The sequence below is a fragment of the Diadema setosum genome, chromosome 3 (assembly GCF_964275005.1).
Source record: "Diadema setosum chromosome 3, eeDiaSeto1, whole genome shotgun sequence".
Taxonomy (NCBI): domain Eukaryota; kingdom Metazoa; phylum Echinodermata; class Echinoidea; order Diadematoida; family Diadematidae; genus Diadema; species Diadema setosum.
In genome coordinates this window covers 26,158,632-26,230,720 of record NC_092687.1, presented here as the reverse complement: position 1 = coordinate 26,230,720, position 72,089 = coordinate 26,158,632, and the positions used below count along the sequence as shown (strand labels likewise).

Here is a 72,089-nt window from a genome sequence, read left to right as displayed (position 1 = left end):
AGCAATATAAGAAAGGTACATTTCTCACATTGTGCATGAAGTCTAGCGTATCTTACAAACCCACGAGTAGTTCAGCGACAAGACTAAAATGATCGAAATGATGATAGCATATTGAAACCCAACCATACTGAAGTGTGATGATTGCATTGAGTACTGTTGACGATTCACATTTATGTAAAACGGAGAAGAAAGCATGGGTAGAGGCATAACGTAAAAGGTGCACGAGGTAATGGGAAAGTGATTACGATAAATTGAATAATGATTATATACATATCTCACAAAGAATTGCACGCAAAGAAATCATACCACGGTCTAAAGGAAGGCGTCATTTCTTGATATCAGGACGATACTTCTAGTGTCCATTAATCTTTCTTTCTTCTTTAACAACCCACTATCCATAGTACAGTCTCTCCAATTAGATTAAAACATCTAATAATATCTCGAAGGTTTTAATGGGTTAGTTGGGAAAGCCACGCTGGCATTTCGTTTCTCATCGGATTCAACATTGCATAATCATTTACAGCCATCTTTACTACAAAACGCCTTTCATGATATCAAAGATGGGGAAAAAGTGTGATACCAAAACAGTTTAACCTCTCTCGTTGTTGGCGCATGACATTTCTCCTCATACTTTAAACTGAGGTCAAACTACTGCTGCACTTCTTGTTGTTCCGGAGTGCGTTGCGTTACCTCCTCCTGCCTTGCCAGCCACTCACGTACTAATCTATCAGGGGACACTTTAGTCTCTTGCACCAGCCGGTCCTTGTCCATCACGTACGTTGCTCGATAGGCCTTTTCGTAGAGTCCTTCGTAAGAGTCAACACCTTCCGAAATAAGGCTTATCCGAGAGCCTGTCCGCGAGTCTGACGGCGTAGAAACGCGCGCTGATTGGAGGGACAGGTGACTTGGGCACCTGCAGGAGAAGTTCGGGTGGATCATGCAGCATTCCTCGATGTTAGCACCCCGAAGGTCAGAACATGACTTACTCAGAGGATTACACGTTGGTGGGTTCAAACTGCGGCTAGAGGTAGGGATGGCTCTGGCGGACCCAGCCGGGCTGCGGTCGACCGGTCGTTCCCTGCGGACGTGTAAACTGCAGCAAGCGGGGCCAACGCCCGAGTCCCCATTGGCATTTGAGTCCAGGCTATGGGCGGTCGCATGGTTGTCCAACAGAGCCAGGGAAGCTGGTCGTTGCTTCTGTCGCTTCGGCAAGAGCGTAGGTGTGCCCGGCTGTGGGGAATTTATGTCTACCGGACTACCGTCGTTCGTTGTGATGGCAGGCGAGCTGATGTCCATGTTAGCCAGGAGGTGCGCACAACCAAGCGAATCAGTATCCGAAGAAGACTGTTGAGAGATTGTGGACTGCGACGCGAACTTCTTGCGATTATTCGGAACGGGCGAGGAGGCGAGTCCGTTCGCTGACTTGGATCGTCTGCTGTTCGGGCTGGGACTCGGATTACCCTGCGAGCCGAAGCGGGGATCGAACGCTCTCAGCCAACCAATGTCGTCACGCTTTTCTAGCATAGAATTCACACAGGCCGTCTCGAGGAAGCGGCTCCGCCTGCAAAACCTGGGTGAACAGTACACACTCAACCTCTGTTCCTTCAGCTGCACAATGCCTGGACTCGTGCCGCGGGCTGGAGACATCGTCAAAGGCACACTCTGCGCAGGACCAGCCGCTGAATGCCTTCAACGCTCTAGATAAGATTCGCTCGCAAAAGACGACACTGTTCTTTAGATAATGTCTTGTTCTGAGAACCCTAAAAAAAAATGTCAGTAGAAGAGTTTAGCTGCACCTTGTAACTATTCAATCGTACAGAGCGATTCTGAGACAGTCCGCCTTTCTCGTTTATATTAGTTGCGCAGTGTGACTCATTAACTCGGGTTAATTTGCGTTTTTCAAGTCGCGAGCGACAATTCAAGAGGTCCCTAGTCCTTAGCCACTAACCTTCTTCAGAGTGCTGTCAACGAATGCAAACTCGCTCGTTTGGTATTGATCGGAGGACTTTGCGTAGGAGTGCACTAGCGAGCACAGATGCACAACAGTTTTGTTAAACCAGGGTTCAGAATGGTATAAAAGACCAAGATGTGTGCCCCACTTTCCCTTCGGGTTGGTTTCTCTTTCAACCTCTGCTAAATATAGCCAAGCGATGTCCCGGATCCCAAGCGTTGAGGTAACGGCGGAAGTCCTTCAATGTCTTTCAATCAGTGCTATATGTTTTATATAACCTCCAATATCCCAGATGTACTGCGGATGTTTCGACGTAAGTCAAAGCGATTTAGTTGACGTGAATGCTGAAAGCAAAAAGAGAGAAGACAATATGCCAAATTAGGGTCAAACAAATCTTCAGCTTTCAAAATATCCACTTCACTTTCCGAAAAGCAAGTATATTATTATCTGCAAATTGTTTCCACTGCAGTACAAGTCACGATGATGCATATTGCTCATTGTTTCTAATACACATCCAGCAGCGGTCAGTATTTTGATGCCGCTACCTTTCATTTTCTGATATTGCTACAGTATAACAGTAAAACAGAAGAAAACAAAACAAAAAAAAACACAAGAAGAGCGAAGAGTACCCACGTCTGCTGACACTGAGAACTGAAAGACAATCTGAAGCACAGACTCTGTCACAATGATATTTATATTTGTAGCAATACAGAAATGTATGCATTGGCTTGACCGTTGAACTTGATATTTCATCTAGTATATTACTCTCAGATTTTCGAGATGATTAGCGAGTACTGAGTCGATGTATTAATACGCCGTTAAGACGAGAGTAGCGGTTGATATTGTGCAACATCACGCAGCGAATAATGTCATAGATTGATTGTCTCTTCTGTAATGTTTCTATTAATAGAACTATATTTCATTTTTGTTTTTGGTCTTTCTATACGACTGGCTTTGATTCGTTTGACTCTCTCATTGCGTCAGATTTTCTGATGAAAGACTTTTTTTAATTATCACATACAGAATCACAAGCTTTCTTTCATGTCTCTTTGGAATGATTTCATCTCTATTCTTAACCCAAAACGAAATCTTAATGAACTTGTTTGTCTTAGACACCACTAGACATAGAAAAAGAAAAAAAAAATAGACAGACGCTGGGGGAATATATGAAGAGTTTGTTTGCAAAAACCGATAAGTCCATTTTTGAAGATTTTGAAGTACGGTCTCTGTCATAAAGTACAAAATAATACCTTTTAAATGATATATTGGTCATTACATATAAAGGTATATTTTTGAAGTTATGGTCAAAAGAAGCAAAAATTTTCTTATTATTCTCTTTATTTTTCTTGACCTTTAATTGCAAATATCTCAATTTGACAAATATGGACTTATCGGTTTTTGCAAACAAGCTCTTCATATTAAGACCCTACAGCGATAGATTTCTGTATACATGTTAAATGAACAAAATTCCTGTCAACAAGATGGCACATAAACATGATTACTGCTAAATATACATATATTCTCACTTACGTCGCATTTTAATATCTAAGCAATTATAAAGATTGATAATATCACCAATACATATTAGATAAATATTATGATATGTATAAACGAGTCATGAATGACATCGTCACAACAATGTTAAAGAAATAAGGCAATAAAAAAACTTTTGGGTTTTTTTGATGAGGTTCATTTCACTGCTGAAATACATCCATTTTATAACTCAGACATAGGAAATGGCGTTGACACTGGAGAATGAGACCTCGACAGCTTTTAAAAACACGAACTTTTCATCATTATTATTGTTCGTCATCAACATACAACCCAGCATACGCGCACACGCACAGAAACAAACAAAAAGACACAAACAGAAAGAATTCCTACAAATACACAGGGTGATCTCTGAGGATACACTGATCACCTATAAAGTGCCCTACACGCATTACACTATACTGCCACATGATTCACTCCACGAGAAAGATAAGAGTGGATTGAAAATGTTACAGGGCACTTCAAGAGATAGGGTGGATGTTCTTTCAACATCGATTACTTAAACCTGTAACCTGGATACTAACCCCCTACTTTTGGGAGCTGCCGTGCATAGGATGCTTTTATTGCCTACCAAGAAAATCTTTCGGAGGGAACTGATTAAAAGATATTCTACACTAAGCGTCTACACTAATTCTCAAGGGAAGAACTTCTGCGAAGAGCTCATATACAAAAGTTCATTTAATCATGTCACCCTGTTTTTTTTTTTGTTTTTTTTTTTTTTGTTTTTTTTTAGCTGTTGCTGTTGACTTGCTTCCGCTGGGTCCTTTGTGTTTTGGCGGCTAGATTTCCCCGGTCGACATTCAACATTCAGTTCCTTCTTCTCTTTTCAACTTCTTATTGTCTGAGAAGTTTTTCTTATATGCGTTCTCTCTCCCTCTCTCCCTTTTCGTCTCTTCCTGTCTCTTATTCCGGACTGTCTGTCTGTCTGTGTGTCTGCCTGCCGTTGTCTTCTGTATTCTTAACTGGAGCGGCGACAAACACGCCAATTCCCAGACGGTCCCTTGCTGTTTCTGGTGACTCCCGGGGTAACAGATAATCAAGGTGGATTCATTCTCCTAAAGCAGTGGGATCACCACGGATCCAGTTACTTACGGGGCGACAGCGTACGTAATCCCACTTCACAGGATCCGGCGACTCTTGCCGAAGTCTTGCGTAATGTAAGCGGCGTCTTTCTTCCCGAATTCACCCCCTCCCCATTCCCACACACACACACTCACAGACTGGCACATATTCACAGACACTCTGGGCGTTCGAGAGACGCCATGCAGGATTCATAATGTAAAAATCCTTCCTGTTATCAACTTACCCCCCCCCCCCCCCACCCCATGACCTAATTTAGTATTTCTTCAAGTTTCATACCCTTTTATTCTATTCTATTGTCACAGTTTCACCGTCTATCTCTATTTCTTTACATCGTTTCCCCCGTGGAAGCTCGAGGTAATAGTCTTCTGCGTCTCATTTTCTCATCTCCTTTTGTTATTTCCCTTCTGCTAAATTTCCCATGAGCAGACACGTACAATGATCAACCTAGAGTGTTTTAATCTCAAGGGCTATCTGCTGTCTATTGATCATGTCGTGTCTTTATTTCTTAGGTATTCTCTTTTACAATGATATCCTTACATAAACATTTCAGCTCTTATCATTGAGTACACACTATTTCCCACTCTAGTAACTTTTTCTTCTTCTTCTTTTGTTTTTTTTTTCTTCCGTGGTAATCATCCTGACTCTTCAAAGCCTATGTTGCTGAGATTGAAAAAAAGTATAATAAGATTATATTGTACGACTTTTTTTGTAGTCATTCATGGAGATGTTTTGTTTTGTTGAATAAAAATGAACTGCATTAATTTCGCTGGAATACATACAATTCACATTGTACTCTATTTTTTTTTTTTTTGGTACATGTAAATGTGACATTGTATTCTATGCTTTTGTTGGGAATGAAATAAAATGATGTGAAATGAACGAATAACAATCAACTAACGTTCATGCAGCCTCGACGTGGAATATATCACTTACACTTTTTCCTGTCTTTTTTTTTTTTTATTTGCCCAGGACAGTTTTATCAAGGTTTTTTGGGATATGAAACCAACATGAAAACAACAAAAACACAATTCATAAAAAAGAGAAAAAATGGGGAAGAAAAAATAAGATGGAAGAGTAGTCATTAGCCTCACTAGTTATGGGGCGATTCATTTTGAGATGATGGGGTCGAGTTGTCACGGCACCACCATGTAGAAAGTGTTTTCCAGCAGCGCAACGATGTTTATGCGTCAATTTGTCAGATGCAGTATGGAGAAAGAGAAAAAAAAGGCCAACAACGGTTTATTGATATATGGCTTTATCCCCAGGCAGCAGACACATTAAGCGATCAGAGAAGCTCAGAGAATTGTTAATCGACATCAAGGTTCGTGGACATCCATTATGACGTCAGCTTTCATCTTCTCGTCCATCTTTTTAAAATGATTCTCTGTCGCTCTGAGCCTTTTCCGCATGAAGCCCATACATATTTTAAAGCAGTCCTGTCAAAAGTAAAGAGATGTAAGACGAAAGTGTATCTCTCGTATGAACGCTTACATCCGTTCGCCGCTAAAGCGATGACCATTTGTGTTTTCTGACGAGCTTTTGAAGAAGATTTTGGGTAAGACAACAATCATTGAAATTGTTTGAGTTTACTGAAATAATAATGATAAAATTAATACATAAAGAAAGCCTACATTGCCAACAACAGATATGATTTAGTCATTCTGATTCTAAATACAGACAAACATAACGTAACTTTCTTCTGTCTTCCATAACACTTTGAGCAGTAAGACCAATCTTCTCAAGGATTATGATATTTTTTTTTTCATTTCTCCTCGCTTTGATGGATTGAATGCATAAGATTACAATCTCCTTCATAAATTTTCTCCCCTTTGTGTGTGTGTGTATAAGGGGATATACAATATGATACAATAAAAGGTCTTATAAGCATTCATGTTAACAAATTAACAAATAGTATGAGGAATTGTGTTGTGAAGTGTATGACGTGTGTAATTAGTGCGAATAAGAATTTTGTTAAGTGAAACAAAAATGTGGCGTATGAAGAGTGGTAAATACATTGACGGACAAGTATGGGATGTACATAGCTCTCTTTAGTCGACTATCAATAGCGTTAATGATTTATTCTCATGATATTTCGCCTGGCTGGAGCAGGTCTGTCTCCCCCCCCCCCCTTTCCCCTGTCTCGCCCCTGCCTCCACCACTCCCCCCCCCCCCCCCCTCTCTCTCTCCCTCTCTATCTATCTCTGTCAATTCTGGGGGAACACTCAAAGAGCATTTGCAATGTTCATGCATGCACATTTTTTTTTTCTGACAAATTTGCTCTCAGCCAATCAGATTCAAGGATTTCAGTAGCTTATAACAGTTTGGCAGAAAAACAAAAACAAACCTGCCAAAACGCTTCATAAACTGCCCAATGGTCTATGTATTTCCTGCTATCATGTTCTGTCCTAGTCATGTTTGTTATCAAATAGACTCTGATAGTCCCCTCCATTTTATCTCCTTATGATTCACGCCCTCTCCATCTCATTCTCTCTCCAATCTCCTTTATTCCTTTCTCTCTCTCTCTCTCTCTCTCCACTATTAATGCCATAATTTACCATTTGTACATGAAACAAAAACCCAGCATTAGTGCTTTAAAATAGCTCTAAAATATGAGATAGGGATAGAAACAACCACTGTAGAAATCTCAATCCGTAAAATCAATGTTAAGTATGGTTAAATATACAAAATGTGAACAATAGTTATAATTAAAATGCTTCCATACTAAACCGTCTACAGTTACGGTTTAATGAGAACAATACTGATATCTCCTTGTATTTTAGGCTTTATTGCGATTTTTTTTTTAATGGTAGGACGTTTTGTGGTACAACAAACCTATACGCACATGCATCAGGTGTGATATCTTAAACATCTTTAAAATCACTGCTCCAAAAGTAAACAGGACTTTTAGGTTGATAATGATTTTTAACTCGCACTGTCCGTTCCCCATCCATAGCATTGAGCGCTTCAGTTCGACTTCACACTGCAAAGTCCGTACAATATCACGGGGACACTCCCAACTCCGGTACTAGTGAGCATGGTGAGTGTACTCAATGCATAAAGCAGTGTTTATCTCCTTTAATATTGACTGACATAATTTCGTTTCTAACTGTACAGTCAGCATTCTCTCTACCTCCATACTACAGACAGAGATCTGTATATTAATGAATAATAATCTTCTACCAAAGATTTTTTATTTACATTTCATGCTATTAGACTATTTGAAGAGTGTGTTTGCAAAAACCGATAAGTCCATATTTGTCAAATGGAGATATTTGCGATTAAAGGTCAAGAAAAATAAAGAGAATAATAAGAAAATTTTTGCTTCTTTTGACCATAACTTCAAAAATGTACCTTTATATGTAGTGACCAATATATCATTTAAAAGGTATTATCTTGTACTTTATGACAGAGACCGTACTTCAAAATCTTCAAAAATGGACTTATCGGTTTTTGCAAACAAACTCTTCATTTTATTCTGCTTCTTGGGACGAATTTACATCAACATCCTGATTAGAATTTCAATATTTATCTTTCCAATAAGTAATACTCCACCTGTCACTTCTTTGACATTTTCTTTCTCTCTCTCTCTCTCTATTCTCTTTCTTCTTCATTCTTGTGCTCAATCCTTCTTGTCCATTAAATCTGGACAATATCATATAGAGCATTCTGAATGAGACTACAACCAGGGGGTAATGCATGTAGCAAAAAAAAAAAAAAAAAAAAACAGTTAGTACACCTCTAACAAACAATTTACAAAGCCAGTAAAAGACACAGTTTACCAACTGCAACGAAACCATGTTTTTTTCTTAGTTTATGTATTATACTCACCTAGTTTAGACGAAAGTGAGGACAAGAAACAAAGTAAAAGTCCGTCGGTGATTTACTTTGAACTATCCCTTCTTGTAAGGCAGAATAATGTAGGAAAGCGTTTGTATAGTCCCACTTTCTAGCAGTAAGATCTAATCAAATCCATCCACATATCTCACGGTCGCTCATCGAAATAAGTTGTTCTTTATCACCGAAAGCAACGCAGTGATGCTTAGAAAGCACAGCGAGGGATGACTTTAGTCAGATGTTTGCACAGAAATGACTGTAGATACTATCACGGGTAGTTTATCAAATTCCAAAGACTTGTTCCTTCTTGACAAAACGTGGAGAAAAGTCTGTTAATACCATTCTCCTAGCTATCGACTTGCGAGCCTGTTGCCATGTCAGCTGTTTCATGAATGTTATTTTTTTTTCGCTCCGTTCTGCTACATTTTTTTTTTCAAAACAAAGAGAGCAATAAAGAGAGAGAGAGATAGAGAGAGGGAAGAAGAAAAATTAGGTGCCCACTTCGAACATTTGGTATAACTCTTGGGAAATCACAACACCAAATAGGAAAACGCTTCGCAGGTGTTGCGACAATTATGACTATTTTTCTCCTCCGGGGCGATCAACGTACATCGTGATTGTTCTTCCGGCCGGATACCGAGGAGGAAAAAACAAGTCCTGAATGTATATTGCACAGATAATGCGACCCTCCTGCTTGTTGTTGAAATAGGAATATGATTGCCCGGTTGTCCTTCGTTTAGTCTTTCCCTGCTAGCGGCACTCATTCACGTCTAAATGTAAAGTTTAAGATCAATATTCAGTCTCACTGGTTTCCGAAATTATTGATGAGGGAGAATACGGGGGGGGGGGGTGCGGGTGATCTGTCTTGGTGAGGATGCCGTCAAGTGTTGGTAGGAAGACGAGTGAGATTCTGAATCACAGAAGCCAAAGGTTAGATATTTTCCAGCTTGAGTGCTCACCCGTCGTGCCTGTGTGTCGTGGGTGTATGCTAAGTCGCACCTCGGTTGATTGGGCAGCGAAATTGAATTAAGACTCCGTTGGTCATGAGTGGCAACGAACCCCTGTCTATCTGTTGTAGAGTTAAAGTAGCACCCTCGACACACTACAAGTTATAGTTAAATGGCGGTCGTCTGGTATGTGGTGATAACTGTTATTTCCCGCGAGACGCGCTACAGCAGCATTCCACGATCGTCTGCGACTGTGGTAATGAAGACTAACAGCCCGCGAAACAAGTCTCCATCTACCTGAGATCTACCGGTGTCCGCCGCACCTTCACGATGGCGCATGACGTACGGGGCGAGTTCCTGGTGACCGGTTTGCCAATAGGCTGCAGCTGTACATTGGAAATTGCACGTTGGGGAATATCCGCCCGGCGTGCATTAATTAGTCCGCCTGCGCGCAGCCATATAACGCAGCGGGAGCACGTCTGGGGCAGTAGGGGGCCACGTACATTTATAGCTGCGCACGCGTGCAAGCATGCAGTCGACGCATTTAGGTGTTACTAAGTACGAAAGCCTCCGTCTAGATGGAAGCCATGCATAGATCTATGCGTCACAGATCACTTATTCGGACGAATGCCCGTTAAAGTGACGGAGTCCTGCGTAGTGACAAGTGTGTTCATGGCGTTCACATGACGGATAAATAATGACGGCAGGTATTATCGTCATCGGACAAAAAAAAAAAAAATAAAGAAAGAAAGACAGAAAGAAAGAAATAAATAAGTAAATCAGATTCAGCAAGAACTACTTTCCCACATGTCTCCTGTCTTTTAAAACTGTCTGAAAATAAAACGTATACGTTATGAAATAGTTTCCATTATATAGTATAATTTATATGATTACATATTATGTCCACATTAAGAACATTAAAACCGGCTTTGTCCCTCAATGCACAACCATGATCTTCCTTGCTTAGGATGGGGCTTTGGTTATAAAAACCAGAGAAAATCAAATACCCTATAATATAGCTGAACTCTAAATGAATTTGAAGAGTCTTCTAATAATGAATATGTGTACGTTTTTTAAGACAACTTCATCATTCTCAACGCTATTTTACGATGTAAACACCAAGAAGTGTCTGTTCGAATTTGATACAACAGGATGAGAATATCAACCAAATTCAAAGTATTAAGACTAACTGAAAAACAATAAGACAAAGAATTTCCAGCGAATGTATATGAATTTTGTCTCAATAGATAATGCAGTAAGATGCATATAAGCGTTGCATTCTTCAAACAAGGGGATTTACCTATATTACGATGAATCATCTTTTGCGCATCCCCCAAATAGAAAATGACGAACGTACGGACAGGCTTGTAAGATCAATCAAATCTACACTGGTTGCCATGGGGACGCCGACAAGCAAATGTTGTTTGCTGGAGAAAATGTGCTTAACGTTGCGAAATTCAGGGTAATGGGGTCCCAAACCACTAATGTATCCTAATGAGGGGATAGACGCTGCAGGTAGTTACATTTCACTTGATACATTTTCAATACCTGGAATGCAATCGGAAGGAAACAATTACGTCATAACAAGCAAGGATGTTTTCGATTCTCAACGAACTAGTCAATGAAATCATGCAACTGCTGGACTGATTATCCATGCACTAAAATTGTGAAATAGATAGAAACTACTTTGATACTGCCTTCCAAATGTCAAACATTAGCGCTACAGCACAGCATATACTAAAATTCAGCAGAATATTAAACGAAAAGCATCAATTTGCACAGAAATGGATTTCTGGTTCGAATTTACCCAAAGGATGAGGAGAGACAGATCCGTCTAAATGATTGGGGGATTCCGATAAGGTGCACTGCCAAAGGGCATGACAACTGGCGCCGTAGGATTCGAACCTGAAACCTGCAGACCATGAATCTGAGTCATAACCACTGCTCCTCATTTGCATAAAGTGAGATGATAATAATTTAGTGCTTGATTTATTTTTTTAAGGACAATACATGCTCAGGATTATTTGAATACATTGTGAAAGATAGCTCTCATTCTATCAACAAAGGTCTAGACGATTTTCGCCGAGTCATGATCGAGCTTGCATCATTCGGCAATGTCCTTTACGTTCACGCGGCTACTGCGCATGCGCAAATCACACGTGATGGCATCCAAACGCGACCGGTCGGGTATCGACGTAATTAAACCACTGCCTAAGGGTGGTGAGTGTGCCAAGGATCAAATATCCTGGTGAACCACTGTCACTGTGTGTGTGTTCAGGCGCCCTCGTGTCGGCCCGTGGACAAGTCGATAGAGAAGAGAAGAATGAGTAAGATATTGCCCTGGCTTATACTTTTTGATGGGCGATGAATAATTTTTCCTCGTTTAAATTACAGTCAAACTAGGTTGAATAACTGTGAAGTCATTTTTGAAGGGATTTAGGTTTGACTACAATAGTGAAAAATAGGCATCGCTTATATCAGTGTCAGTAATGATGAATTACACTGTAACATCACCGGAAGTGTACACTTGTCAAGAGATATACGTCATAATTTAAAGTTTTACCTCATTTAGAGGTGTCGAAATCCAAGAGAGAAGTGCATTGAAAGTGCAAAGCACTTTATGCACACATTCGCCTTTTACACGCATGCGCAGCAGAACAACAGCAACCGGCGTACTCGCATAACAGAGTCACAAATTGACACGTACATAATGTGCATACCTACACATGTGGACAATGTGAGAAATGGTTCAGGCGTTACATGAAGAAAAGAAATGCATTTGATTCATAAGTAACAGTGTCGATATTTGTTAGATATGCTGTGAAAGAAATGAAATTATGTGATGAGAATCAAAATGAAAAATCACAAACAATGGAAGACTTTCGATTCTTTGCATGACAAAAAAAAAACACTTTGACTTTATATATAGCAATAAGCAATTTTCTTCTATTTATTTTCAAATTTTAGATATGATAGTGTGATTTCCCTGAAAATGAGACAAAGAATAAGCAAAGGATAGACTCTGTTGTGATAATTCATTTTAGACATCGTCAGCCTTCAGTGCTTTAAAAAAAAAGTAAATCAGCAACACTAACAAACAGACATTATATACATACACACAAAGAAAATTTCAAAATCAGGTTGATAGAAGAGATTATACATGATGGTAGAGTATAATAATTTATTGTGTTTGACGAAATTGATACGCGTGTATAACGAAATCGTATATAATAATCTCTCGGTCTCGCATGGGTATTCCTTCTCTTAAATAATGAAAATGAAAAGCCGAAATAAGTCATTTCCTTAAGGTATTTTGTAAGTAGGCTCTTTGTTTATTTGCTTGCTTGTTTATTTATGTTTTTTGAGTACAAACGAAAGCCAAAAAGCGCAATACCCATTTTGGAAGAAAATTACTCTTCGGTGTACTAATGGCGTAGAAGATATCCGACGTTGCTGACTGAAATGAGCGCGGTGCCGAGATTCTGTACCCATTTGGAGAAAATTCGATGGTTATCATTATTTGCCGAGTATTCGGCAATAATGCTCTGGTCATCTTCGAAAAATCTATAGATAGCATCTTAAAGTTCACTGCTTATGGATAAGAAGCCTAGCATGATAATAGGGCTGTATACTCCTTGTCCGTCCATTAGATGATGCTATGGACTATATAGTGTAGAAACGGAGCAAATTGTCGACACAAAAACTTCACCGCAAAGAAATTGAAGGCAATGTATGGGCGATGTAAAACTGTTTGCGGTAATTCTTTTCATTTTATTTGGGCAAGATGGGAAACTACCGATCCTTACCCACCCCCTCCCCCCCCCCCCCAGAAAAGGAAATGTATCGGGAACGGTGTGGAAACTAGAATCAAGTGACATTCGATGTTTCTTCTTCTTTTTTCTTCAACTTCTTCTCCTCCTCCTCATCCTTTTCTTTGCTAGTATTTCTTTCCCAGCCTCCTTCCCCTTTCCCTTGTTCTACGTTTGAGTAATGATGATACTCTGCTGCTGCTGATAATAGTAGTCATAGTAATAATAATAATAATAATAGTAATAATAGTAATAATAATTATATGTATATATATATATATATACATAGATAAATAATGTATGTACATACATATTATATATATGTATGATCCACAGCATTTGTATAGCGCCATGATTGTATCTGTAATAGTTAATAACAAATGTATTTTTTCTTAAATATAATTATTTCCTTAAGTGCTGCCAGATTGCAGCACAATAAAAGAAACATATTTAGAAAAATAATCTACATTTGAATTATTCAGAAGCAGACGAGAAGGAAACTTAACCTGTACAAGAGAAAATAATTATTTTGTTTTTACGGCTACTTTAGAAACATATTGCCACAACAAATGTCCATAGATACATCGGGTACATGAAGCATGAGAAGCTGAGTAACAACAGCACAGGGCACTTGATGGCCTTGTCGCCGTCCTTATATAGCACGCAGCCATGTTTCAACGATGACGAATAAGCAGATCTTTGATATTTCAAAAACAGATAAACAGCTATGATTGCCTGGTGCATGAGGACATTCGATTTATTGAGAAGCGTCTGTATTCTCGGCACGACACTGTGGACGGGAGAAACGTAGCGGGCGCCCGACGCTGTATGGCTTCCCAAGAAGCCGCAAGACAGGAAAAAGACGCCACGTGACACGGTAGTCACGCGCTACACAAGCTGCGCTAATGTTGTATTCTACGCAGGCTTCTCATGGTCATTGTCATTTGTTTTTTTCGAATGGCACAACAACCCCCCTCAAAAAACGAAAAAAAAAGAAAAAAAAAAAGAAAGATACAAAACACCCTCCCCCGCAAAAAAGCAATAACAATGATATACGAAAACAAGTAAAACAGGCAAAGCAGCACTTCCGTCAAATAGAAGAGGAGAGGAGAGAATACAAAGCAAAACGTCGATAACCAATTACACGATCGAACAAACATACAATAGTTTGGAAGTTGTTATCTCATTTGTTTAGACGAATGACTAATTTCGTTTTTTGTTTTTTGTTTTTTTTTGTTTTCTTTTGTACCATCTTTGTCGGCACCTCGGAAATAATCCACCTTATTTTAAGTTGCGTTTAGAGGTCTGGGAGCAATGGCATTGATATGATATGATATCGGCAATATGCCGATGTCATACGGATAAAGGCAGCGTTAAAATTAGGAAAAGTGTGAGTTAGGTGCAATCACAAGATTACTTTTTTTTTGGGGGGGGGAGGAGGGGTAGTTACCATGACGATTAACCAATTTTTCATTTTTTATTATGTGTTAATTTTTTTTTTCGGGCACTCGCGACCTAAAAAAAGCAAATTATGTTTAGTTGGTGAATGCAGCTAATCATTGACTTGTTGGCATCATTCTTATGCGGATAGTTTTGGCGTGCAATGTGAAATGGGTAGCATTGAATGCACACTGACAGTATAAAAGATAATGAGGAAAATGGGGAAAGAATGAAAAAGAAGGGGAAAAACGACAACAAGAAAAAGAAGATGACAAAACATACATCAGTGGGCAAAGTAGATGCACAATCTTACACAAAGTTACAACCAAACACACACAAAGAAAGTCACACTCATTTAGAAACACACGGGGTCCTCCACCCCGAACGAATACTTGCACAATAAAGTTTGAGCTTAAAGGTCCTGTTTACCTTTGGGAGCAGTGATTTAAAAAAGAAAATGTTCAAGATATCACATTTGATGCATAATAGATGTGCAGGTCAGTATCAGAAAACATCCTCCCATACAAAATTGTTCTCAATAAAACTGAAAATATAAGGAGATATTCTTTTCTCAATAAGCCATATCTGTGGATGGTTAAGTCTGGGAACATTAACTATGACTGTAGTGTTCACATTTTGTGTATTTAATGATTACTTAACATCGATTATACGGATTCAAATTTTCATCGTGGTTCTCTCTATCCCTAACTTACATTTTAGAACTATTTCAAAGCACTAATGCTGGGTTTTTGTTTCATGTGCAAATGGTAAATTATGCCTTAAACACTATACATTCCGCATAGTTCCTCCCCACAGACATTAGCCTTGCTCTTAGGAAAAGCTAGTTTGGAAAAGGGGGTGGGGATATTGGGAATGGGAGTGGAGATTTGGTTTCACATTTGCCTCCGCTAAGTAATAGGTGATACCCTCGGTACCAAAACCTGGGCAACACGTGCTGACAAACGTATCCCCTTACCTTCCCTCAAGGTGACAGGGATAGGGGATTGAAGTTAAAACGTGCACCGGTAGACAGAAAAATTGGAGTGAGACAGACAGACAGACAGACAGACAGACAGACCATGGAGCTCCATGGTCAGGCAGACAGAAAGAGAGAGAGAGAGAGAGAGAGAGATGGAGAGGTAGAGATAGGGAGAAAGACAAACAGTAACTCGTATATTTCAGAAACGAAAACGAAAGTGAAAAAAAAGTTGCAAATAATGTTTTTTCATCTGCAACCCCTATACCCTGTGTACGACTGGTAAATCTCCAATGCATACACGACGATGCACACAAGCACAAACACATACATACTCAAACACCACACGCACACACACACACACACACACACAAACAAACACAAACATATTATATATATTATCATATGCTGAGGAGTGTGTGTGCGCATGTGTGTGCTTATGTTTGTGTGTGTTTGTGTTTGTGGTGTGTGTGTTTGTGGTGTGTGTGTGTGTGTGTGTGTGTGTATGTGTGTGTGTGTGTGTGTGTGTGTGTGAGTTGGAAGACAAACAACAGATGGAAAAGGAGACAAAGACAGAAGATGGCATAAAACAGATAATGTATTATAGAATGACAGAAGGAATGGATATACCACTTTTGTTTTCGAGAAGAAGAAACATACATTGTATATTGAGATGCTTTCTACGCCGACACGGAGGTTTACAATCAGGGACAATAGAAACAGTGACGCGTTATGTTATGCCTGTTCGCGTTTATTGTACAAGACAATGTCCCTGTAATTGCACGTATGGATGAAGGATCAATGTTGGTATCAAGCTACAGTTATATGCGTACAAAGTGAATTCTCAAATGGAACCAAATGGTAGAAGTAAAGAGGAATCAACATTGCATCTTTTGCGTTTCCTAATAGAATCTGATACGTTTGGAAAACAACAACAACATGATTTTCGTACGATCAAAATTCATTTGAGAAAATATAAGAATACTCTTACTTTAGAGCTCAACGTCTTGTTCTATCGTAATCTTAATATCGCACAGAACAAGGTCGCCAGCTATTCCCCTGAACAAAGATTCAAAACAATTTTGACATAGTCTTGGAAGTCTAAAATCTATACCTCCTTTTCTGTAGTTTTCATTAAACTAAAATACTTAATACATCATTTGATTATCGGAAGACTCCATACAAAGTACCTTTTTGAATGTAAAGACAGTGGTACAACATAGTTAAGTACAACATAGGAAAGACCATAATATTCGCATTCAGTGGCACATCGGCTACAAAGTCATTTGCAAGCGAACACGTACCTTATCAAAATGCCGAGGAATCAAAATGTTGAGCATATCAACAAATAAAGAGAATATTTACAGGCAATCCCTCAACATCGACATGTTTATTATCTAAATTAGCAAGAAACTAAAATGAACAGACAGAAATGTAGCGAAAAAAAAAGGTCTTCCGAAGAGAAATAGTCCACAGACACGTTGTGTCGACACGCAGTTTGAATTAAGGAAGACCGTTTAAAAGACGTTATTGCATGAAAGGCCGTAAAAACAGTAATTTGATGTGAGACGATGAGAAGAAGCAGGGAGGAAAAACAGGGTGCTTCTTGAATGGAGAGAACGAGCGGCAATGAACTTTAATTTCCATCTTCTAGATTCTATACTCACGCAATTGCCAGTAAGAGACAGCTATTATTACAAATGTCAAGAACGAATTTTAATGTCTACTTCACGTGTAAATGACATTTTGTTTGGTATATTTATTGTATATATAGCAGGAGGTGACCTTTATAGGCATTACTGATGCCAGACAACATCAATGATATTATCCTGAAATATTTTGCCCTCATCATGAAGCCAAATATAGGAATAACAACACGAACAACAATATGAAACACACAAAGATATGGCTGTGATACTTTGAGAATAAAATCACCGAGCGATATATCTCTGACATTAAAAATCCCCAATGTTTAATGAGTACAATAGGAAGCATCAAAGTGGGGCACTGTACTAGTACTACACGGCTTTTTTTTTCCACACACATGTATGGTTTCTAATTTATCCTTTCGGCAACACAGGATATCGACATTCCTATCACTTTTTGTCTTTACTGAACAATATACGTATTGCACTGATTCTTCATTCTGTACACTCTTCAAATATACATACCATATTTACATGATTATTTACATGAATGATGGGAATTATTTCTCATCTAACGCACACTGCTCAAGCAAAAGTAGACCCCTCAACGAAATATGCGCGATTTAAAAACACTCATTGGCTCTCATAAGTCTTTTTTGTATGTCTTGCTCACATTAAAATGTCCCGATAACCAGGAATAAAATACGCTGTCTAAAACAAACTCGGACTCTTAGCATCACATTTCATATCTACGACTCTATAAGATGGGGTGATTCTCGACTAATAGCTCTCGGGCCTACTTAGGCTACGAAGTCGCTTGTCATCCGTACTAAGTCGCATCTGTCACAGCTGCATGTATTATTTATGACAAAGTGTGCTCGTATGTGCACACATCTTGTGTAAGAAGCGGTGTTTATATGAAACCAGACAAAATTCAAACTAAGCAAAGATATCGTTCTTACAAAACGCATGCCCTACATTTTTTTTTTTCTGCTCAAGTACATGTACATGCCACGCTGCAGTATTGTACAGACACTGCACGTCATCCAGCTATCAATTTATACAGTGTGATTTCTATAACAATGAATGCAATTGTCCCATGGCTTAGCTGACGAAGTGTAAGTTGATTATTTTTGCTATTAAAATGAAAGCAGTTACCAATACTTCCGACTGGTTCATTCTTTAAGGAAGTCAGCTTTCTAAGAAAAGAGAATAGTGACAATGATTGGGCTTTAGATCTCTATCGTAATCAATCTTGCTGTCGCATTTTATCCGCATCTTGGATACCTCTGAAATTAACAACAGATTCAGAACATGAAAGAAAGAAACAAAAACAACAACAAAAAAAAAAAAAACAAAAGAAACAATCAATATTTACTATCAGTACGGAATCAGATTGACATATTATAGCAGACTGTATAGTCTTAATCCAAGACGTACACATCATAAAGCGCGAGACTGCCACATTCACCTTTTTGTAGTCATGCTCCCCGAAGTATCAGCTTACCAGAAAGCTCGCAATACGTCTATGAGGAGACTAGCCGATATAAGCTTTGCTACTTTTTCGCGATAAAGCGGCTCATTTTATATTCCTGCATGGAATCACGGAAATAAACAGATCACACTTACTTTGAGCGAAATACAAAAACCAGAACATCAATGTCATTATACTACAAAGAACAAAACACTATGAGATATTAAACACAATCGACCCAACGAAGAGAACCCCGTTTGCTATAAAAAAAAAAAAAAAAAAAACACCATTAAAACCATCTTACAATGTTTACGAATATTCAATCTTATTTACATTCACAATATGATAAGGCACGTTGGTGTTACCAGTCTTTAAGTGTATTAAAGCAACCCGTCAGCATTTCTAGAAAAAAAAAATATCAACTAAATGATGAAAAGGAAGAATAAAAATCGTATGACCCATGTGAGCACGTTAAAAACATAGCCTCAAGTAGTAAACGCAATATCTCGAGTACGTGCACTGCATCATTGAAAACTTGTGGAAAGCTTCGCCTGCAACTGAAAAACAAAACAAACAAATTGTACAAAATTGATAAGCTTTAGCGATTCAACGCTCCTCGAAAAAGTTTCATAAAGATATAAAATAGATAATAAAACAGGAGAATACTTGCCCTGACCAGAACTCACACACAAATAGTTCAATATAAGAGTATTGAATGCAAGCTTTCACTTTCCGCGCTGCAGTAATGATAAAGAATTAGAAATTAAGACACACAATGCAGTGTGTGTATCGACAGTTCATCGCAGGAACTTGCATTCACAAACTTTAACATTAATGCAACGGACAGTGTGCAGTCGTTATTGTTGTCATGATTAGGATTGTAATGGTTGTTATCGTATCATATTTTTGTGTGATGACACATTATCCCTCATGTTTTGAGAAAAAAAAATCTTGTGTCAAAATATGGAATTTAATACTTTACTTGCGTGTTTATTCCTTTTTTTCATTGACTTCATAAAAAGGGAGAAGAGAATAAGGTAATATAGATCAGATGCAATCTTGGCTGGCTTGTTTTCAAACTTTATAAAAGTTAGCACTGGAATCGTAGAACACGCGCATGCGACGCCATTTGCTACGAATTCACGTTCAATGTAATAAAATAACATTTCAATTCTTCCATAGTTAGGAGGGTTAATAGAGTATATCGGTTATGTTTCAATATTCATATGTGCGATTATGTTAGAATTTATACGTTATTCACTATTCTCAAATTGGAATGCTTTAGAAATGTATTGAATGTAAGTTAAGCATATTGCACTGTACGTTTTTGCAAGGTTTTGATGACTCCTATTATACTCTCGAGAAAAGGTATGGAAACAATTAATTTTGGTATAAGTTTAAATAGTGTGCTTCAGCACGAAAAAAAAAAAAAAGGCAAATGTCCGGTCCATTAAAACTCGTGTATTAGCTTCTAGTCATTTCAATTATAAGGCACCGTCGTTATGAACTGGTTAATATCTGTTGGAAATGGCAAGGGGGCAAAGTGAAGACGTTGTGTGTTAACAGAAATAATATCATGAGTAGGAAACATGTTGTAAAGACGGCCTACATTCTTTCTCCTCTTCTCTCTGAAAAAAAAATAATCAAACAGATAGAAAATATATTTTTTTTTTCGCAATGAAACATATAAAAATCATTCAACCTTTGAAGTAAAAATATTCAAGGCATAAAAGGCATTCATTATTGCTTAAGTATTTCATTAAGTACAGCGATTCTGTAAAAAGGCATTGGTCGTCGTAAAGTACTGTGTAATTCCAGAATGATTTATACGTAGTATCAACTTGAAGATATTGAAAACGTTAGGCAACGTGGTATTCACACAAATCAAGGCACAGGTATAGTACTTTTGTGATCATGTCCACAGTATTCACAATAGTGTAAATGTTTGGAAGTCGAGACACATTGACAATTGGCAGCATGAAAACGGTAAAAAGTTTTTGGAAGTGCAACTTCGAGGACTCCTTCCCTACATTCTTTTTCCTCTTCTCTCTGAAAAAACAAAACAATCAAACAGATAGAAAAAATATTTTTACGCAATGAAACAAATAAAAATTATTCAACCTTTACAGTAAAGATAGCCAAGGCATCAGGGGCATTCATTACTGCTCAAGTATTTCATTAAGTACACCAATTCTGTAAAAAGGCACTTGTCGTCGTGAAGTACTATATAATTACAGTTTGATTTTATATAGTATCAACTTGAAACTATTAAAAAAAAAACCGTAGGCAACATGATAGTATAGTACTTTTTTGGTCATTTCCACAGTATTCACAAAATTGTAATTGTTTGAAAGACGAGACACATTCATTGACAATAGGAAGTAAGAAAAGGGTGCAACTTCATGGACTCCTTCCCCAGTATTCTCATCGGATGGCATATGAAGTGAAATGCCTCGTCCGTGACAGAGCACATTACGGCGAAACTTTGAGTACGCCTAGAAGCCGACTGGACGACTGGGTGTGGAGTCTAGAAATCGCAGCATCCCATATCCTTTTTCTTGCTCGGTGTTTCCGTGTTCAGTGTCATTCCACTGGAGCCAACCTCCAAGTCCTCTCGCTTGTGGAGTTGCCTGCGGAGAGAGAGATCAACAGTGATACGGTGCACTTCCGTTATAACGAACACGGTTAAAACGAAATGCCGGTTATAACGAAGTAAAAATTCAGGCCGCAACATCATCCGCTCTATGTATGTTTATTGTTTATTTGTTAGGTTATAACGAAACTTCGATATAACGAAAGAAAACTGCCGGTCACGAGGTCTTCGTTTCATCGGGAGTCCACTGCATTGGGGCATTATGTATGGGGCATGGTGGAGAGGGGGGGGGGGGGGGTATCGAGGGATGCAATTTTCCCAACAACGTGGCGCACGCAATGAGTTATTAAAGGCAAATCCAAATTTGCTGATATAGTTGAAGTGAACATGTATCACTAGCCAAGAGCTGGTAACTTGTACAGCCCACGCCAAACACTGTGCTTGTGTGCAATCTTGACATCAATGTCAACTAGTTATGTTGCATTGACTCCTGTTTGTTTGCGCGTTGTTGTGTGTATATGTGTGCGGTTGGGGGGGGGGGTAATTTTTGTTTTATTCGTGAGGGTGTGCAAGGGTCGAAGATGATAGGTGAAATGGTAACAAACAACTCTCTTGTTTGTCCGCTATTTCTCACCTTGTCAACTCAATGACTGCATCTTCGATGTTTGAGCCATCCTTGGCGCTGGTTTCAATAAATAGAGCATTGAAGGACTGAAAGAGAAGAATAAATGAAGACGAGACATTCGTTTTGACGAAAAAAAAAAACCACAGTTTACATCACCGAATATAGTCCTATAACTTACTTTCTAATTGTGTGTGATAACATTGTGTATTGTGGTCCATCTCGACAACACATCGACTCAACAAGAGTGCAGACTGATTTTCAAACGAACAATGGACCCCTAATTCTACTGCACATAGATAGGATGAGAGAAATCACTTCCCAGCAGTTCAATTAAAGAATACTTCATTATTTTACCCTGCATTTATTGTTTTTTTAATACTTTCTATTTTTTATGTTCTGAGTGTTTACGACATTGGCCTCAAACGACTCCGTTCTAATAATAAAATTGCTAGTTTTGGGGATTTGTTGTGTGCTTTCCTTGTTGCAGCCGCTGTTAATTACAGAACTTAGTGTTGAAAAGAAACCATGCATGTTTACATCGCATTCTTTTCTTCTTCTTTTTTTTTTTTTGAGGAAGAATAGGCACTACATGAATGTGACCTGGGAATAGCGAATAGTTGATGGATTTCTATTTTTACATATCAGCCGGTATTGGTTGGAAAATTCCGCCTTGAAAAAAGAAACCATACAACATTTTTCTTTACATTGTATATCAACTATATTGTATGATTTCTTCTTTTTTAGAGCTGACATTGAACGAAGCCGACGTAAATAGCGGATCGTTTAATTCTTCTTTCTTCTTCTAATAGCACCTGGTGTTGATTGGAAATCTCCGCCTTGAAAAGAAACCATACGACGTTTTCCTTCACTTCTGTTTTATTCTTGTGTAAAAGGAGAGCGGCAATACTAGATAAAGTCGTTGTGCGACTTTCGAACGCGACTTTCAAAATCGTTTTGAAAGAGGGTAATCATGATCTCCGTCGATATCAGTGGTTGTAATGATTCCACTTTTTCTCAGCATACTAATGTTTTTTTTCCGTAAATGTTTATAGAAGGTACAAACAAACCAGCAAACAAGCAAACAAACAAAAACAAATCTAAAACGGAGTTTACAATGAAACGTAGGAATATATATAATGGCCTTATCATAGACATCTGATAAACATGACATCATAATATTTAGATGTGATGGGTCGGGTTTTTTTTTTTCTTCTCCTTATTTATTTCAAGCGTTTTAGTTCTTACGGTGGCGAGTCGCTGCCCGTCCTCCGTCCGAACACAACGCACACCCTCAGCGGCAGCTGCCGGCCTAGCATCCACCTTGTTGGCACAGATCATTACGGGCACGGGTTTGTGCGCGCTATCCTGTGTTTAAAAGCAAGAATTGGTGATATAAAAGTGTGAAAAACCTCGCGATGCAATTAGAGATTGATAATATCTAAATAAGGCTGAGTATTTATAAGGGCATATAGCATAAATTAGAATATATAACCCATGATTGTGATCCCAAGATGTTGTACAAAATAAGAATCTCATGTATTATAGAACATTGTCTTAAACATTCATAAAACCCTTTACCATCCATTTCATATTGATTATTGCCCAAACTTTATTTCCTCGATACCATAATTACTGTGTAATTTCTGATGGGAGCCGCGAATTCACCCACGATTTATGGACTGTGGAGGAGCTATTTGCCCTTCAGATTGTAATAAGAGACCAGAAGCAGCGTAGTTCACCTCTATAGCCTCGATCCAGTCGCGCACGTTGATGAAGGAGCGCTCGAACGTGCAGTCGTAGAGCAGCAGCACGCCGTCCGCGCGCCGGAAGTACGATTTGGCGATGCTCCGGAAGCGCTCCTGCCCAGCCGTGTCCCAGAGCTGCAGTGACGTCACTCGGTCGTCAATATCGATTGTCTTCATCTGGAAATCCACGCCTGGTTAATAAAAGTGCAATGACACTTGAAAGTAAGTGTTTAACTTACTTTTTAATGTCAGATAAACGTCCTTAGCACTTAACTTTTTACGTTTTTTTAAAGAAGTATCAAAATATTTCACAAAAAGATCCTTGATTTTGAAGTATTTGTACCATTTCTTGGATGGTTCAGCTGCGAAAACAAATCATTCTTTAAATAAGTTTGAAGTCAACTTTACCAAGTGCCACAGAACCATGCAAGAACTGAAAAAGATAGTAGTGATGATCATGGACTTGAACCAGAGCGGTCAAGTTTAGAAGCCAGTGTTTTTTGTCCGTTGAGCCACAGCAGTTCCTATATGGACAAAACTTCAACATTCTTGCTTCTGATGCTGTTTTTCATTTAAAATTTGTTTTTCACTTTGAATTTGGAGTTTTTAAGAACCTTGTATCAAGCTTCAGTTCAACTCTTTCCTTTCTTTGTAGATTTCTCTTTGACAAAATGAAAATGTGTATTCAATAACTCTAGGGCTTATTCACGTGAAGAGAGGTTAAGGAAAATTGTCAAAGTCGATGGAGTTTCCATTCTTATTCTTCTTTCAGATTTGAAGGATAATCGGATATTGAAGAAACTTCGCTACCATTAATTGTATCAAATCATGATTTACTCTCAGATAAAAAATAATAAAAACAGCGTGTTGTCTATATAAGAGTCAGTATTTGCTGGTCTGTAGTCCAAGTCGTACACACCCAGCGTGGAGCTGAGGTTGCTAAAAAAAACGCCTTACACACATATAGGCTTACATGATTACACACACATACACACCACATCAAAGCATTGCTTATTCTGTCTTTACTAACAACGTGAAACTGCCTGTAGACCCAGCAATACTCACCCAGCGTGGAGTTGAGGTTGTTATGGAAGACACCTTTACACAGTCTCATGATAAAGCTCGACTTGCCCACAGCGGCGTCTCCCGCCAGCACGATCTTGTACATTCGCTCGGGCTGCTGCTGGGGCGTAGGGGACAGAGGCTATGGGAGGAAGATCAAAAGGTAACGCGTAATATGAAATGAAAAAAAAAATGTCTTCTTTTTTTCCTAATGTTAGAGCAAGTCACAATACTTTCCCCCTTCTATCTTTATAGTTTCCCCTTTTCTTCATTAAATGTGGCTATGATATACTAGCTATAAATGCAACTGATTTCCTCAAGATGCCTTTTTGTAAGTAGGCCGACAAAATACATTGTATTTTACCATTTTTTTTATTTTTGCAAAAGATATCGAGTACATAGCATCTGTAACGAGTTAAATAATGGAATATAATTGTTTCAGATTCGGTATATTCGCTCAAGCTTTCAATCAAAGAAAAATCGAAAAGGGGCATAATAAGTTATCTCCAGTTAAACTTTTCAGGTAATGGGGTGCTTGCTCTGTGAAAGGTTTTAACAGGAGTATGCGTTCAAAATTAATCCTACCAGACAATGATTATTCATAACAAATTAATGCATGTGCATTATTAGAAAAACAACTAATAAACAACAAATCCATACAAACTTGCTCGCTACACGTACGGCTTCAGATTGAAATCACATTTTAAGTAATACATTTCATTATCAAGGTCTAAACGAATTATAATAATGAATGTTATCAATAACGATGTGTTTAACGTGAAAACATCAAATGAAATGTTATACACTATAATGCTACGGTTTCTGGAATTGTTATGAAGAAAAGAACTTCACAGCACATTCTATTTTGTGTTTGTTTAATGGACTCACATATAGATGAATTTATGTTATCACGCAAACATGTTAAGCTATAATTATTATGTTCTATGAGTAAAAATGCTAAAGGTTACGAAAAGTGTGTAAGTCAACACTGTTCAAAAGTTACAAAGCACACCAAAAACAAAGTATGTCACATCGTCAAAGCAGAAAAGATCGTACCTCATTTTCAAAGTAATCCAAAAGGTTATGAAGATATGGCGCCAACTTGCCACATTATGGACAAAATCGACAGAGAGATGCTTTAACAGCGCATTTTGTGTATGGGACAATAACCAAAGGTAGTTTGTTTGTTGCACAACAACATAATATATATTCATTGATGGCAAAATACGTTAACTCAAAGAATACAAAAGCAAGTAATGTTGATGTCGATGAATCCACTACAGTGGCTGACATCAATTTGAACAATTATGGGAATCGCAAGTTAACTTTATGTATCTTTATTTGTGTATCTTTATGTAAAATTCTTCCCTTTTACTGGCAGTAATATACATACTGGTATTAGTGTAAAACGTTTCGAATAACTACATTTTTTGATATAGCGATGAATATGCCTCTGATCATTATCGCGGTATGTTTCTCTTTCACTGGCTTGTTTTCTTTGTTCAGTGTACTTTTAAAGAGTAACCCTTAAAGAAGCAGTGAAATAAATCTCAGTCAATCAAGAGTTATTCCCCCACCATAACAGGTAAGGATAGGCAGGCGGATTGTGGATTTTACCTTTTGGGGCAGCTGGGGCAGTGTTCGCTTCCTACTCGTGGTACTCGAACGCGGCGAACTTCCGCGGGAAATTCCGCGGGAGTCGCTTGTTGGTTCGTTGTAAGGTGACGTAATCACGGGCATGCCCGACGCTGGCCTGCCATTGGCGGGGAGTTGAGATGACGTAGCTGCTGCTTGTTGTGTGTGAACCTGGGCAGAGGTCTGTCGCTGCGCTTGAAGTAGTTCTTGCTTCTAAACATTGTGAAAGGATTTTTGCGGAAATGATTTTAGATAATGAATGCATGCATGTATCTTGAAAATAAGAGAATACACTTATTTATCAATATCTCGGAATGAAATTGTGATCGGGAACCAATAGCCTCTGGGAGTTCCGATTCCCAAGCAAACTATAAAACTAAAATCTTTGGTATGAACTACACCACTGGACAACCGCTTTACAACACACACACACACACACACACACACACACACCTTTAAGTCCTAGAATAAAGAATGGGAAGAGAATGTTGTAGGGGGAAAATATCTTACTACTGATTCATTTCGGTTCATTTAAATACACGGCTACGTTCTTTGGAAATAATATTTTTTTCTTTTTTTGAAGCCATCTGTTGCGATCGTCAAATGCAGTTTGACAGTGACATCATGGAAGAATTCCACGATGTTTAGGAATTTCCCCCCTTGAAGTCCACTCCTCCCACCCCCACAAAAAGGAAGGAACATTTGACAAGAGAGAGAATAAAAAAATGGCATAGTTCAAAGAACTCAAAAAGACCTACATCACTGCCATATGGATTGAATTGCGATGTTTCGAATAAACTTGAAAAAATAACGACATATTTAAGGGAATCCGAATGGTCACTTGGGCATAGTTCTGAACTTAATCAGTTAGTATTAGGTGTACTGCAGTTGGTTGCTATGTATTATCGCCAACTGTCACGTACCATTGAGACTGCAATTTCCTCCCTGAGTGGGGGCGCCCTTCTAATATCTTCTTCGGTTTCTGAGTCCAGCTCGTTGGGATCCCGAAGAGTCGAGTTTCCAGAATCTAATCGAGAAAAAAAAAGCGAGCAAAAAGTGATGCTACTTTAGAAGGAGTGAGCAAACACGGTAAATATCGTAAAACGCTGCAAAATTGAGAAATGTGAGACGACTTTCACTGCAATTGTTCACTCAATGTCATTAACCGATTATAATGATCTGTGCAAGGGATGCTGCAGCTCGCTGGACAGTGTGTGTAACGTCATGTGATTTTCTGTGTCTATCTGCACTAGAAACACACAAAGTGTTAAAAAGAGAGAAGAAATAATTTATCACCTACGAACAACATACTTAAATTAGATCAGTGAAGTGGATAGGTGACAATCATTGTACTCTATAGGCCCTAAAATACTACGTGCTGTTATGAAAAGAACTTAATTGAAACATTTATCCCCCACAGAGGGAATTAAACATTACTGACCCTAAGCATGTCTACTTTATCGTTCTCATCGAAAGGTATTGCTAACTTTGAAAACGTTGTTATTTGTTTTATTGCATAATGGAGTGCAAGGTAATCAGATGTCAGGACAAGTATGACAAGTAGGAGCGAAGAACACAAGGGTGTTTGTGTGGGACCCCGGGGCAATCTTGAGTTCCATTCGCACTGCACATTTATATTGGAATCAGAAATGGCTCAAATAGTCATGCTGACTATTACCAAGGAGGTTTTATACATGGAGTAACAACAGATCTCATGTTTGATGCCGCCACTAAGAATATTTTAAGTATGTGCTAAACTGGAGCTGCCTCACAGATAGGAAGACAATTGACTAGTGTCTCACAGCATAATCACCAGCCACTTTCAAAGGAAGATATGTCTTGTGATGGTAATTACTTTTCGCTACCCCTTCTTAATAAAAGGTAGGTGGTACAGACACGAGGATGCGCGAACAGAAATTGAGCAAAAAAAAAAAAAAAAATGCTGAAATAAAACTGAAAATTACTCGACTGGGCATATGTGGGCACTAATCTGATATATCTATCAATAAAGAATTATACTTGAAGATTATTCCATATTACTTTTAATTGGGGAAATTAAGCCGAAAAGTGATAAAACCAGCTTTCCAGGATGGTACAGTTTTAAATATTTTCACATGATACAGTTCTGATTTACACTTTTGTGCAAGTTTCTGGACGGAATTGACTTTTGTTTTACATGCTTTATCATTAAATGAAATTTCATTTCATTTAATGAATAACTAGGCAAAATATGGCCAACATTATGATAACGTTCAAAATAAATCTTCAGATTGCTCAGCAAGACGGCGGCGTCGAGCATCGATTATCAAAGGCATAAGTGCACCTGCGGAATTCTTTTGTACATCAATAGAAATCTGACAACTGTTTGAATAATTACAGCCAGTTGGAACTCCATGTATAAAACCTCCTTGCTATTGGTAAGTGCTTCGAGGCTGTCTGACAATAAAAGCAGTGAAAAACAACAAAACAAACTAATCTCCACGACAATGTTACAATGCTACAATGCGTTATTGTGGCACACTTGTAACCAAAACATACGCACAATCTCATATTATCAGAAACATACTGTACATAGAAACCACAAATATACACATGGGTATGCCAACTGGCAACTTGCACTCCATGCGTTTGCACACACTGCCAGTCACAAACAAACGCCCACACAAGGTGACACCAGCCGATATTCTGTGGCATGTGCTTACAAAATTATTGCTCGTCAGGTGCTGATACCAGATGCTCATAGTTCAACTAGATGAAAAAAAAAAATCTAGAATCGCTAAACTATCACAGAACACATCACTCAACATTGTGTAAACACGGCAAACTTGGGCTGCTTTGAATGGCACATCAGACCGAAAACCAAATCCTTACCAAGGAACTCCTCCAGAAGTTTTCTCGCGCCTGGATGAGAAATGTAAACTTTTCCGCGATAATTTGAAATTTGTGGAGAAGTTATAATCTCGTTGCATCAAAATTAGAATAAGTGAACATCAAAAACACGATGTAAACAGTACGAAGTCTTGGTAATTGCATTGATAGTGTTCTGCTTGATTATAATTGCTCTCTTATCTTAATGTCTCTCTTATCTTACTGATGGCTATGTATCCGTTCGCTTATGTATCGCCATTGGTTCTTGAACTCTTAATCTCTATTGGTTCTCCTATGGTTTTCTATTCTGTTTTCTTACGGGTGTCGCTTGGTCCTTTCAAGCGTCCTGCATTGGAGTCCTCAATGTTCTGTACTGGTAATCTGATAGCACTTTATTGGTGTTCTGAAAGTTTTCAACTGAGTCTCTGCTGTGCTTTTAATGGTGCTCTGAAAGTTCTCTGATGATGCTTTGATTTGATTGCCCTTTAGTGGTTCTATGATTGATCTATAATGGTTTTTATTGGTTCTAAAGGTCTTTGGTGTGTGTGTGTTTGTTTTGTTCTAAGGGTATTCTATTTTTTTGTATTATTCTAATGGCCTAATCTTATAGTTCTTCATAGGTTCTCTATCAGTTCTCTAATGGTTCTCTAATGGTTCTCTATTGGTTCTCTAATGATTCTCTAATGGTTCTCTATTGGTTCTTTAATGGTTCTCTAATGGTTCTCTGATGGTTCTCTGATGGTTCTCTGTTGGTTCTCTATTAGTTCTCTAATGGTTCTCTGATGGTTCTCTATTGGTTCTCTAATGGTTCTCTAATGGTTCTCTAATGGTTCTCTGATGGTTCTCTTTTACTTCTCTAGTCTTTTTATTGATTCTCCTCTGGTTCTTCTTTGGTTTCTGATGGTTCTCTGCTGGCTGTCTGGCTTGCTGCTGGCTGGATTACTACAGATTATCTGATTTGTACTTTTCTACTTAATTCTCTGCTATCTCTTTCACCATTCTTTAGTCACTTGAAACGAATCTTTTTCCTCCCCGTATACCTACCTCCATCGTCGGGATAGTTGTCGCCGTCAGCCGTGGGGTAGACAAACTGCCTTCTGCCCCCGGACACCTGCATCTCCGTCCCGTCGTACGAGCCTTGGCGAACGAACGTTTTCCTCCTTCTCGATCTATTTGATTATGTGATAGGAGAAAGAGACCTGAACTATATATGTAAAGAAAAAACGATAAACATATGCTTTCCGCCATTCAATCTCATGTAATCCATTAGCCTATCCAGTTGCTTGGACCTATAGTCTAATACAATAATTATTTTTCTCACTTTGTTCAAAATGATATATTTTATTTAGCGTTTCTCAAAGCATAACACAATGTAGGAAAAGACGAATCGATACAAAATGAAATCAAATTAATAATAAGAAAAATCAGCCAAATCAGCTAATGAAAAAAACAAACAAACAAACAACAACAACAACGAAGAAACGAATTATGGCTGTAACTTAATTGGAAATTGGTCAATCCATATGAATTATGGCTGTAACTTAATTGGAAATTGGTCAATCCAACTTAATTGAGCTAGAATGAAATTGTATTCGATAGCAACAAAACAGAGTTTACCTCATCCTATTTGTACACCTGCCATTTCGTTATAACTCCATTATTTTGTATGCTTTGAGTACCGGGTGTAAAAGAAAACATCGTTGCATTATATGTAGAACACCTCGTCCACAATCCCAGGCAGAAAAGGGATGGATGGAGGAGTGAAGGGATATATCTGTTCTATTGAAATAGAAATCTAGTAATGCATACTATTTCCTCACTTTACATCAAATACATAGGTAAAACAATTGTTTGCTTTTAAAACAGAGAAAAGGTAAACCGAAAAAAAAAATAGAATACAATAATTATGATATAGAAATATCACAAGCTAAATGCAAAAGAAAAAGATGAGAAACTGAATGACAACGGAAAGGTGCGGAGTCAAAAATGAAGACGAAGAGGAAAGGTAACAGGGGCAAAGAAAATAAAAGAGAACAGAGATCAGCAAATGAGAATTATGTTACTGTATGTGGTGTGAGAGAAGAGAGAGATGAAAAGAGAGAGAGAGAGAGAGAGAGAGAGAAACATACGATTCCGCGGAGAAAGCCTCGTCCATGTAATCATTCATGTAGGACGCTGAGCTAAGGAGACGAGTTGTACGAGGAGACATCCGCGACGACTGGAAAAGAAAATAATGTGGTAATAATTAATATTCATGAGAGTCATTATGTATTATTGCCAGCATTAATCCATATCGTCATCCGCTAAGATTCATTTCTATTTTCTTTTATCTATGAAGGCGCTGTGGATAACCTTAAACTTATGACATTATCATCGATAATCATCATTTTTATGTTGCAACAAGGATCTTATATCGACTGTAGCTCGCCCAATCCTGGGCATGGTATTCAAAATATGAGCAATTTAGTGTAAAGGAATGACAGAAAAAGGAAACACATTATAAATAAATAAAAACAGAATAACATTACATCAAGAGAAAATGAAAAAAACCCCAAAAAATCAGATACACTGAATCGTGTTACAAATGTATCTGCTATCTAGATTGTTAGATAACATGCAGCAGAATGCTATAGACTCTGTAATTCTACTTTTCTGCATTACATTGTCAAGGAAACATATAGCCTGGCACTGTTCAAGTGGCCCTCTTCCCAGATTTAAGTGAGACAGCGTGCAAAAAGTGGCTCTATCAACCTCTAGGTGCAATTATATAAATTAGACGTGCTGCTCACCCTCGAAGCAGTGTCCAGTGCCGAACGGAGATCATCGTTCGTGTCCTGTAGCTTCTTGTTGGCTTCGCTGTGTAGAAAGAGAAATAGCAAAGTTCAGCATTCTATACGAAGGGTCAAGTGACAACAATTGGATATAGAAAAACAATGAAAAGAGTCGAAATAAGTGAATAGGGGTATGTTTCTTTCTCTACAGCGAGCAATCCCACCTCCCCTTCCCCCTTCTACCGCTCGCACTTTAGAAATATATTTTTCGGGAAAAAAAGAAAGATAAAAGCAACAAAAACAACTACAGGTAAATATCAAGGCTAATACAGTACAATGTACTTACAATAATTTCACTGCCAAAAGTACCATCGACGGATAGTTTTTAAAGGACTTCAAGGGTAGAAATGATGTCCAACTCACACATAGGATCAACGGTCCATAAACTAACAGACAGGCCTCATATATCCACTTCACACAGTTAAACTATACGTAAATTAAACTTGAATACAATGCACTCAACATCTGTTCCAACGTTACATTGTAAGAAAAACACAGGGGTGACCACTACTCACTGAAGTAACTGGATCTGTCTTGACATTTTGTCTTGTTCACTGATGTATTCCTGGATTACATCACGGTTGCTGTAGTGGAAAATGAGAACAAATAAAAAAAATGATCAAAACAGTGCAGCTAAAAGAATATTTCGACCAAGATCTCAGGGAAAAAGAGTAGAGAAGCAGTAGAGGGAACATCTGATTCGAAACCGAAGTAGAACGCCCCCTGTGAAGTCTGAAGAAGTCTCGAAGGACTCTCCAGTCATGTCTATAATTTCTTGAAAGCATGATGTGTGTACACCACCTTGTATTTACTTAGAGGAGTTCCGGATGTGGCAACTTTTCAGTGCCCTTCAAAGATAGAAGACCTACCTTCGAAGATTAGAGATATTACGAAATATAATATTGTCATATCGCATTTACGTCGAAAAAAAGTAGTGATCATGAGAAACGCAGACACTTCTGACCAAGGAGCTAGGAGACCGTGCATTTCACAACAATCTTTGGGAACTGGTGATGTCTTTAAAATTTTGATCATGTACGAGACGCAAAAAGAAGGATGTGAAAAAAAAAAAACCCACAGTAATTTGTCGTAAAGGTTCTGCGGCCATTTCATCATTCAATACGCTGGATTTGTAATGTATTGCCCGCAGGCGCTCCATGATAAACCCCACAAAACCCAACCATGCCAACGGTAACAAGATCATGTGAGCACACATAAACAACAGTAAACGGTGAGAGATTAAGGAGGTCAACGCACTTTGTGATGAAGCCAAGCTGGTCGTCGTAGTCGCTCTTAAGTGTGACGAGCTCGCTGCGTGACAGGGCTAGGTTCGTCTGGGCTTCGGTCAGACTGCTTCGGAGGGTCCTGTTCTCCCCTCTCAGCTGCTCCATATCCTTCTTCATGCTATGGAGGAGGTCCTCCCTGGGCCTCTCCTTGCTGACCACTCGGTCTTCCGCCTGGCCAGATGATATTATGGGTATGGTGCTTAGACGAAGCATTTCACGGGAGTAAAAGAGACTACTGCGTTGCATATATGCAGATTATATATTATTCATTTCCTAGGATTGTTTTCTTTTTTGTGTGTATTATAAAGAGGGCGATCCTTGCAGAATCAACGAAGAATTCATATTCTTTGATACAAACGTGTTGCTTCCTATTCTATTCTACTAGAAATTTATTTTCAAGAAAATTGCACTCTCCTGGTAAAAATTCACTGTAGATTATTTTGATCAGGGGGGTGAGAGCTCACCTCCCTGTTTTGATAAAGACCTTCTGATTATCGTCACATTGCTATTATTTACATGATCTCAAGTAAAGAGTACTTAGATAGTCATTTATTGTCAACTTTGATACATTTTCATGACTTAGTACTTCTGTTATCGCTGCTACGATTTTCCGTAATCTCAATTCCCAGTACTATTCGTAAGTCATGAGTTACATTACAGCTTTTATGATTATCATTACTGTTGCAAAACCTTATAAAATAAACAATCATTCTCACGCGTCTCATTTTACACGTGAAAAGTCACTACTTTCCATAAAGGTGGTGTACCGGTTCCTTATAAGGCATATTGTTATTACCATTATGATCGCATTTTTTTTTCATTAGGGCCTAGCATTATCATTGTTGAATAAACTGTGTACTTGACTAACAGGGGATAGTTGTCGTGTACTAGAGTACTCCATTTTACTTTTGCAAAGACAAAACCTTCAGTTCGAATAGTTTTCAAAATGCTTTGTGTGCCTTGAGTACCGATTAACAGATAAAACCATGTATCGTTGTACACACCGTCCAAAGTTCGTGGCATAGAAAGTGTAAGGTGAATAATGAAATAAATTACAAGCAAACAGGTGCCATATGCTACACACAAAATGCCAGTAAAGTGCTTACGTTGTGGATCTGGTTGAGGTTACTCTTCAGCTCGCTGATTTCCGACTCCAATTGGGTTCGCAGCTCCTCCTTCTCGGCCTCCACTCGCTCTCTTTCCTGCACGTCGAGATGGAATGGTAAGTTGAAGTGGTAAGTTGTTAATACCCACACCGCAACGCTAAGATTCTTGTCAATTTCTTACAATGTTGCCTATCCGTAAAAAAGGAAAAGGCTACATATAATTTTCCTCCATTTCTCCTCTGATTGAATGTCAGGTGAAAGTAAATGATGTTGGCTTCCAAAAGTTAAAAAAGAAGAAGAAGAAGGTGTTAAGAACTCTTTTAGTTCCATTTGAAAGTTATTTGGCATTAAGCCAAATGTGAAGTAACTTGACATGAAATTGAACGAATGATGTTTCTTTATAGAAGAAACATCATTCTTTTTTTTCTATCTCTCTCTACCTTTCACATCATTTCATGTATTATAATACTCGGTGTCATCTTAGCAGCATTGGGTGCATTACTCACATATTTACATCAATGACAAAAAAACAAAAACAAAACACAAAACAGATATCACTTTATAGTATGTCGACTAGAACACCAGTTTTACAATTCATAATTCAGCAGACAGATTAGACAACAGAGAACAAAACAAGGACAAAGACAGACAAGTAAAATGTCAAGCTGTTGTGGTTGATATCTATAGTAAGAAGTATCGCTGAGTGGTACCTTGACCTGTGAGGTTCCAATGTATAAAGGCTTCGGTCTTGCGAGACAAGGTGCCCCTCCTACGGAATTCCTCCGGGATAGCACAACTACGTCACCGGACAATTGGCGCGAAAGAGGTGTCATTGTCGACTTCCGGAGGTCCGGAGTCGATTTGTAATGTCCCGGTTCGTACCTCGTGGTGGCAGGTATCTGGTGTCTGGATTTTTGAGGCATACTCTGGTATGGGGAAACATGATCCCCGGAGAGTCCCGGGGAAGCGTTCAGAGGCATCCGAAGATCATGGCTGGACTTGTACATGTTGTCCCCACCGAGGTCCGGGGTGGACTTTGGTCTGACAGGTAAGGTCACTTGGGGGTAGTGTTTCAAGATGCGGTGCTCGCTGCCGTCCTCTGTTCGCGACTGAACGATATCTGCATCTCGACGTGTGTCTTTAACAGCTCCAGCTGAAGGAACCATTTGCCCTACCAAAGGCGTTGCTTGGTAGTGCTTAGGAATTTTGTGGATGATGTTTGAGTTCCGATCCTGGGTTGTATTCTGTGACGCGCTGGTGGCTTCTGAGCGCGGGTTGTACGTCCGGGCTATCGCTGCCCGAATTTGATCCGATGCGGAGAGATAGGTTTCCGTTGGGGTCTGGCAATATTCTGGCTCGTACTCCTGCTGCTGCAGCTCTCGAGGACGTCCTCGCTGATGGCGAAGATTCTGTCGCTGTTGCTGATGATCACTCAGCTGAGAGGTATGGAAAGGATTGTATCCGTAGTATGGATGTTTTTTCTGAAGCTCTTGCATCGACGTGTCCAGTTGATGCTGGTGTTGCCTCTGGACAGTGCTTCCCTGACCGTAATCAGCTCTGGAGGATCCATGGTTGATGGGGGTTGTGTAATGGTTGTACTTCGACGAACTTGTTCCCTGGGAGCTAGTTGAATGGGGCGCAGCAGTCGCCTGACCTTGCCCCTTTGGGTGAATCTGGTGCTGCGCTGGGTTATATGGCTTCGGAGGTGGCATAGGTTGGGTGAAATCGTCCGTCAGCAAAGATTTCAGAGCTCCACCAACATCAGTCAATGCCTCTGTGAAATCCTTCAGACTTAGCGCCATGCTTTATAGCAAGTTTCCTTACTATCTTCAAGACATGTACACAACGTCTCCGGCTCGTAACCGGCACTCGCCACTTTCCTACACTGAGGCTGTTCACAACCAAACAACATTCAAGGACGATGACCGTTAGCTAATCCAAGAGGACAATTTTTTGGGGACGACACGGAAGAAAGTTCCAAGAAGACGTCCCCAGGAATTGTAACCTCCCCCTCACTGAGATATTATCCGATTTTGTAGAATAGTACGGAGACGTCACATACCAAAAGTAGCAATACGCTTTTTAGGACCTTAACTGTCGCTTCTCTTCTTAGTACAATCGTCCAATACGCTGCACAAGAAAAGAGGGATCCACAAAGAGGGATCCACGCTATGAATAGTCTTGTCGGCGCAGCCTTCATCAGCAATAATCAAGAGTGGTAAATAAACACATCTCCGCAATACCACCTGTCCACAATACGCTATCACCACGTTACCACACTATTCGAAGTTCGGAAGACGCACACGTCTCTTTCTCCTTCCGAAGCAGTTCCATATCGATTACCTCTTTGTAGTCGTCCAAAAGTTATTCAGCTATGAGTGCTTCTTGCCCCGAGGACAACAGAGCTAATCGATACAGGTGCACCTCTGTAGTCTTAATTCCAGACACAGACGGTCTCAAGACGTTGCGTGAAAAGGGGTATCCCATGGGAATAATGTTGTCACTTTTAGGTCATTCTCAATGTCAGGTGACACGCGTCATTTTACGTGTATATTTACGTGAGATGCAATTTACAACAGACAAACAGCCAGACAAGAAAAAAAAAAAAAAACAACAACAACAACAACAGCAACACACAAATTAAGCAGTTAACTAACAAACTAATTAACATCGAGTGACACAAATAAACCGGAGATGAATTTATGAATAACATACACTCGGGAAAAGATCGGAAGTAAGCGGTGAGTATGTAGCCTACCTCTTTTCTGACCCGCTGCTCCGTCTTTGTCACCTGTATCTCCATCTCATACTCGAGCTGCTTAAGGTGCTCCGCATTGGAATCGTTACTCCTGACGAAGGAGTCAAGAATATCAGCCATATGTTAGTTTTTCAATCTACAATATCGGCATCGAAAGGGTACATCGACTAATATGCAATATTTTCATATGGTTTACTAGGCTCATTGCAATTTGCATCACTGAGAACTATAATCTCTAAATGCATTTTTTAACTTATATCAGCATGAATTACTTCTTTCGAAAATGTAGGTATACGTTCGTTTAATGACGGTTAATTGGTAAGAATTTGACACACAAGGTAATTATCATTTATAAATGTTAATCGTGATGTCTGCCGTCTTGTCGTATTGACGGGAAGGTATGTCTGTGCCTGGCTATTACAGATAGAGAGTGACAAAATGGCAGTATGAAATTAGTTAGATAATGTACGTATTATAACCATTTCATGCCGTAAGACTTAGATGCAATGTAATGACTAATAATAGGCCTACTTTTTGCGTGTGTTTTTTTTTTTCAACGTTCCTGTCATGTAAACGACTCGCACAATAACAAAACCAAGCGCAGAGTGCGATATGTTACAAGAACGAGGCAAATAGTATCAATCAATTAATGCAAACACACACAAACACACACATACACACACACACACACACACACACACACTTGCATCAAACTTTTAGAGATTGCTGTGGTAAAAATCTTCTTGCGTTTTTTCATGTTCATTTTTATCTTTACCTTTTCAGAGATTTCTCCAATCTGTCTATCTCCGAGTTTCGTTGTCTCAGGTCTTTTATGACGTCATAGATGACGGCCTCGAATTGGCGGAGGAGGTGGGGTACCTCGGAGGAGTGGAGCTGTTGGTAGAGATCACATACTTGATCTTGGCTGGGATGAGAAACAGAGAAAAGAAAGAGAGAGAGAGAGAGAGAGAGAGAGAGAAACTCTTTTTATTAATGATTTATATTATGGTATATGTGAATGTATCTAGTGGATATATATGTTATGATGAGATTTTATTTATCATTTTACTCTTTACCTTGCAATAGGAATAGTAATGAAATAACATTATTTCTGTATGTGTAAGCCTACTTGCCAAACGAAACTGATCACTTATGAACATAGGCTTTTTCCGTATTTCAGGTTCCATTTTCGCTAATATTTATTTTTTTCCCTTTTTGATGTTATCTTAATTCACTTTACTTGTATCATTCTATGACAACCTCGTGTTAATTATGGTTTTATGTACGATTCATATTTAACATTTCTTATGTTGTATACATATCTTCTGTTTTGATGTACTGTATATACGCCGATTTGTTTTATTCGTTTGTACGTTAGAATTGTAAATAGTTATGAATCTATACACGGACCTATTGATAAACAGCCTATGCTGAATGGGCCTTTCCCTGATGAAATAAATGAATGAATGAATGAATTTTCGGTTCTTTGGAGATACTCCTTATACAACCCTAGGCGATTCTTACAGTTTATAGCCCATTTTATCTATATCCAAAACGCATTTTAAATTGCTTTATTAAATATACTTAACCTTTTATTTCTATCCGACACGAAACTGTCGTGTTTCATTCTGTTTCGAGAATATACGGACCTGCCTTTCACTTATTCTATTAAATCTCTGTTATATGGGAATTGCAATATATAATATGAATAATTTTGCTCCTTTCCGATCAGCCCTCGAGAAACGAACAATTGCTCAACCCCCCCCCCCCCCAAAAAAAAAATAAATAAATAAATAAAATAATAATAATAATAACAAAATAAACTGAAACAACCAGTTTGGAGACAATGCAACAGTTGACACAAATTCTTCTCAGTTACATGTAAAACTATTTGTCATCGAATGACCTTGACAGCTATAGACTGCTCAAGAGATTACAATGATACAAGGAGCTTTTCGTCAAAGCTATTAAGATAGCCATATCAACAACACCACCAACAACAAAGATACTCGTCAAAACTGTCAACAACACGGACGTCAAACTTAAGCTGGGGCGCCCTCAACGCGAGGCTAGAACCATGCTCTCGAAGAGCATAACTTGCAAGGACGTGTCGAATTTAGACGGCTTTGCATTTGGTCATTAACCCTATAAAGCCCAAGGGGGGGGGGCACATTGTGCCCCCCCCCCTACCATATTTTTGTTTGCCGCTCCTATACCCTTTACCCGATTTCAACCAAATTTGGTGACTTTTCCTAAAATCTTATTGCGCACATTTTGATATATAATTCAGCTATGTCCGATATTGCTGGTTGCCATGGCAACCATAAACTGACAACCATGTTCGTCAGATTTTGCATGATTTTCTGTTCCAATTTCAGTTAACAGTATAATAACGGATGAAATGGGTTTTTTCTTGGCTGTAATTTGCTGAAGAACCAAAGGGTGAAGGAATTATGGTTGTGAACTACCCTGAAATGGTTTTCTTATTATTTCCTTTATTTTCTACACGACATAGGCATCAAACAATAGATATAATAAAAATAATTGAAAATACAGCATTTTCCAAAGACTACCCTTTTATTTTGTGTTATTTTCACACAAGCTGTACCTGTAATATCATTTGTTTATCATATTATCAATCTGCAAACTCAAAATTACAATATTTTGGAAATATGAAATGCAATACCAATATATGTATTCATTCCAAGCAATACATTATAGGTTTTATATATTTCTTTATATTGTAATGAATAGCGCCCCCGTGTGTTGACCTTGAGAAATTTCAACCATAACAAACAGTGAAGGCTGACTTGCTTTTCCTTTGTGGTAAATATGAAAATGATTGATATTTAAAAAAAGATATATACTGGGGATAAATAAATAAACAGAAAAAACATGATTTTAGCGTATTTCCTATGTATTTCTTTATATTTTGGTAAACAGCGCCCTCAGTGGATGACCTTGAGAAATTTCAAATGTTGGGTCATGTAGAGTACGAGTTGCTCTACCTATGTGCCAAATATGACGGTCATACATCATATAATAAAGAAGTTATATAGGGGGGGGGGGGCACAATGTGCCCCCCTTGGGCCTGGCAGGGGTCAAAATAGCTTGGGCTTTATAGGGTTAAATTTGATATATACGCCATAGGGGCAAATGGCCGTCATGAGGACTAAACATTAGAGCGACAAGGAAAATATAAAAGAGCATAATAAGATATTTTCCCTTTTTAAGTTTATATTCCAAACTCAGTATAATAATTATGATCGTTTAAGACCTGTTGTTTAATGGGGTGAAAGAGTAAAATATTCACAACCATCAAATCAGAACATAAAAGGCGGGATCAAAGAACATTACCTCTTTTAAATCTTCGTTTTTTCTAATGCTATACCACTCTTGCACCTTCGTCGGAGAAGTATTGACAAAAATAATGAATTAGTTTAATCATTAATGCTGATTCCTACATAATGAGAAGAGATTCATATACTGGTGTCATGTCGCAATTCCTTCCTAAAATCTATAGATGGATTCCCCCTCATCCCTTGAATTTAGGAAAGCGATAAACGCAAAGCGATATTTATGTATGTGCATTATTACATATTTGAAAGTCGATAACACGCATATTTGCGTTATTGGTTCAAGTTCCCTAGATTTCCATGAAAATGCCATGTTTGCAAATCGAAGGTGCGCCGTATATAAATCTATCGGGATGAACAAAGCGAAGAAAAAACAAAATCGATGCGAATGACGTGGAAAAGCCCCTTGACATTCATTTTCAAACACACATTTCGCACAATGCCAGCAGTGTTTACTTTGTGTGTAATGGCAAATATCACACTCGTGTTCTGTGTGAGATGCGTAGGCGATTGTGTGTTTTATAACCATCGTTCAAAAGCCATTACCCTATGATATTCGCATACCATGTACACTGAATGCCAACATGTGCAGAATGTACAAAGTATTGTAATTTGCACTTTTATAGGACCAATGCCACGTCATGTCTGCTATATGTGTGAATGTACTTTTCAACTTTGACATGGACGAATATCTATATGAAACAATTTACATTTGCATGCAGAAGCGTTTAAATTATGTACCAGCTGTTTACATTAGTTAAGAATACATTTTCATTATGCGTAAGCTTCTGTTACAAAGTGATTTTAATTACAGGAGTGTTACATAAAAGATACCTTGTTATTAACATGACATGTGCCCTGAAATACACTTGACCTTGATGCGACATTGGATTGGACCATATTACACAAAGATCCCCCAATGTGGTTGTGACCCATATTTGGTTGGAATCCAAAGTAAAGCATAGCATTGCTTCTAAAAGCAATGTCCCACATAAGTTTTGCCAGAGAAACTAAAATTTTGTCGCAGAGGATGTCAATATCGGTTTTACCCGCCTGCGTCTCAGGTATGCGAAAAAACAACAACAACAACAACAACAACAACAACAACAACAACAACAACAACAACAACAACAACAACAACAAATGGCCTATAGGACAAAAGAAGTAAGTGGCGTGGGTACTTTTGAGAAGGGGAACATCAAGACTCGGACTCAAGCATACACAACATCAGTGGCCCGTTGCATAAAACTTACCATTGAATTTCAATGGTAACTACCGTCAAAATTAGGCGTCACAGCAAGTGAGCATCAAGGATTATAAAATTTACCGCTAATTTGAAGACTTACCGTCAGAAAGGAGCGGTAAGTCCAGCGGTAAGGGTTTTATACAACAGGGCCCTGGTTAGGGATGCAAGCTATTTACGGAAAAACACCGCGCATGCGGCTTTGATAATGCAAACGTAATGTTATACAATGTATATGCATGGGAGTGGAACATATGGCGACGACTAACACCAGGATACGAAAGCGTCAGCGCAACACTTTGTTGATGAACAATTAATGTTAAAGGGGATGGCTAGTAACTGATCAGTGGGAATTAGTGGGAATGCTGGAGGATGATTGTTTAAATCCTTGTGGGATTCATTTAAGAGTACATTATACATCTATTGTTGTGTGAAAATTATTTGCTTCAGAATGGTCTCATATTCACGTAATGTGCAGTTTAATGTTTCCAGGTTAGCGTGCCTGGTCAGTGACGGAGCATTAATCTGCACATTACTTGAATATGAGACCGTTCTGAAGCAAATAATTTTCACACAACAGGAGATATATATACTGTACTCTTAAATGAATCCCACAAGGACTGAAACAATCATCCCTCAGCATTCCCACTGATTCCCACTGATCGGTTACTAGCCATTCCCTTTAAGTAGTCTTCTAAACCTTGTTCAATTGCTTTCAGACAAGTGAGACCATGGATCTGACAGTTCACGTAAAATTCATGAAGCACTATAATCTACAGATTCCGGACGGTATTATAAACATAATATATTGATATGTTTATAATACCGTCCGGAATATATATTATAGCAATTACAGAGTATACAAATCTTTTCTCCTCTTGAAAGGGTTCTATTAGCTACATAATGTACAATATACTTTCATACACATGAACATGCATTTTATCTTTAGCGACGTTATTACTTACTGTTTCTTGACGGGAAATTCTGCATCAGTAAAAAGTTCGTAAGAAAGAGTAAAATTTTACGAGCACAGCAATTAAATTTTGATCAAAATCGGAATTAAAAGTAAGTAAAACAGTTACAAAATTATACAAATTCGCTTACTTTCTTTTTTTTTTTGTGCAAAACCCTGGGGCCTGTCTTATAAAGACTTGTGATAGAATTCAATCACAAGTTTTTTTGTGTGCTGCAATGCAAGTTGCGATTGATTTGGGGACTTGTGATTGATTTGAAGGCGTTATAAGACGGGGCCCTGAAAAGGTTTTATGAATATGCAAATGAGTGAGCTGATGATGTAGTCATATCACAGTTTTCAGTGAATAGTGTAGTTCACTTTTCTGCTATTTATAACTTTATTCTTGGCTGAATAACTTAAAAATTAGAATCACACATGTATACATGCTACATCATCACGGCACGAGTATAACGTCGGAGATCAGAAGACATAATGTACGTAGAGCCGACTTTGGAAATATAACCTTTACAGTTTTATATTTTGACATTATTTTAAAGGTTTTTTCCGCGTACTAAGTATGGGCAAATTATACATCAATTTTAAATAAAGCTTAGCATCTAACAAATTCAGATCTGCTTATTGCGAAAAATTGTTTCCCTGAAATTATATGGTAACACATCACATATTACTATCTGAGACTTGGACGTTATTTTCTTTAAAAAAAAAGAGAGAATGACAAAATTTAATGTGCATACGGTTATGAGGACATGATATCATCAACTCACTCATCTGCATGTCCATGTTGACTGTCCTAAAAATGTTTTTTGAAATTTAGGGAAACTTAGTAATCATAACTCCCTTGATTTCTATCCGATATCGATACAATATTTTTTCACTGTTGTGCCTCTAACACATTACTGCTTTTGAACAGATCAACATTTGACCGATGCGGAATTCTCTTTAAGCATTGAACTAGTAATTAAAAGTAGTCTCTAGCCGACTTCAGTATACGCATACATAGACCCCTTATGGACCCCTCTGAAAACCAGCCATTGGCTGACGAGGGTGTTCCACCCCATGAGTGGAAAATGAAAATTGAATTGAATTGAAAATAAACACCGCCTTTGGACGTGTGGAAGATTTAAAACTAATCAGCTCTCGTAATTCTCGAGTTATTTCAGAGTCTATACAAGGATAAAAGAACTAACACGTGATTGGCTGAATGATACTCTCAACAAAAACTTTCTCTGAGTATAGTACGTTATTGATCTCTATACCTGCAGGTGTTATCCACTGAAGGATCCTACAAACAAAATTTCATATAGTGCAAAAACAAATCATAGAAAAAAAAATAATTGACACTGTCAATTACGAACAATACCATAGGAGTTAAGCTTGTCACGTGACTAAAGCAACACGTGTGACTATTCTCGTGTGGCACCGTGGCACCTAAACTAGTTCGAATCGACCACCTGCGATGGATTATTCTTTTTGGATACATTAATCAAGAGATAACGGGATTATCCTTTGGAAGAGATACACACAACTTGTGTTCGTCTCCTCAACCTGCTCCTCTCATTCCGTGTTTTTAGATATTTTCTTTCCTTTTTTTAATGACATATCTTCATTTTATTCTTATCAAATATTATTTCTTTTAACTCTTTCATGATCTCGTCTTCTCGTATTCTTGTTTTCTGGACTTTGTCTTTTCTTTTTTCGTTTTGGTCACCTCACATTTTGCTCCACTTTGTCTTGAAAGCAATTCGTCTTTCAGATCAAGAGAAGTTTTACAAACATGCGTGTTGAACTGCGATAAATCTTTGACTAATACTTTGGGGGCATTTTTTTTTTCTTCTAATAGTTAAGTTATGCTCTCTAAATCCATTATAATGAATTGAATACATTTTCTCATATTTTTCTGAATTAATACGAGGAAAGTTTTTTTTATCAGTGGTTTCATTTCTTTCATTTGTCATTAAAAATGTGAAAAATGCGTACTGCGCAGTTGTTCTTGAGTGCCTTAAAGGTACACGGTAAAAGTATTACAGCACAGTTTTTAATGAGCATTGAAGTCGTAAAGACTGTATGGTTGTACAAATGTAGATAATTGTACTACAAAGCGACAGCATAAGAGATGACAAAATGTGCATTATTGCGCGGAACGCAACTGTTAGCTGTGAGAGCTATTTGTTCTATAAAACAAACCTTTGGAGAAGACTTGCCCCTGGTCCTAGGCTTGTCATTAAGTCTTGCCAAGCGGAGAGGGCTGCAGTAGCTTTTCCGTTCTTCATGATGCTATTGTTGTTATTGCTTCGCCCATAAGAAGTCCTTTTTGGAGTGATACCAGCATTAACATCATCATTGACGTCGTCAAAGTCCACTCGATCACCGCTGCGTTCTCCTCCTCCTCCTCCTATCCCTTTCACCTTCTGTCGCAGGAGCTCTTCCACGCTGTGGAAGCCGCCTTGGAACTCGTCGACCGTGATCCGACCGTCGCCGTCCTTGTCGAGTTCGTCGAAGAGGCTGCCGAGCTCGACATCGCTGATCTCGAGGTCATTGCCGAGACAGAGTTCGCGGAGGTCTTCGTACTCGATGTAGCCGCTGGCGTTGAGATCGCAGACGTCGAACAGCTGTTGAATTTTAGATTGATCCATTGCAAATCTCCCTTTCCTTTAACAGACGAACATACATGTACAATTCTCATCATTCAAATTCACTGCACCACAATTAGCACTACCCGTAGTCTTCCATATTCTTGAAGTTTTGACTGGGTGTCGCGCGAGAAAAAAGGCAATATCTTAGCTCTGAAGGTGACACTGTTTTCCTCAGTGCTAAATAACGAACCGCTAACGACTTTTATTCTCACAGCTGCAGCAGCTCTATATCACGCTTAAGATGGGTTTCATGGGTTGCAGCAATGCATATATATATGATCGTCGTAGCATGCGATACTGCTACAGACGAGAACAAGCGTAAGGCAATACTTCAAAGACGGGTGTTCACTCGAGGGGAAAGAACGTCGCTTTGGTTTGGTCGCTTATTCCACAATAGATATCCAAAAATGGATGTCACACTTGCCTTGCTCCATCAGCTTCTTATACATTGAAGTTGTTGGTCCGTACGTTGAAAATTCTTAAACCTCAGCCACTCTAATATCATTAGATATAGTGGGAGGAGATGATGCATGAGGTGTCAGCAAAACAAACGTCGTTTCACAGCAGATGACGACGCACATACATCAACGTTAAATAGAAATAGAATTGGAGGAATAACGGGGGAAACTTTTCAGGAAATTATCGCGGATGAAATGGAGAAACTTCTTAAATCTCTGGTAACAAAAGATAGACCGGTCCACTCAATTTTCGGAGCCAAAAACAGAAGATAACAATGCAAATGATTTTAGATCACTGCTATGTAAAACACTCTCCTCGTATATTGGCAAAGATATACAGTAATCTATACATGTACGTGTTGAATATTGTATGGGAACTCAACGTGAGAACTATTGTGTCACATAGGTCTGTCAAGGCGCCAACCAATCACAGCCATTCTTTCATAAGCGGGTCAGATGAATGTGTGGTATTAAAGCTTAGCGTGCATGCGTCTACGTCATGCAATTATACATGTATAATTCAAAGTAGCAGGCGTTTAAAGATGTACTAATATGACACATGTCCTCGCATCTCAGCCAGCCTTTGGCAGATGATAAAGAAAATGTAAAGAAAATTCAACATGCTTTCACTTTTCTATCGTAAAGAGCACTATACTAACCGCTTTAAGAAAGCAGGTAGAATAATTACTATCCTTAACATACATTGTACAATTGTATGTCAGTATCAAGTTGATGGAATGTGTAATTTTTATGAAAAATTAGTTTTTGTGGAATTCCCTTCATATTTTCTTTATTATCGTTAACCTCTTTTAGTAGTCTCCTCATCCAGCGGTTCCAACACCAAAACTTAAAAAATTCATATCTTTTGCGTCTATTGTTAGCCTTTTGTCAAGGCCCTCTCGCTGTAATGAGCGAGCGAAGCGAGCCCAGCTGAAGGCCTCTTCGCCATACAGCGAGAGGGCCTTGACAAAAGGCTAGTCGATTGTCCGACTTTCCTCAAACTTCCACTAATGTGTTCTACTATTATGTTGCTGCTTTCACTCAATCTATTGACATTGCCTTTGGGTGTTGGTTTCCTTTAACTTGTTTTTAATTTGCTGTGGCGAATGAAAACCTGCCACGACATACTTCGTGTGAAGATACAATGTAATCACCATAAATTGTCAGTCATAGTTATCTACACTTCGATTCTCTACGACCAACAGAAGTCACCAACATGCACAGAAATTTAAATACTGGTTGAATTATTTTCACTGACTTATTTGGGTTGTAATAGTTTACTTTAGGGACATAATATGAAGAGTTTGTTTGCAAAAACCGATAAGTCCATATTTGCTAAATGGAGATATTTGCGATTAAAGGTCAAGAAAAATAAAGAGAATAATAAGAAAATTTTTGCTTCTTTTGACCATAACTTCAAAAATATACCTTTATATGTAGTGACCAATATATCATTTAAAAGGTATTATTTTGTACTTTATGACAGAGATCGTACTTCAAAATCTTCAAAACTGGACTTATCGGTTTTTGCAAACGAACACTTCATATTATAGTAGCATGAAAATCTTTCACAGAAAGTGCACAAGATATCCAAATCTTATGTTAATTGTGTAGTGCCATTTTTCAATGACATGGGCGTGAGAAAGTCTGTGAAATAAGGCACCTATTGTAGACTCAAATGTCACGGCAGTATCCCTTTAAAAATATTGCAGGAGCTTGGGTGAGCGCATGTGTGCAAAACCTCCGTAGTGTGTCATGTTAGCGCGATGATATTAACGCGCCCCTCAAGCGCAAACAAAACGATCGTGCAAGCTGGCTCGTTCGGTAAACAGAAAATTTATATTGAACTAAACGCAACAGGTGTTGGGATTCAGTACGGTCGAAGGTCATTGGCCCTCCACCGTGTACAGCTATCGGATATCTCTTTTATACGATGACATATTATTTCAGGGTCAAATATTGCATCTTAAACAACAAAATGTTGAACACAATTTACGTCAGTTATGTAGAAATGCTGCGTATTCTCATAGACTGCCATATCATAAAAACGTTGTCGCTAAGAAACAATTAAGAAACGTAGTGATTAAGCTGCTATACAAACGTCAAACTCTAACCGTGGCAGAATATATCGCTAGCACCATAAATAAGAGAGTGTATACATGATAAAGATAATGAATTTATGATAGGAGTCTCCTACGATTGGAACACTACAACGTTTTCACGTGCGCAGTTATCAGTGACATGATCATGACGCGTATGTATCAAAAAGTAAAAACAACATAAGAAAAATACATTGTGAGTAGGGACAACAAGAGTAAAAATTTGAATATGTGTTAAATGCCAAACAGTTACGCAAACAAGAACAAACAACAATAGATTTTTAAAGGGATCGTATAGTTTTGGTTGAGACCTAATTTCACGTTTCTAACATTTTTTTTTTTTTGTGGGTGATATGAAAGAGCATGTAATTCCATGAGGAATTGAACGTTTATTTGACGAAAATTGGTTTTGAAATGGCTGAGATATCCAAAACAGAGTGTGGGACCCATTGCACAATTCATTACGATCGCTTTGTTTTACCTTATTTTTTTTTATATTTTAAACTCAATTTTCATCAGATAAACTTTGAATTCCTCTTAAAATGGTATGTTCTGTACTATTTCATAAGTGTTTTCTTGGTATCTCGCAAAAAGTTAAAAGCCCAATTCTCATCTCCACCAATACTGAACCTTTTCATTAGGACACTATGGTGAAATGCGCCTTTATACAAGCCAAGTATTTTATGTGCATTTCTATTGCACACAGCAGACCAAGCTCGCTCCCACGATCATGTTCTTTCGTACAAAAATCAGTAATCTTAAATAATGATTATGAAAATTATGATGATAACATTAATGACAATAATAACTAGAACAAAATAAAGGTTTTTCAAATCTATTCATTGGAAAGAATAAAGGATGGTGTGATATGGTTTGTGCGTTAAATTGGCGCGGGTTGCTGAGTTAACACATTGGTGATGGGCTTGGACCCCGTTTACAGTGCGGGGCCGCGACCGAGCCCGTCTTCATTTCAGTGTAAACGCGCAAAAGGCCAAATGAGAGGCCAAAATTGGCCGCGCATTTGGCCACACTCTGGAGGTGGTCTCGGCCGCGGCTCGACCGCGGCCGAGCCCCGCTATTTTGTCCGTTTACACTACCGGGCTCGGCCGCGCTTTAAATTCAAACCTTTCAATATTTTGTCGTAGTGACCCTTTGCCAACTGGATTCCGTGGCGACGAAGTCGCCGTTCTAGCAAAGGCCTTTGCCGAAGGAAAAATCCTTTGCAGGAGAAAAACCACCTTAAACTATACTAGTTTTCGACGTTGAGGGGGTTAATATCCTGAATAGCGAAAGAGTACTGGCAGAGGGTTTGGAAGCCAGACTAAAATTGGCCGCGCATTTGGCCGAGACCACCTCCAGAGCGCTCCTTTGCGCGTTTACACTGAAATGAATGCGGGCTCGGCCGCGGCTCGGCCGCGGCCGAGCCTCGCACTGTAAACGGGGTCTCAGTGTAAACGCAAACTGGGCCAAATGCGCGGCCAATTTTAGTCTGTCTTCCAGACCTTCTGCCCGGACTATTTCGCTATTCAGGATATTAACCCCCTCAACGTCGAAAACTAGTATAGTTTAAGGTGGTTTTGTCCTGCAAAGGATTTTTCCTTCGGCAAAGGCCTTTGTCCGGAATCCAGTTGGCAAAGCGTCTGAAAACCAGACTATACCAAATTGAGTTTGATTACAAGCAGAGCGTCACTACGACAAAATATTGAAAGGTTTAAATTAAAAGCGCGGCCGAGCCCGGCAGTGTAAACGGACAAAATTGCGGGGCTCGGCCCCGCAATTGAGGCTGGGCTCGGCCGCGGCTCGGCCCAGCCCCGCACTGTAAACGGGGTCAAAGGCGCAACGTCACAACAGGTGAAAAAAGTTGACTGTGAGGTTTCCATGACAACATATCCATACCCCATATGAATTGTATTAGAAAAATCGAGTACGGCATTCCCGCCATTACAAGTGGCAACACGTGTGGTTAAGAAGTCACGTGAATTGTCTATACATAATCATACCGACATTATCGATAATGCTATCATAGAGGCGTGCATGAACGCGTGCCTCGTCTATGAATCACTGTGTACACTGTGCAAGTCCAAGTTGCTATCCGGATTGACCAAACACTGACCTGGTAACAGCTGTCAAATTTAGGAGATGTCCAATTTTTTTCTGATCTATTTTCTTCTTTTTTTTTCATACTATCGTCATAACCTTTGCCTTACATCGTGACTGGGATAGCGAAGCGCGTTTAATGAACGCATCCTGCTGTAAGTAAGCAATGATGACCGCAAACCAATATGCATTTATTTTCACAATGTTATGTGTGTTAAAAAGAATAATGATAATGACCGCAAGCATTAATTTTATCATATCTAAAATACCAGGCCAAGGTTGTTATCTTATCCATTCCAGGGGGACTTTCCTGCAAATATTAACATCTTTTCACCGTGAAACTGAACTTCACTGCATTTTTTAAACACCTGTAATGGATGAAGATTACATTAGACTGGTTTGTAATTTTTAAGATCGGTCTGATATATTTAGAAGAGTGCATAGAATGCTATTTTTTCAGAGAAACAGAAACGTTAATTTTCCAAAGTATATTGCTAATTTTAGACACAAAACAAAAATTTTCATGTCAAAACAAGCAAGCATACAGGAAAACAGTGCCCAAAGTGACAAAGAATTTCTTACTCTACCTTATGAACTGTTTTCTAACGATGAGTAAATGTAAAAAAAAAAAAAAATGATAAAAGAAAAGAATGCAGTCCCGAACGCATAAACGCTGTTTAAGAAAATGTGCAACATATCCCATTGGTAACGAACCGCCCGAATCCGCCCGTCAGATAACACCCTAAAACGGACTGTTCTATGCTTTACTATCGTTATTGTTTTCATATGAATTATATGATTACGTAATTTGAAAGAGGTCAAAGGTCAACAAAAATATGTCAGTATTATTTCTGTGGCACACAGGTCTCTTGGTAAAGTCTTGATAGGCTTTCAAATAAGCATAACTTCTAGTAGACACAAAATACACGACCGTGCAGTGATCTATTTTGCTTAATATTAGAAGGTTATCGAAATGAGAGTAATACTGCTGTACCTTCCGGGGAACAATAGGCCATTATGTACGGAATCTTCACTTGCTAAAAGGTTAAGAGGCTGATTTGTTGCTGAATCACGTATGACAATATGTCTCGCCCAAGAAGCCGATTTAAAAACATATACTTATGCTCAATATTTCTTTAAAGGTAGGGGATACCTTTTACAGACCTCCCAAAATGCAGCAAAACATTAAATATGAACCTCGGGGGACTTGTTTAGGCCACTGCTGAGAGATTTGGAAGTCAACAGTTATCTTCAATTTGAATAATGCACAAAACTCAACTACTCAGTAGTTCTGTGTGTCAGCCACACTTAAGACTTTTTGTTGCAGTCTTCTGTATTTTTTTTAAATCTATAAACACAAATCTAAAAGTATATGAGAGCTGATGTAATAACATAAAGAGTGTGTGGCAAGAATGTATATAGAAATGTTTGTAAGTTTTGATGAACTTTCTTCACAAAATATACATGATGGACACACATGCAGTGCATGGGTCTGCAAAAGTAGCCTAGTAATGTACTGGAATTTACGGTGAGCCCCGAAAAAAATTCAATTCAAAATCTAACGGTCAATAAAAATGTACTAAATGTTACCTTCCACTTTCAATACTTTATGGGAGTTTCTAAAATGATACTCTCTTCAACATACCACTGTATTTATACAACTCTTCATTTAAGGCATGCAAATGGGATTCCCTACCTTTAATGTTGTGCATACCCAAATGACAAAGGTTTTTCACTTGCAGGTAGCGTACACGAGGCTTACATGGCTTTGAAATTGTTAGGAAATCCAAGCTGGATTTCAGGTACTTGAAAGGGGTTCGGAAGAAACATAAGTCATAATATAATAATGTCTCTCCCCGAAACATAGGCGACTAATCGACTATCAAACATGCATGTTCAATCTATGCATGTATTCTAGAAATATTTTGAAACTGTTTGAATGCTTGAGGTATTGCTATGTCAGGCAAAGGTCAGGCAAGATGTCAAGCTGTCGAGAACATTCACTGCTCTTGAGGGCTGAACAGAACTGTTCTGTTCTGGTTTAAACGGGTCCACACGCTACGGAATGCACTAAAATAGAGATATGTATTACAAAGCTCATGTAAGCCAGCTGAGCGTCAGACAACGTGAGCATAACGCACACGTCATTCAATCACGCGACAAATCCGTGTCGCTTTGTTTGCTCATTTCCTTTTTTTTTTTCTTTCCTTCTTAATCACAGGTGAGGGCAGGACATGTCGTCGTGGTGCCATATTCAGACAACTACGTATGATATGAATGGAAGGCATAACGCGTATTATACAATGGGCTCGTTTTATTGTTGCACAGTTTTATCAATATTCTTTTTCATGGAGATGGGTGTTGATGTAGAATATCGATTTTTATATATTTCACGGTCAAGCGAGTTTGTGAATTCAGGACCGATGTGAGTGGGGTTAGATTGGGTCATGGCTAGTGTTAGAGCCACAAAATACAGTCAGAGTAATACTTTCCATTCAGACTCAATGATGGATGGCGGGAGGAGGGGGAAGGGGGATAACAGTGATTTGGTATATTTGACACTTTAACAACGGACCTCTCCACCTCCTCTGTGGGAGACCTCCGTTCTCTCTCTTCACTGTATTCTTGACACAGACAGACAGACAGACAGATGATACACACACGTACAAAATGCACATTTATACCTATTTTCATGTTGTTGTGCTTGCATTTGTTTTGTGGCTCTAACACTAGCCATGTACAAGCCCTACAGATATGACCATGTACATAATCATTTTTACATCGGCCCTCTGTCTCATGTTGCAATGAAATACGTATCAGACATGTTCGTAGACTAGAATATAGATAGGCTATCTTTCTATGGTTTACAGACATCAGCTATCTCTTTTAGACTACTTTCTTTTGTCCCATAGGGGCAAGGGAACGTTTCATATGCGTGTGTATATGGTGAGGTGTAATAATAATAATAATAGTGAGACTCTTGTAGAGCGCACATTTCTACCTAAAAAAGATACTCAAGGCGCTATAGAACATAGTACATATTGTGTCACGTTACAACAGTATCACAGAAAATAATAAGACAATAAACCAACAAACAATATATACGTACACATACATTACATACAGGCATACAATATTATCAATTCAAATTAAAAATATACGTCTTGAGATTCTTTTTGAAACTATCAATGGAAAATGCTTCTCTAAGAGATTTTGGTAGGCCATTCCATAGTTTTGGGCCCATATATGAAAAAGGGGCTGGAGGGGGTATATCTCACTGGAAGAGACGTCGCCGAGACTGCCGACTCCTGCGATTCGAAAGACCAAAAAAAAAAAAAAAAATGACTTGCGCTGTCACCTAGAAGAAGACTCCACGGCGACTTCAAAGACGTCTCCAAATAAGGTAATAATCTATTCGACCGGAAGTCGCGGAGACGTCGCGGAGACGTCTCCGGTACGTCTTCGAGGTCTCGGTGATGTCTCCGCGACGTCTCCGGTTATGGTAGGTCACCAATGAGTTTCCGCAAGGCAGCGGAGACGTCTCATAGACATCGCGGACAAAAATTAGTCTCCGCGACTTAGTCGCGAAAAAGGAGACGTCGCGGAGACGTCTTCGAGGCCAGCTGGAGACTGGAAAGAGTCTCTGGAAGAATAAAACATGTTCAGTTCTCCCGCAACTCACGGAGACCTACTAATGTAGGTCCCATTTCATAAAACTTGTTGTCAGTTACAACTGCGACATTTCTGTGACAAATTTGCTCTTAGCCAATAAGATGCAAGAATTTCAGTAGCTTATAACAACTATGACAACTTGTCACTGATAACAAGTTTTATGAAATGGGGTCCAGCCTAGTCCCAAGGATTAGTCGTAGAGACGTCTTCGCGATAACCCCGCGACCAGCCTGAGCGAGACTCGAGTCGCCACCAGGTCACGACCAAGTCTCCAGGCCAGTGACATACATACTTTGTAGCTACATTCATAAATGATATCATGGTCATGAGTCAGATTTCGAAATCTATATAAATCACTGCTTACCAAGAAAGGAGATCAAAATCGGCTCCGGCATGGCAGAGGAATTTCTCGAAGTCCGACTTCTCGAGGTCTTCCACGTATTGCTGGCGCCGCCTACGGCGGCTGGCTGAAAGGAGTGTCTCGCTGACGCTATGGAAACCCTCGCTGAAATCCTGCAGACTGATACGGCCGTCTTCATCCCCGTCCAAAGCCTACGGGCAAACAGAGAAAAATGTGTCCGGTTCTTATCATTGTGATATGTACATAATTTGAAGGACAACAATTCCCTCGACGGGCGTCCTCAAACTTTGACCGTAGGCATGTCTACAAGCTACATCGAGACGAGTCATTCAAACTATACCCAGCTTTCATCTCTTTGGCAAGGGGGGGGGGGGGGATGGGACAGGGGATCTCCGATACATACAAAAATGTATCAGAGGTGATCTATAACTTGGTTTACTCCCACTTCGACTAATAATCATTTAATCTCAACCTACAGGGTGTAATCCTGTTTCGTCTATAACCAGTTCGTCTCATGAACATTTAGTCCAATTGCCACTTAGCCTCATTACCAGTTGGTGTATTTTCAGATGGGCTATGTCCACTTCGTCTAATACCCGTAGCTTATCATACAAAATGGGGAAAAGCCCAAGGAGATAAAACTAAACTTAGACCATCTTGTCATTAGACGAAAAGATAAGTAGCCAAACTGGGCATTAGACCAAGTGAGAAATAGACCAAAAGGGCATTAGACGAAATTGATAGCAGACCAAGTGAGTTCAGCCGTTGTGGTGTTAGACGAACTGGGAAGTAGACCATCTGATAGAAGACCAAGTGGCAATAATCCCATAACAATATACATGTATTACAATAAGCGATTTTAACTCCACCCCCTACCCTTCAACAATATTTGCCCAACTAACCTGAAATATTCCTTCCAGTTCATCTCGGTCCAGCTCTTCGCACACTATCTCCAACTCCTCCCACTCGATGTAGCCGTTTCCATCCAGGTCACAGGCGTCGAAAAGCTGCCGAATCGCCTCGGGGCTCGGGCCATCTTCGGCATCACTCATGTCCCTTTTCTTTCTCCACGGTCACCCAAAGCTTGGTGGAAGTTTAGGCGCACTGTGCCTTTAAAATGAAAGAGAGAATGGTTGATAATTGAAAATAAAATGGATGAAACGATGTGATATCTAACTATGAATAAGGTAAAGATAGAACATGAGATATACAGATAAGCCACACTGTACTTCAAGTAAAATAAAGAGGCGTTAGAAAAAAAAAAATGATATCGATGACATGCATAACATGTTTGAAACTGATTCACAAATTGTATGTCATATACTTACATGAACGCCGATTATTTGGGTTATTTCATTCCGAGGGTTCGTTAATCCGAAAACCTAAAAAAAAAAAAAAAAAAATAAAAGGTGCGTAGGCGTACTGACGAAGCTTCGACATTACGATTCTTTATCATTTTCTGAATAGAATTCTCCGGGGAAAAAAAATCGAACTTTTTTGTTTCTATTATTTTTCCACTTCATTATGGAACTTTCGAACGTTTCGAATATCGAACTGTTGTCGACTATTCAGTATTTTCGTAGTAGCCATGATGAGTAGAAGCCGTGACATGTGTATAGAACAATGAGCAATCGGTGTTTATTTACGTCGATGAAAGGCAAGTTGCCAATCAATTGCCATAAAACAACTCGACGCGAGAATTTTCACTTTCACAAAATTGTATTGTATCCTACCACATCATGTTGTCATCATTGTCCTATGAATTTATCTTCCTGCAACTCGAACAATCTGAAGGAAAACTGTCATGAATTTCCTGTGAATTGTGCACTTGCACACATGTACCGTGTTTTGCATTCTACAACACATAAGAAACGTAGGTACAACTTTGCTCCTTCACGTGTGACACAATAGTAGCACCTTTTATACGAATACAATTTTGCACCCTTCAGACCAGAAAGGTGCAAAGTTGCACAGTTAAAGGTGCTCACTGTTCCTAAAAAAAAAAAAAACCCTGAAAGTTGCACCCGTAAAGGTGCAAAGTTCAACCTATTTTTCTTATAAAGTGTACAAAACAAGACAGTGTTTCTTTCGTTTTCTTATACTAGGTATTAAATTTGCAACTATATGAAAAAAAAAGAAGATGATGAAATTGCAAGAGCACATGTATACAAAACAAAGACCCTTGGCAGCAGCAATCTACAATGATGCATGGAAAAGAAGAAGGCGAATCAAATCACACAGAAAAAAAGTCCCGAAATTGATTGATTTGTCCCAATAATGTGGCAATGCACCCATACCTGGCAAGCCATATACTCTACTCAGCATGTGTTTATGACATTTATTATCTATCACACACATTCTATGCAGTGTATTCTCCCTGGGTCGATGCTTTCAACGATAAAGAGAGAAGTGCTGTTAGCCTTTTAGCGCGAAATGATATCTTCGATTTCATTTCAAAGAGCTATCGCTGGTAGAGTGAATAAAGAGAGAGAGAGAGAGAGAGAGAAAAGTGAACACGGACAAAAGTCAAATGTGTGTTTCAAAAAAGCATGATCTAATGGAAAATGGATGGGGTGTGGGAGGCCCGGGGAGGGAAGGGGGTAGAAGAAGGAGAATAGAAGTGAGAAATAAGAGGGCGAGAGAGAGAGAGAGAGAGAGAGAGAGGGGGAGGAGAGAGAAGGAGAGAGAAAGAGACTCACGGGAAAATGAAGGACAGAAAAGGGGCACTGAAATGAAAATCTGCAGTCGGAGGTTGAATGGATGAATACATGTAGAGGCATATTTCATGATAAACAGATATGATTGAATAGATACTGTCGAAATGGTCGGTTTCGAAAGGTCAAAGGACACGACATGATTCTGACCCCTTTTCTTTTGGCTTTTCTTAAGTTTGACTTAGATGTAACTTATACTCTACAGTTCTCAGGTGCCTTCCATAGATATACCCAATAATAAGAAACGTAACAGTGAACATGCTCAGACACCCACCCTTTTTTATGTTTTTTCGTTTGGTCTTAACGTACAGTCGAGTACAGTAGGGCCTCCTTTTTTTTCTTTTTCCTTCTTTACTGAGGAACATTTTTTAGACTACGGTTTTCAAAGTAAGAACTTACATTATACTCGTTCTTTATAACAACCATGAGCTGTGACGGAGCTACGGTGTAGTGAAGATATCAAACAATACGTTATAAGAAAATAATAAGTGAATACGCGTAGATCGCATAGATTTGTATATTATCTCTGCGCTTCATCTGCATCACATGGATTATTATAACACGTGATCTTATAACGACCAAGTATGTAATAGTTCCGGTACAATACTTGCGCGGTCAACATCATGATGAAAAAAAGACCAATAATCAACATCCACTACACACTCACATATGCACACACTCAGCAGTGATTAGGGTACGCGTAATCACAATGGGATTTTCTGAAATAAAAGTGCACGTACAGTGTAATTGAAACGGACTCGGTGTCGTAAACAAGTACATGGTGCATACACGCTACATAATAACGCACAAGTCATAGATTATTACCCACTTCAGTAATTTGCTATTGTTAATAGCTGTGCGTCAGGTTAATAACAATGCTGTGAACGGAAGACAACTTGAAAAAATGAAATACAGTATATGTGGATTACCATTCAGGCCTAATGACCGTTCCATGACCTCAAGGTCTCAGACGCTAAACAACCTGATGATGAACTTTTCATTTCCCTTCCTTCTTAATCTCTTCTTTTTCTATGATTGATATTTCTCTCAACTCCACGGCTTTTGGCTCGGTCATGTCGGTTTGTCGAGCCATCAGCCTCAGGCGACTGTATACGCACCCTTCTCTCACCCCTTTATACCCATAACCCACCAGGGGGTATTCATTTATTTTATACTCTTTCTATAAATTTACTGCAGACTATTGTCAAAGAGTTTGAAAGCAAGGCAACTGAATGCCATTTTCAAATTTTCTAAAGTGAGGTCATTATTTAATGGAAAAAATGCATCTACTGATCCAATGGTGCTGCACTCGTTACATATATATGTATATGACAAGAAATATTTTTCAAGGTGTAATTAAGTAACATGCAATATATTCTGATGATTTTCGTTGTTTTTTTTTTCGAAAGGTGTAATCTCAAATTGTTTAGGGATATTTCAAATTGATACAAATAGATAAGCATAATATCTCTTCTCTCTGTTACGAACGGTATAATGTCTCTTTCACTATACACCATGTGTTTAATCACACAGTGTATACAGTATCATTGAGTCAACATATTTGCCGGCGTTTGGATATATATCTTATCGTTACATGTTTGTTAGAAATATATTATTATTATTATTTGGTGGAGAGGGGGGGGGGGGGGGACGCTAGCTAGGCGGTTGGATTCTAATAACACTTTAAGGACAGGTCAGGTGTTTTACAAGAAAGTAGTGATTAGTTTTTTGGCCGGGATTCTGATCATGATCCTTACAGTATAATGAAGATGATTCAAAGGATGCGTGTTACAGTTTTCTTTCGCTTGAATGTAGCCCCTTATCTGCCAGAACAGTTTTGTTGTCTCTGTAGCTTGCTTAGACAGTATTGTACCCTAGACCTGAATGAATTTAAACTGTGGACAGTTCTGATCACATGCACTAATTGTATTTCCGTTCGTACATGTAGCAACGCGTGCAGGAAATAATCAGATAGATCTTACATAGTAGTAACGAGTGACCTTCGCGAAGACTATACACTACTATACCTATACCAGATTAAATATGACCTCTGACAATAAAAAACAAACAAACAAACAAGTAAATAAACAAATAAACAAAACAAAACAAAACAAAAACACTTCCATTACAATGACTCTATAGATATTCACAAGGAAGGACACGCGTCATGGGGTTCCTTGGAAAGAGAATCATAATGGTTGGATATGATTTTTCTATTTTTCTAGCAGACGGACGCAAACAAGTAGCAGTACCAACATGCTTTTCGATATTGTATTACTATATTTTTCTTCTTTTTTTTTTGGGGGGGGCATGGTTGCATAGGAATATTCAGTAAAGCTTGTTGAAGGAAGAGATAAGTAGGGAACGTCGCTGGCTACAAATTTACCTGCTACATACCTGTAAGAGGACTGATGGACGTTAGGAAATCTCCTGGATATCTTCAACGCAAGTGGCATAGGCTACATGTAAACTCTATTCATTGGGGAGGGGGTAGAAGGGAACCGTTAAAGAGATGAGGTTGATGTCCCTAACTGTTACAGTATATACAATGTCATGCTATTATATAGAGCTCCATAACACACATCTTGATGGTACATGTATCTCTAAAACGGTGGTCCTGGAAGTGTCAATCACAGGAATTCATACAAGTGTAGATATACAGTTTGTACATAGTGGCCATGGATAACTTCTCTCGCCGGTGGACGTCCAATAACAGTATCATCTGACATCTGCGGATAATGCCAAAGGAATATAATACATGAAGTGTCGAGTAAAGAAAATTCAGTACACGAATGCCTGCATTTACAAAGTGTATGAGCATTCATATCATTAACTTTTTAAAGAACATGTTTTTACCTCGCATGAAAAAAAGAGAGATTTTGTGTTTCTCCTGTTTCTTTTTGTCACTTTGATTGGCAAGACTGAAAAAAAAGACCCACATGAAATCATCCTTAAGTGACAGCTGTAAAGATAAGATGACTAAATGAAAAAATACTGACTATACAGCGGTAATTGTTTACTTGTCTCCTTGAAATGGCAATCCTTGATACGACATCTACTTGGCATTATTGTGTATCCATGTGCACGGGCACATTTATAACATTGTATAAATATACTGCTGCATTATGTCTGTTGATCTATTATCCGTCCATTATTTGCTGCGATACACAAAGGACTTGATCTTCTGACCCTGGCAAAGATCTTTTCCCTACATATTTATACGATGAATCATCACTATAATTATAACAAATAGTCAAAATGAACAGATACCCTAACATGTGCAATTGTGCATGACTTTATTTTTTCCTCTTTTTTTGGAATGCGCATCAGCATTCAATAATACATCAGCTCTGTGAGTAAACCTACATTGTATGTGTGTGTGGGTGTCAACATGTTTGCAACTGCAAGTTGATGTCATGTTAGTAACATCATTGAATGATTGCAAACGACACAGCGTATAGAGTTACGACCGATTGCACATGCTGTGCAAGTACTGTTTGTAAAATTCCAGTAGGCCTATTTCTTACGACTTCAACTGGTCCTTTAACTTGTCGCAGTCGAAATACCACTCGTCAAACCAATGAAATGAGAAAATCCACATCCTTTCAGTTGAAGAAACTGGGAAGACCGTGTAAAGTTTGAACGGGTTTTGAGAATATAAAGCCACGCAGCTCTGTATAGTGTACAGTAAAGAGTTTCATTGCAAAATGGGCTAAGGCCCATTTTTAAACATTTTAAAGTAAGTCCATCGTCAGATAGAGCAAAATGAACCTTTCCGGTGATACCTCACTTGTAATATAACAAGGAGTATTCTAGAAGTTATGATAAAAACATACCACATTTTCTTATTATTTTTTTTTGTTTTAGCAGCTTTAATCACAAATATTTCAACTTAGCATTTACAGTACCATGTAGCTCGTTTTGCGATAAAACTCTTCATAGATTTGCAACCAGTCCTTCTGATTTTGTGTATCGTACCATGGAAGTAAACGGCCGGTGCCCTTCGCAGTCTATTCCTGCCCTCATGATACAAACCTCGTAAATTGCCGTTTTTTGTGTAAATCTTACTGAAATCTGATTTCACGTGCAAGATCAGGTCAAACAATGAATTAAACCACTCAGCTGTGCTATTGTTTTGTCCCGTTTCTTTTTTCTTTTCTTTCTTCATTTTTATTTTTATCCTTGTCTTTTGACACGGTCGATCAGCTCAGTGCCCATTATTGTCCCCTATTTAAAGTGTGCGTGGGAAAATGTGCCATATACTGTAACGCATTTATTCGCAACTTTTTCACGCCCACTAACGCGTGGTAGTTATCGAAATGATCGAGTCCAAAGTAGTTAAAAAGCCAGTACATTCACCCCACTTGCACGTCGGTGGAATATTGCACCGAATAAAAGAAGAGCTCATCTCACATTTTGCTGCATTTTGCTGACACTACGGATAATCTATCAGCGAGAAAAAAAAAAGCGCAATCTCAATCCTACACATTTTTTTTTTAATTTTACTACATTCCCTGATTTCTGCATGTTATTACTTTAATGCCCCGCACGTACCTGCTTTTCTCCCACTATATCGTTAAAAAATACATAATCTTTATCACAGATGAAAGATTTTCAATCAGGCAATGATTCCATTTAAAAGCATCCTTTTCAACAAAGAGTTGCATATGCACATCAAGATTCTTAAACTTACTTACAGTGTATAAACAGAATGCACCCATGAACCATGAAACAAACAAGATCAAAATAACATACAGACTTGTACGCCACGTGGAAAAGAATAGGGCAAAAGTATATAATCAGAATAGAATATAGCACATTAATCCATTGCAACAGAAAGCAAATGAAGATTTGACATTTTTAATGTCATATACACATACATGTACAGTATGTACATACTGTACCACATCTAGTTTAGTTTAGTTTACCGTAGTTTAACTCAATCACCCTCCTGGGATATGTGAGTAAAAATGATTGTCATGTAAGATACAAACTGGCAAGAATAACAATCTACATGACACACTAAAACATGCAATGAAGATACATACCTGTGCATGTATACATGGAATAGGGATGAATATACGAATACATCAGACTATCTATTTTCTATAACAGGCACTGTGCCTGCAAGACATGTAAGCTAAATAATCATCACCCTCTAACAGGGTTAATGTATGTAAGTGCTCATAATCACACACAAGGAAATCTTTTCAAAGTTTATCGAAATAATCTACAATTACCTTACAAAACTTTACTTTACTTCGAATCCTGCTCGAGTATGTACGCCCATGATTTTTATCATGGCTACTACTAAAACACTGATCAATTCAGTGCTTATTTACGTCGATGTAGGGCAATTTGTCAATCAGTTGCAATGAAAACATTTCGACGGAAGAATTTCATGAATTTAAATAACAAAGCAGTACCCGCTGCATGCTATAAGGATTAGAACCAACACTTGCTGTCGGGCGAAAGCTCGGTGGTCTAGTGGAGATGACGCCTGTCCGGTGATCAGGAGATCGTAGGTTCGAATCCTGCTCGAGTATGTACGCCCATGATTTTTATCATGGCTACTACTAAAACACTGATCAATTCAGTGCTTATTTACGTCTATGTAGGGCAATTTGTCAATCAGTTGCAATGAAAACATCTCGACGGAAGAATTTCATGAATTTAAAAAAAAACAAAAAACAAAAAACTTTACTTTACTTTACTTTACTACCACTGGGCACTACAGACATTCTACTTCATATCGTAAGAGCAGATTTCTAGACGATTAATAGGTAACATTTTGTATTCAATATGTTACAATGTATTTTAACATCCATTTTCGTTATTTCTGTAACTCGCTCTGATAGAAACTAAATAATTTTGTGCGTATTTAAACGCAAATGATTATTGCATGACGTGCCTTCGGTATCACTAAGGCCTATTAAGTATCATAAGAATTCGTTCATTCCATCCAGCTATTGAGGCTGTACTACCACCACACAATGAGTTACAACTACAAGCTGAGAAATGCGAGTAGAATTATTGTATTCATAATGCTCAGTGTTGGCAATGGTGTTCTATCAAGACATGATCTAAGATTCTGAAAAGGGAGCGATATTTACCCTGTGCGTATAATATAGTTGATATTCCACGCTTACGACGAGCGCCGCGGCGCCATGGACGCACTTGTCCGGATTTGCAGACTACCCTGGTCACGTACGATTGGTCCTGAAGCCAATTAGTTCCAGGAACTGGTCTCACGGTGATTGGAAATGGGCGCCGCAACCTTTTACGTGTACATGAATCAGTGTAAGGAACTAGTCCAGTCCTTTGCTGTATACTCTGGATCGGCTTTCCACGCACATTGGTTCAACATGGCCATGTAGCCCTTTCAGCAACACAAAAACAGTCGCCTGTCCGAGACAGTAAACAAGTTTCAATCTCCCAGCTTCAAATGCCGGTGGGGCCTTTCATAAGAGGCTGTATAGACTCTTCGACAATGGTGCAGTCATCAAGTCGTACAAAGGATTACAACCAAGTTTGAATAGTAAGGTGCCCGGGGCCTTCTGGTCCGAAAGAGAAGCGCGATCGATATTTATCGTGTAAATCGATTGCGGAAAGCCGATTAGACGTGTGTACTATGTGCGGGGATTACTGTAACGTAGAAAGCGATGAGGCGGATTCAGTATACTCAGCAATTATCTCTTCGTGGCTTGTCTAGGGAAAGGATGGAAAAATAAATGAGAAAAGGAAATAATTGGTTGATCAAGAAAAATCGAGGGAAAACAAGTTTGAAATATAAGTCTGGGTCTTTCCTTGCTCTCTCTCTCTCTCTCTCTCTCTCTCTCTCTCGCTACCTCCCCCCTCTATCTATCTATCTATCTATCTATCTATCTATCTTTTCATAATGGTTATGCTTGACCATCTCCATGTAGTCGATAAGACTCTGAGATGATAGTTATTTATCTTCGTGTCGCTTATCATTAAAACAATCATAGTGAAGTGCTGATGTACTTACTTTGGTTCTATAAAGATAAAAGATCTAACTACTTGAAATAATTTTACTAGTTCCCGTTGTTTTTTGAACATTGTAAAAACAACTAAAGCCAAAGATCAGATGTTCCTGTTCATTTTTTAGGGAAGAAATTTCTTGATATTTGTTGTTGTTGGTTTTTTTTTAAGCATTTGTTAGTATCTCCCGGTGTCTTCTAGACGCACGGGGGCAGAAAACGAAAAAAAAAATCAGGACTTCAAAGAGAGGAATAGAAAGATAGAGAGAGAGAGAGAGAGAGAGAGAGAGAGAGAGAGAGAGGTAAGAAGGGGGAGGGAGAGATGGAGATCAGAAAAAAGTAAAGCGGGAAATCTTCGGTTGTGATTTTTACATCGGAGACAGGTTTAAACAGCATGATTCCAATATGATACGCTTTGGGCCTATCCTCTGTTCATCTGTGGGCTACTCAAGGTTTCTACATAGTAAGTGAAAGGCTTCTATAAGGTTAGAGCATTCAACACTTAAACAGCTCAATGGTTAAAGTAGCGCATAACCTATAGTACAATGTCACCGTTGACGTCGTAGGCAAAGAGCCAGGTAGACAATGACATGTACTCTGTTTTAATCTCTGTACAAAAGTGTATTATGCGATCTTGAGGCAGATGACACAAACAATACCGCGGTGGCGACACGGAATCATTACACCCCCTCCCTTTGTCGCCACCCATTTTCTCTCCCCCTCTAAATGCTCCTGGTCCTTCTCTTTCTGCCTTTACTTCTCCCTAGCTCTCTTTGAATCTCTCTCTCTCTAATTTTCCACCCCTCTCTTTTCCTCTACCTATCCTATCTTGTCTGCACAGTTCCTCTACCTTTCCTCTACCTATCCTATCTTGTCTGCCTACCTATCTTGCCTACCTATCTTGTCTACCTATCTTGTCTACCTATCCTATCTTGTCTGCACAGTCTGCACAGTAAAATACGAAAAGTTACCACAGACGTGCAGTAACTTGGTATGATGTTTTGTCCTCTCGTTAAGGCATTACAAAATCGAAAATATTTTGGAAATCAAAGGGAGGGTACAGTTTTGGTTGAGATCGAAGTTCAGGTTACCAACGTTTTTTTTTTTTTTTTTTTTTTTTTTTTTGGTTTTTGGTTTTTTTTTTAGATGGAGATTATTTGAGATAATTGGAAATCTCGTATGAAATATGAATTGTCATATTAATTTGATGAAGAGTTCAAAGTTTGTCTGATGAAAATTGGTTTTAAAATGACCGAGATATCCACAACAAAGCAATCTTGATCAAAGGTGAGACCCACCTTTTATTATAGGATCCCTTTGATACTTTTACTTTGTCTTTGGATGTCTTACCCATTGTAAAAACGATTATATTATCAAATAAACTTTGAATTCCTTTCAAAATTGTATGCGTTTTAACACTACATAAAGCAGTTCCTATTATGTATATCTCAAAAATGTTAAAAGCTGAATATCCTCACCACAACCAATACAATATCACCCCTTTATGGGCTTTAGTGATAAAACGAAGCAAAACAAAATTTAAATATATAAGGACAATACAAAACATATTATTTTTCAATACGTAGTTCAATAAAACACCCTATATATGCACCTCGTCTGGAGCAAAGAAGAAGCAACCTGACATCTGAAGGGGACACTTAATCTACAACTTAGTAGTAGGCCTGTTGTCTTACCCTTTATGATGTCATCAGAAGTCCTGCAAACTGTGATGGGCAGTGTGTCGAAAACAGTTTGGCTCGTTCATGTCATTGGTGAATTTTTATACAGACCGCCTCGCCCCACTTGCATAATCAGGGCATGTATTATGTCCGCTTCCGGTCATCAGGTGTAGGAATTCCAACGATATACTGAAGAAAACTGGAGAAGACAAAACATTACTACATTATTGAAGACAGGGCAGAACTATACACACATAGTAATAGGATACATTTTAGCGGCCTACGAACTAAATGCAAATACGGACTGTTTGCCGCCGCGTCCCCGGTGTACATTAGTATTCTGCGGCATAATCGGAAAGATCAACACAGCACTCAAGGTAACGTGCAGTGAAACAAAATGATTTGAGAATCTGACATGTGATATCAAAGGATTCTATCGGTGCGATTAATTCGTGACAAACTTGGGTTGTTTTGATGAGAGGGAAGCAAACTCAACGAGTTCTCCCTAATCTTCATGTGCTCGGATCTTCTCACGTGAGGACATTTTCCGCTGCTTCAGTTCGCCGGGACACTGGCTGACGACAAGCCAGAGTGAGCGGCGTAAATGGATTCGAATTACTGGTGATGGCCAGGGTGTTCTGCATCGGTGCAGATTTATTCGCTTAAATGCATTCGACAAAAACCACAAAAAACATATAAAAGACTAAAAATGCGCGAGACAAAGCCACCCTTTTGCATAGGCCACATCACAGTGCAGAGCGTTCTTGAGGTCGTTCGGTTGAAAATCATGGCTTTGGGAATACAACACTGTCATGGTGTATAATTGGCATTTAACACAGCTGACAGAAGAAAGTGAATTTCGTTGCGAGCCAGTATACATCATGGCGCTGTTAGTTTCTTACCCCTTGCCCCAAAATAAAAAAAGGTAAAAACATCAAATCATGAAGAGTTTGAATGTACAATGCATCTTTTTCTATCAATTTGACATATTTGAGATTAATGGTAACGAAAAACAAAGAAAATAGTGCGTTTAAAAGGTTAAGTGATGTCTTAATTACAAGCAAATCAGAATGAGTTACATCGGGTGCTGTTTGTTATTCCGAGGGTTCGATATTTCGAATGTTCGTTATTCCGAAGGTTCGTTAATCCGAAACACACAAATTCCCTATACCTAGAGGTTCGTTAATCCGAAAATGAAAAAGGGTTCGTTAATCCGAAGATTTTGTGGCGTTATTCCGAAGGTTCGTTATTCCAAAGATTTTGTTCATCCGAAAATGAAATTCGGAAAAACGAACCTTCGGAATAACGAATCTTCGGACTGAAGAGCCTTAGGAATAACGAACCTTCGGAATAACGAGCTGTAACCGTTACATCACCATCCCACCCTTCATGGGATTATTATGGAATTTTACAGTTAAGAAATTATATTGCAAAATGGGCTGAGCGCCATTTTTAAACATTTCAAAGTAAGTTCATCATCAGAGAGAGCAAAATAAAACCTTTCCAGGAATACCTCACTTGTAACATAACAAGGAATATTCTAGAAGTTATGATTAGAAATATCCCATATTTTTTATCATTTTTTCCTTTGCTTGTAGCAGCTTTAATCACAAATTTAATATCTCAACTTAGCAAGAAAGGAGTTTGCTCGTTTTGCGATAAAATTCTTCAGTTCCAAATGTTTTGCTTGAAAAAAATTATTAATACTTTTTGTGAAAAGAAAAATGTGGAAGAAACAAAATTAATATCCATGATATTAAATGATTGAAATGAAACGATATTAAATGATTGAAATGAAATAAAATGAAATTAAATTAAATGAAATGAAAATATTTATATGTAGAATATAAAACCTAAGATGACGTCATCACTTCCCAAATTCCAGTTTATTTGGTGAAAAGATGAGGACGTGTGAAAGGAAAATCTCATACTGCTGTTAGTTGTACATACGGATTCGATGAACCTTGTGTAATTTGCCTCGTTTAATCTACATGTATTTGCGTCTTGGTTTAAAAAAAATCATCTAGAACGTCATGGAAGAAGAGGGGTAATTAACAGGCTCTATTCTCTCGTTTCCCTGTTTTTGAGATCGCTGACTAGCCGGCACTCGCCTTATTTGGGGACCTCGACGTTCCAAGTGTCACAATTATTACAAGCAACTTGTACAGTGATCGACGCCGACAATGGTCTCTCTTTATTGGTTGAATACTACTGCTTGACATAGAGGGCGTTCTACATTCATGTTGGCTGTGTATAGATTGCTCTGATGTTGGCGCCTAGCCTCGACCTGCAAGCAATTTACCTGCTTCTTGCACCCATGATAGCTGGTGGCGTATAAAGAGGTTCGTTATGCCATGGACCTACAACACGTAGGTCCGTGGTTATGCATGCAGCAGCACTTTTTGCTGCATCCCGCATATTATTCACTATGCAGCACGCTGATACCACAATCAGACTCCAAAACAGTACATACACACATCCTATCAGAGTAATCTACACCTATATCAATGATTATCTGTGTACTAAGCTGTGTCAGACACATTATTGTGCAAATGCGCAGAGAGAGAGAGAGAGAGAGAGGAAGGGGGTGGGGAGTTCTCGCCCTCATTTTGGCGTACGAGGCAACGGATGCAGGGCACGAACGGCGCCGCACTGTTGCGAATTGGTGAATAGTGTATGTTGCAAACTGGTCCTAATATAAGGTGGGGCCCATCTTTCATTAGGACCTTGTTGTTTTTGGATATCTCAGCCATTGCAAAACTAATTTTCATCAAATAAACTTTGAATTCCTCTTAGAATAATATGCTCTTTCATATTTCACGATTTGTTTTCATGATAAAAGCAAAACAACAACAAAAACCTGAAGCCCCAGTCAACCCAAACCATACCATCCCTTTAACAAAATCGGCACTGAAAAATCGTGTCGATACTGTGCGAGTTGTCGAATTCCTTGAGGAAATTCAAGGAATAGCAAAGGGAAAAATAGGTACTTTTCTGCCGTGTCGACTACTGCCAAATGCTGATTTGGTTAATGTCGCCTTTGAATAATTATGCAAGAGTATCGACATCAAAGAGAACAACTGATTGAATCATTTATCATAACTTATATAATCACATTCATTTACAAAGAACAGTGTACATAGTCATTCAATAAATGAAGCAAATGATAGAATACAGTCTAACATTCTAAAGAATCTGACGACTAACAGACATCACATGTGAACCAGTTAAAAAAAAAAACAACTCTCACTGACACATTTTACTTTTCTTTCACAAGAAACAATTTTATTAAAAAACGAAAGACATACATATAATACTGTTATTAAAGTAACACAATTACTGAAGATCTTTGTACATGAAAAAAGTATTTATTCATCATGATAGTTTTAACATACAAGTACATGTATAATATATTAATAACTTTATTATCTACTGCCTCTAGATCTTAAACTATCCAGTTCTGTCCACAATTATTTTGTACACCTAAAAGACAATATGTCGTTGATACCATATACACTACAGTGTGCCAGAGGAGAATTAAAGTACCTACTGCTAAAACGAAGATAATGTACACACATTTTGTATATTATAAACATGTATGTACAACATAAAAGGAAAATGGGCAACACATGATCTCCAATTTTATTTTTTAGCAAAAGCTTCAAAACTGACACAAAGTTTTGGAAAGTGTTCAACAGAAGGAACACTGGATGTAGGCTTCTTACAAGTAGTATGCCAACCTTGTGAACAACACTGCTTTATTCTGGGGGCTAAAAAGACATATTATTTGTGAAAAAACAAAATGTTTACCTTTCCTGCAATAGACGTGTACAGTACAGCCAGTAGGTACAATGTACTCCTCAGGACAGACAGCTTTCCTACTTTTATACATTAAGTTCCATACAGCCAAACAAATATAGTACAAAAAGATAATCATGATTTTGGGATCTGTGCAACAAAATGTCTTTATACTGTAACTGTCTGTTGTTGTTGTTGTTTTTTTTTTTTTTAGTGGTTATGCACTGTAACACAATCTAGGAAAAGCAGTATTTTCATCCAAAAGAAAAGAAAGAACGAAAAAACAGAAAGAAATTGTACATGTCATGCAAAAATGTGACAGTGGGCACCTCTGCATTCACAATCATGTAACCATAAGACTTGAACAAAATACAAAGGCATGCTAAAAACAAGGAGAAAGTCCAGACCTTCCCATTGTTCAGCGGAGGGTCAGATTAGAATGAACATGTGCAAAGTTCACTCCACGGATATCACCATTTTACCTAACACTGTGATGAGGTCTCTATATCAAATTGGAATGCTCATTTAATGACAATTCAATGTACGCTTGTGGTGATGGGTTCAAACCTTTTTTGCACACTGTAATACATACATGTATTGCTCACCTTCACTTCTGTCAAAAGTACAAGAACATTGAACAATTTACTGCTCAGACATCAAAGTTCCCTTCATGATACACTACGTACTTGTGGAAATGACTTTCATATATGCAAACAAAGAAAGCTGCCCATCACACTACACTTGGTTTCTGGTTGAATTACAATACACAATATATAACTACAACCATTATGTCTTAGCGGCCACCTTGTCTATAGTGGCCACCTGTCCATGGCACCTAGCGGCCACTGAAAAATTCATCACACGAAACTGCTGTATTATAGAACCTTCATGTAGCAATTACCTGCCTAGCACGGCCAGCGGCCACTCATTCTGTATCCAGTGGTGAATACCAAACTGTGTATAGTGGCCACAAAAATTTAACTGAACTGTTCAATCAGCCAAGAATACCTAGCTGTTACATTCATTGCGTATATTCAACGAGTCCTAACCAAACAATATGTAAGCTGAAAGAAAACTTAAAATGAAGTTAATTGTAAAAAAAAAAAAATCCCATGTTATACCTGCTCATGCAAACTCATTTACATGCAATATTATACAAAGAGTGAATGGTCACAATTGTGATGATGCAGGATTTCGCATAAGGTGAAAGATAGAGGCGCTCTATTCAACGAGGCAAAGCCGAGTTGAATAGTGCGCCTCATCTTTCACCGAGTGCGAGATCTTGTTCCATTGCATGAGTAAAGACCATACACTATTTGTTTTATACAACACCTCGAATGTCAACAGATGTGGTCCACAAAGATTCTTGAATTTAGCACAGAAATGGCAACCATTTTCCGTGAGAGACGATCACAGTCACAGTCACCGTGTATGAACGTACGCGAAGCCTATCGGTTTTAAAGTTGTTTACAAAAATGAGTGTCATAAGTATGCGCTTGTAAGCGTGCTTGTAATTGTTGAGTGCGTGTGGCAAATGTTTGTTTATTGTGACATCAGAGCCGTACGTTGAACAAAAACTTGGGGGTCAATCATGAGTTAAACATGGGAGTCAATGGAAATGGGTGATGTCAACCATGCGCTATCCGTTTTTGCTCAAAAAAAATTGCACGGCTGACAGCCAGAGCGTGCGATGGAACTTTTAACTAAATGTCACGTGATGGGCAATCGACCAATCAAATAGCTACATTCTAATTAGGTGTTGTAGAAGTAATGATGTCATGCAATGCAAGTGTTGACATTCTAAATGGCCACTGACCTGCCTATAGTGGTCACTTTTGTCGTTTCCCTTGGGTGGCCGCTATAGACAGGTTTGACTGTATGTGTGGAACATGTAAATGGAGCCCTTTGTAAAATAACAACTAAAACAACAACAACAGACCAGTGATTGTTTGCAACAGCATACATCTTAATACATTCACAGATTCAACTCATAGTACAAGTATAATCTGTATGTGTCAGATAATACAACGTATATTCCTAGGCACTCAGGTTTACAGCAGATATCGTTACAACAAAATTTTGTTACAACAAAGTGAAAAATCAGGTCCCCAAATTGTGATCAATAATGTCTATGATGCAAAAATTCCTTTCATTTATGACACCATTTGGATGTAACAAAAGAAAATTGCTAATCCCAAGGAATTTGTTAGAGTTGGGTGTATACTCAAAAACTCATCTCAAGGCATAATCTCACATGTGTGAGACAATTACAACCATCTCTCTAGGCCTGGATTCGATCCAAACAAAAATTTTCAGCAAGAAGAAAGATGGGGAATAAATTTGATATTCTATTCAGAAAGGCTACTTCGCATTGTGCAATGGCAAACACAGTGGAATGTACACAGCTGGTAATGAAAGGACTAGAACATAACAACAGCATTATTAAAACAAAAGCAAAAATCAGGCAAGTTTTATATTACATGAAAAGTCACATGCCTTCTCAATAACGCACAAAGACACACACATACACAAATGTGCTTTTATACTTCAAGAAGTTTTTAGGAAAGTCCTAAAGATGCTCTGTAAAATGAATACAATGAATAAACACACACACACACACACTCTCTCTCTCTCTCTCTCTCATGTGTACTTTTGTCTTTTGTCAAGTTTTTAAGAAGGCTGTGAAGCTGCTCTGCAAAAAAAAAAAAAAAATAATAAAATAATCACAATTGTTAGTTATGTGCATTTTTATGATCTAAGCATCATGTCATGATTGTCTTTC

At 38.6% G+C, this 72,089-nt stretch overlaps 2 protein-coding genes across 2 annotated transcripts; both read right to left on the bottom strand.

Annotated features, from left to right (window-relative positions):
* Positions 1 to 648: 648 nt before the first annotated feature.
* On the bottom strand, positions 649 to 1,647 carry LOC140226313 (uncharacterized). Its single transcript, XM_072306808.1, has one exon. It carries the CDS (start codon positions 1,645 to 1,647, stop codon positions 649 to 651), a length of 999 nt encoding a protein of 332 aa, XP_072162909.1.
* A 19,372-nt stretch (positions 1,648 to 21,019) lies between these two features.
* On the bottom strand, positions 21,020 to 45,428 carry LOC140226312 (ras and EF-hand domain-containing protein-like). The gene is made up of 16 exons (XM_072306806.1): positions 44,980 to 45,428; positions 37,996 to 38,145; positions 37,221 to 37,311; positions 34,463 to 34,558; positions 33,328 to 33,527; positions 32,586 to 32,654; positions 32,029 to 32,095; positions 31,369 to 31,457; positions 30,284 to 30,408; positions 27,295 to 27,398; positions 26,354 to 26,584; positions 24,740 to 24,878; positions 23,669 to 23,865; positions 23,175 to 23,294; positions 21,939 to 22,015; positions 21,020 to 21,341 (listed from the first exon to the last, which is right to left on the bottom strand). Exons 1-16 carry the CDS (start codon positions 45,426 to 45,428, stop codon positions 21,239 to 21,241), a joined length of 2,307 nt encoding a protein of 768 aa, XP_072162907.1. The 3' UTR covers positions 21,020 to 21,238.
* Between the last annotated feature and the right edge of the window lie 26,661 nt (positions 45,429 to 72,089).

Bases quoted from the DNA above. Each gene is read 5' to 3' on its own strand.
- LOC140226313 (XM_072306808.1), bottom strand. From the start codon at position 1,647: ATGTCTCCAGCCCGCGGCACGAGTCCAGGCATTGTGCAGCTGAAGGAA.
- LOC140226312 (XM_072306806.1), bottom strand. From the start codon at position 45,428: ATGGATCAATCTAAAATTCAACAGCTGTTCGACGTCTGCGATCTCAAC. The intron at 32,655-33,327 runs GTGCGTTGACCT...TTTCCACTACAG, and splicing joins CAGCTTGGCTTCATCACAAA to CAACCGTGATGTAATCCAGG. The intron at 22,016-23,174 runs GTAAGAACTAAA...CTTCTCTTTCAG, and splicing joins ACGGGCAGCGACTCGCCACC to TCCTTCAATGCTCTATTTAT.